Raw genomic sequence first — 71,652 nt, 5'->3', positions numbered from 1 at the left:
ACGGACATTCTGGATTCCTTCCTTAATTAAACATGTTACAATAGGATGAGGTCAAACATTCCATGCCTGGAAAGAGCTCTGAGACTTAGTCATGCTTTCATTGGGCTCAATGAGGTATGGCGTCAAGACATATAGGTTGTGAAGTTATCTTTGTGGACCATTGAGTGTTATCTCCTTGTGTGCGTGTGTTTTCTCTGAGTACTACACTTTCCTCGCATGTACAGTACAAAACATCCATTTGAAACATACTCTGCAGTCTTAAGACTCTTAGATGCTTACTTGGATATATAATGTCATACAAATTCATTACCCTAATCACAATATTGTGAACATACGGGTATTGCCCACATTACTGCCATAGTTTATGGTTAGCACACTGGACTTGCAATCTAGAGGTTTCTAGTTCGATTCGATTTCTCAGCGCTGCAGTTGCAGCAATGGTGCAAGTTTCTTAAATGCCCTTCCTCTGTCCACCTAAAAGTGTGAATTGATATGCCATTGTGAGTCGACCAGCAGGTTATGTATGGTGGGGTAAATTGTGGATACTGACACCCCTGCCAAGATGTCCTGGCAGCGTGGAAGGGTAGGCCAAATAACACCAGCCCACAGGGGATTATTGTGTCCGTCCGTCGTACAGGTAGGGGCTGGGTGGGGCTGGGTGGGGGGTGGGAGGGTGGGGCTGGGTGGGGAGGGGCTGGTCACCCCGTGGTGCCCTTATAAAACTCAACGTTTAACCTACTCACGCCGGCTTGTGCCCGCCCTCACAGTCGGCCATATTTGCGGAATACACCACGTCGCCGTTGACCCTGGCCATTGACCGAGCAACCCAACGTTCCTACCAGCTCCCTCCGCAGGAATGTGTTATGGGCTCTCTGGAGCTCACTCGAATATAGCTCTTTCCCTCGAGCATGAGCTAGGTGACATCTTTACCTTATTTTTACTGCAGGTAGGAGAGCTTCCATACTGGGATTCCACCATTCCACTCCTAAAAGCTCCACTTTATCATTGTAACTCCCTCAGTCATAGATGGGTAGCTCTACACCAGTGACGTGCGGTGAGGTCAATGGCTGGGGAGGCACTGGCTAGTGTCAGAGCCAGATTCACACACTGAAGGAGGCGTGGTCTCACGGAGGGGGCGTGGTCTCACGGAGGGGGCGTATCCTCACGGAGGGGGGCGTATTAGACACGTCCCCCTCAGTGAGGCAGATGTAATAGCTGCCTCCCCTGGTGCTTTTTCATTGTAGCGAGCCTAAATATATTTATACACATACGTGAAATAAGTTACCTGGAGTAGGGAAGGCGAGGACATTAAATGAAGGGATCTACAAACATTACATTGGTGACATCCTGAGATAGTAACAGGCACGCGCTTATTGCCCACGCTCCATTCACTTGCTGAGGGGTTGCGCAATCAGAGGGGAGGCTGAGCTCGTCGCTGCCTCACCTCTCGTCTCTCCCTGTATTTGCAGCGGAGCTCCGCAAATTTGGCGATTTTGACTATAAAAATGATTGGAATCGTACAGAAATGACATTTATAACACAGATCAGTGGAAAAATCTTAATATTTATTTTATTTGATTGTTCTTTCTTTTTACTTTTCGTAACAGCTATTTTCATTGGAGTATGACAGGTGAGGCTCTCCACTCCACTGATCAAAGTCCATTTATGTTCGGGTATCTGAACAAAAATGGTAAGTAAATACCCCCTCTCCCTCGAGATATACAAAGTGAATGGAGGAGAATGATTAACATGTATTCATTGGATTGTGCCAAACACGTCTATATTGACGGAGTTTACAAAGGTGTGTCACCAAGTTTTTAAACATTTTATTTGACACATGCATATTACTACTATAATGAGCCAAGAATGTATGTTTGTGTGCAACGCGCGTGACGTCACTCCACATGCCACCCCCCCTTGTCATTAATATTCATGAGCAGGTGGATTTTTACACTCATCCAGAAGAAGGCCCTGATTGGAAATAACATTTTTTTCGCAAATTCGCTTAAAGTTTGACGTTTCTTTATTGAAAGTGAATCTAATAAATAATCATACGCAGCAACAAAGTGGATTTGGTGTCTTTATTTATTTATTCACCACTTGAGACAAAGGCAAGTCTTATTTATGCTTCTGCATTATGGTAAAATAGACATTTCTCGGTGAGTTTCCAGATATTGTATCGAATTCCAATTTATATCAACCCCAGCGACCGAAAGCAGAAGAGAATCGAGTATCAGAGCAGTGAAATTGAATAAATTGATGGTCAGTTATATACAGTGTTACAGTGACATGAAGCGAGGTGTTTCATGACGTAGTTTTGTGACAGATTCACTGCCATTAATACAGTGCTACAGTGAACTACAGTGAAGTGTTTGATGACGTACTTTTGTGCAAGATTTACTGCAATTAAATTTACACATAATACAATTATACTGTGCTCAATTTTTTCGTAAATATTACAGCTTCCGTCCTAGGACAGGCAGAAAAGCGAGTACAATTATAAAAAAGGGTTGCCTTTGTTTTTATATCTAGACACACGCATGCAGATTGAATCATATGCAGATTTAAGCGTACAAGTTTCAAATACCACTCACCACTCTTTGCCATAGGTGGGAATCGAAGTCAGGACACCAGGTTTATAGACCACTCCATCACGGCTTCATCGACTTAAGTGGACAGATAAATGGAAACGTTTAAGAATGCAGCGCTGCAGTTGTCACACTGACAATTCGTTTAAACCCCCTCCCGATAACAGCCAGCTCTATTTACTGAGCAAGTCAAAATGTTTGGGATATTTCGTTTCGGCAATATTTTAAACTACATTTATTAAAGCCATGTGGGGATGTGGGATTTCATAAAGTTGTTGTACCCGTGGCACAGCACGGGAAGGGAAGTAGAGGCAGTTGCGCAAAAGGGCAGACGGGCCAAGATGAGCGAGCCTCCATCAATCCTATACTTAAGATTTTACCCCTGTCAGCCTTTCTGAATTCAGACCAATATCCATCACTTCTGCTTTATCCACGGTGCTTGAAAGGATTGTTGTAAGGACATTAATCTCTCCCATTCTACGCAACCTACCACCATCCTTGACTTTCTCCGATCAATTTGATTCCCGCCCTTCAGGCTCCACCACTGTTGCCCTCGTCAACATACCCTGCACCGTTGCTCTCCTGCTCACCACAAACGAGTTCGTGCGTGTCATCTGCCTGAACTTCAGCAAAGCCTTTGACACTGTCCGTCACGCTTGTTTACTCGAGAAACTCCCAATCGTGAATGTTCCGGACAACATCTATAACTGGAAAGTCTCATTTCTCAATAACCATTCTCATTGCACCGGGTTTGCGAATGAGACTAATGAGTATGTTACGATCAATGCCAAGTGTAATACAGGGCTCAGAGCTTGGCCCTGCAGGCTTTATCATCACTGCCGTCCACCTACAACCGAGATCCACTGGCAGTGGTCTCGATACATTTCACAGAAGTCACCTATTTTAATATTACAGAATCCAATTCTGCATCAACTTCCTAAGAAATCGACCACAGACATCAGAAGTGGGCCACTTGCAATGACCTCACGCTCAATCAAGAAACGTCCACAGAACTGATCTTCAGGCCAAAGGGTAGATAAGGCACCCGGCAGCATCAATCACACCCCTGATCCACCTCCCCTTTAATTTATCAACAGAGGCGGTGATGAGAATTGTGGGTGTGGTCATCATCAGTAACTGTTCAATGCCCCCCCCCCACATGGCCTCTACGATAGCGTCGTGTGCTCGTACTTTTGATGCATATCACGAGCGCATAGAATGCCGCACAGCTGTACGTCGACTGTTTTCGCCTCTACCATTATCGCCAAGATGAACTACGGCTCTCCGGCACGCCGGGGATTTACCAACGCAGCTTGATCGTGATCGGCTCGAGTCAGTTCTGCTCCGCGGCAATACCAGCAGGGCTCTTGTGCATCCAGAGCCGCCGACTCGTCCCTCTTCACCCGTATCTAATCTAACCATGACCACGTTCTACACACATTGCTCACCCACCCCCCCAAATCAAAAGAACGTATCACTTGCGCTCGCGACGGCACGAGCGTGCATTACCACGTAAGACGTCTCTCCTCAAAATACCAGCACTTTATAGTTTGTACGCTTTATTTTAATTGTTATTAATCTCGAGTTCTTTATTGTGGCTACACTCATTGATGTTTGCATTTTATTGTATAGAACAGCACCATCTCACCTTCCCCCCGTTTGGCAATGTGTTGAAGCCCTTACCACCATTCCTCTATTTTCTTTTATCACGCATTACTGAAATGATGTACGCAGCTGCGGCGTGTCGCTGCTCTGACTCATTTGAGTGTGAGTATGCGAATAAACGATTTATACAGAAATCAAACTTAGGTAACCATGTCCATAGCACAATCTGTATTTGCGCAGGCAATATGTGATTCACAGATCACTCAGTTCATGTAAATGAAATGGCATATTTTGAGTGTTATAACAAAGAGGACAAACCAGTTTCGCAGGTAAAAACATTTTCTTTAAAATTCTAATTGATGAACAGACAATGTCGTATTGATTAATTACAAGAAAACCTGGACAGGTTTTCATAGTCTCATCTGCAAGAATGTATTTTGTTCGCAGACTATGCCGGATTAGTTACCCATGAAAAAGCCAGCTGCAGAACTTCATGGACCGCCTCTCCCACGCGTGCTCTGTATTCTCCTTGACTATTAGCATCAACAAACTATAATCATGGGTCAAGATGTCATAAAACACTCAATTATTATTTTTGACAACACTCCCCTCGAGGTAGTCAACGAATTCTGCTACCTCGGCTCAAAGGTGATGGATAACCGTCGCTCAAAGAGGAATTAAATGTTCGGATTTGGAAGGCAGCAACCACTTTTGGCAGACTCACAAAGCGTACATGGAACAATGCCAAGCTAACTATCAAGACAACAGTGCTGATCCACCGAACCTTTGTCCTCAGCACTCTGCTGTACGGTAGCAACAAATAAACCACCTACAGCCACCAAGAGAAGCAGCTCAACATCTCCCTGGGTCCAGAGGCCAGAAATCGGAGTCTGTGGACCAGAGTCCACTGTTTGTGTCACGTCCGTGGTTATTACCTGGTAAGACAATCACCGAACGCAGATGGCCTTACCCAGGCAAATTTAGCCACCATCTTGGCCCTTCTTAAAAAGAGAAGTTGCTTTGAGCATTTGGACACAATGCAAGACAGATGCGTACCTAAAGACATCCTCCCCGGTTCAGGTAGTTAATGCGAAGAGGCCTATAGGTCACCAAAAACTCCAATTTGAGGATGTTTGCAAGTGCAACCTAAGAACCTCTGACATCAACATCAACACGTGGGATGCTATGGCAAGAGTAAGAGAAAACTGGCAAGAGAGATTCTGGTTGTGCTCACGGAACGATGGCGTTAAATGTCTTCAGCACCTTAATAATCACGAACGTCCAACGTAGGGTGTCAGCCATGCCTCATCTGCAGGGGACTACAACTGCGGCAAGCTCTGTCTCTCTAGGATAGGCCTTTACAGCCATCGTATGGAATGTAAATCAAACTAGGTAAAGTCTTTCACATTCGTAGGAAATGCAAAGCGGCACATTCCATCTTCTGCCTTTGACGGAATTATGCTATTCATTGCATGTGCAAGCAACTCTAGACCGGTTTCAACATACAGTGTGTCAACAGCAGTCACGTTTGCTTGAATACATGGTTATGATCATATCCACAACGATGCGAATGTTTATTTTGTGTTATGTAATACTGTAAAAAAGTTTGGCGTCGAACTAGGACCCATATCTTAAAGAGAGGATCCTTGCCTATTACATCTGGTAGTTCACCAGCATTGATTCAATAAAGCATGATTTTGCTGATGCAGCACAGCATGTCAGGGAGACATATGGTCGGCTTATCATGTTCTTCACAACGATGAAAATTATTATTATTTTGTAATTTTTGACTCTAGTAACTAATCCGTTTCCCATCAAATGGGATTGCAATGCTTTTCACTGGGACCGGCATATAAGTCTTTCTGCTTGCCACATACAGTATCGTTTAGACTTGCCATACTTGTGCTAAAATGCAGCCCTGGTATGCTGCCTCAGATTAACTGTCCAGAAAACATTAACTTGGTCAATAAGTTTAAACAAAAATGCAGATACTGTACCGTTTAGGCTTACATTGTATTGCAAATCAAATACATCATTACAAAACATCCAATTAGGCAGTTAACCTGGAAGATGGCAGGATTACTAGTTATCAAAATATATTTTACCATGCAATTTTTCCAGGTATATATTCTACTACAGTATACATCATAGCTTTTAACCCAGTCACCTGGAATGCACTCAATTCCATCAGAGCCCAGAGAGTGCTCATGTAGGCGACCACCACGTATATAAACACATTGTGGGCAAAAAAGGCCAGTGTATCAACTCGTATTGTAATTATGTTCTCCCACCTTCACCGACCAGCATGGTGAAATATGTATGGTAAAATAACTCGCAATGCCCGCGTGGTATATTGGGAGGCCCTCATTCAGCAGTAAATTGACAAACAGGATGTACATAATAACAACCAATTAATACAATATGGAGAGCGGAAGGCCCATAATCCCAACGCCATAGGTGTAAGTCAGTCCAAATTGACTGAAAGGGTCAGTGCAATTTAATCACCTCCTGCTGAGCATTTCTTCGCGACAAGTCAACAATGGTCATACCTGTGCAGAGATTTCACCTGTTAAAACAACATGGAATTTCTACCACAGACTCCGGGCCACCAAGATAAAATATTCCAGAATAATTATGGTTATGTTTTCAGGAAGATTTACTCACAGGTAAGGCCCACTGAGCTATATAGCTCTTTTTCAGAAGTGACCTGGCCACAAATGATGGCTCAACGAAGTGGCTTATTGTGTGGAAATGTATAGGAGCCAAATGCTCCAAGCGCATATTTCTAAATGTGGAGGGGTAAAATCAGAGGACTCGGAGGAAAATCTACGCCACCAAGGGGAGAATATGCGAACTACAAATATGCAGGCGTCAGGGTCCGGATCGATCCCACGGCCTCCTGCATACCCAGACAAGGCAGCTAACATCTCGCCACCATGGCGCCCAAGAAGGATCACCATACGAGGTGGAGCGGTGTCTCAGTCACGCGCGGTTCTTCCACTATGGGTGTTGTGGCACCGCTCCACCAAGCAAACTGGAGATGAGAAATAATTTTTCTAAGAAAAATACTTTTCGATTTAAAATGATGGCAAGCTACCCTTTTTGGATGTCCTAATCAAAAGGAGACCTGATGGTTCAATGAGCCACTCTGTCTACAGGAAAGCCACCCACACGGATGCTTATCTAAAACCGGATTCCCACCACCATCCATCCCAGAAGAATTCCCTCATCAAGACTCTATATCATAGAGCCCAATGCATCTCCGACCATGAACACATTTCCAGTGAACTCAAACACGTACGCCAAGCTCTTAAAGCTAATGGTTACTCCGACTACACAATCCGCAAAGCCATCACTCCAACCATCAAGAAAGATCCTGTTGAGGAGCCTTTCAAGACCATCACCTTACCCTACATTGCTGGGGTCACAAAAAAGATCTCCAAAATCCTGATTAAACACAAGATCCAGGTCCGATTCAACACAGTACATAAAATCCGTGATCTGGTACCGTCTGTAAAAGATGTGATTCCAGACATACAATACCCTGGCGTCTACAAACTAAGTTGCCTCTGTGGTAGCAGTTACATTGGGGAAACCAAACGACACGTCTCAGACCGCATTCGTGAACATAAAGCTGATCTAAAACACGGTAGGACAAACACCTCAGCCGTGGCAGACCACTGTTACAACTCAGTGGGCTCACATGACATTGACTTCTCCAAGACGGAGGTTCTCTGCAAGCCATCTGGCTATCATGAGAGATTCGTTCATGAGGCGATCCACATATACAAACACAGAGACAATTTTAACCGAGAAGATGGATTCAGGCTTAGCAATCATTGGAAGGACGTAATAAACCATTTCGATACACATTAGGGTGAGTTAAATAATACAGTGTTATATTAAAATGTATAAAGTATAGGGTGGTTTACAGCAATACAGTATATAATTTAATGTTGGGTTTATCTATGGCAGTATATAGTACTGTATATGCTAAGAGAATAAAGTTTAGATGGAAGTATATTATATACTTCTTACGACGTAGAATTGTAATTTATTATTTGTTGTTAGTAACTCAGCTTATTGTAGAGTATAGTAAGTATCAGTTTATATTTTAGTTTTTTATGTAGTTTTCACTTTGGTTTTCTACGTGGTTGTTTGGCAAATGCAGCTACATATCACTAACATTCCTTTCCTTTATTAACGCTGTTCCTTGCGCCCCCCCCGTGGTGCTGTTGATCCTGCATAATGCATGGGCATAATGCGACTTTGAAACCCCTCCGCCCACCTCCTATGCATTGCCCATTGGTATGCTAAATTCCTCTTCATATGCACATTCTTTTGTTAAGGTGCTCCTCCTCGCTACACCTATATAAGCTCCTAGCTTGATAATGTTCTCATTCTTCGCCTGAGGACGGCTGCTTGCGTTGTGGCCGAAACGTCGTGAGAATTGTTTTATTATGTTTTATTTTTATTATTTTATTACTTCCCTTCTACGTGACTTTACCGAAAGAACCAAGAAGAAAAATACTTTTCTTTAAATTGTTTTGTTGTGTTAAAAAAAGTATTTCGACGTAGATTGCCTAATGAAGATAACATTTTAAGTTGTTCATATCAGAAACCGCTGCCACACCACAGTCTGATTTGTGCCTCGGGGAGGTCTCGGGTGGCTGTGAAGGCGTCCGAGTGAAAGATTTCCCCTTAAATAATTGCGATGAACTTCTCGCATTGTAGCCACGCCGTTTGAGACCCATTCAGGGCGGTGAAAAAGGCGCCCATGGCTGTGATGAGACGATGTCACAACGCGAGTTGGCACTGTGCAAATATAGCAGGTCACGGCCTGCACGCTCTCGGAGGAAACAAATGATGTTAGTTGCCACAGATAGCAGACAGTGACCACACACTGAAACATGTTCTCGTGAAAAGTACGTAAACAGTAGGCCTTTGTGCATTGCATTAATGTCGCCAGTGATTACAGATCAAAGCTTTTAGTGTAGGTGGGTGTACGACGGTGTGTGGCTGTTATTGTACAGTATGTAGTGTCTTGGTTGCCTTGACTAATTTGTTGAGTCGTGTCAGCCGATATGTAATTGTTCTTTCGGCTTTTGGCAGTGTCAAAGGGGTTTTGTAGTGTGGACTTGAGTGCCATGGGGACATCATTTGAGTGCTATGTTGTTTTGTTTCGTATTGTTTATTAATACCTATCGTTGGTAGATAAGACAGTGTTATCACTTTCACGGGAATGCCAGTAAGCATGACGAGGTTTTCTTAATTAGAACACCATCTTTTCATGGGTCACTCACAACAGCCCCACCTAGTGGAGATGTCACGAGCCGCCGCTGGTCTCAGTGGTTCTTGCGAAGGCATTCCAGCAATCTGAGTTTAAATTAGCCACGGATAACTTTGCCACGGATAATTTAAACTCAAATTGTCAGTCGAGTGAGAAACTGATATACCGGACCAACTGAGTCCGTATGTTCTAAATTTCTTCTTGCAAACAAGAGACTCGGTGAAGCTCAACTAATCATGTTGGAGCAATCACAGGTAACAATTCTACAGCTTGGGAAGTTGCATTTAGCAATTTTATGGACGGATTTAACGTATTTTTGGGGTTTCCTAGTGACTTTTTGTCGATAAAGTTACTCCAGACAAATGAAGAACTTTGGAATCAGTTTACTATGGTAAATGGTCTTTATAAATATTTGATGACACGGTTTATCAAGATCTATGGTAGTGTATTTGTAAGTTTTGTTTGGCGACTTTCCATGAATAATGTGTTGATATCCTTTTTTTCTAATTAGCAATGTTCAATCCACTGCTGGATGAAGGCATCCCCACGCTGCTGCCACATCTTGCGATCCTGCGATGTAATGATGATCCACCCAGCAGCTGTACACAAACTGATTTTATAACTCTATGTGCTTGGTGTAACATCCTCTAGATTTTCACATACATGCCGGCGTTTGCATAACGTTACAGTATATGGTTGCACTCTATGATGTAATCAGGTCTACATCGAAAAAATAGTATTTATTGCCCGAAGGGTGTTTTTTTTACCTGCGCCAAAATAAATCCAAGTAATTAAAACCTAAATTACTGAAACTCAAAACACGCGTTAAGAAAATCAATAAGATATCAAAGAAATCGTCAACAACACTGACTTAAACTATATTTAAAATTAGTATTATTTTTTGGGCTTTTAGTTGGGCGCAGGTGAAATCTTTTGGGCAATACATGTTCATTTTTGACAGATAGAACAGAGCTATTGCCAGAAACGTCGCCAATAATACGTGTGTATGTTTATTTATTTTTAATGCAGTGAAATTGAGAAATAAGTTTTATGCTGTTTGTGCTTGTGATCCACTTCCAACGCGTCATCAAGTAATGAGTGAATTAAATATAATGTACTGTATATAAAAAAAAACACATTGCTGATAATCGCAAATATACACCTAAATACAGAACACCAAACAGAACAGCTTTCGTGTGTATTGAAAATGTTTGTCCTTCCCCCCACCTCCGATGAACACGGTTGGCTACGTAGAGTGCGAAAGAAGTTAAATATACATAACAGGTTTTTTTTAGTGAGATCGCATCAATATAAATGTGTCGTTAAACCCGCCACCACCCGACACAGCAAATGCATAAGGTTTGTCACGTAAACAGAACATGCCAATCCGTTACCAGCACAGCACACCGGTGTGTTGGAGAGCAAAGCAACAACATTTACAATCTCCAGTAATTACAACTAGCTTCATTAGGCAACAGCAATGTTTTTTAACGACACATTATTTATTTTGACATTTTTAAAAAAAATTTGACACTTTTTATTTTTTTAACAACACTTTTTTTAACGACACTTTTATGTATTTCTGCGAAAGTCTCTGTGTTTAAAGTTCAACACACGCGTACACACACACAGAGGGTGTCCGTGCCACCCGTGGTGACTTTGACTTGCAGCAGGAGGAGTTGGCAACGCTGCCCCCAAGTGACCGCGACCCACCCACCCAGTGCCGCCACTCACAGCCAGCAGGCGCCTGCCACGACCTGGCCGGTCCTTCGCCTCTGTATTCACGACACGTCGCCAACTTCGTTTTCCGAGCACTGTCACAACCCTTTATCGGAACCGTGAAACGTTAGCCATTAGCACAACAGCAACAGGCTACTAACAAAGGACATTATTATCGTGGACGTTTAACGTTTAGATAAGACACCGGGTGCATTTCGGGCCTGAGCGTCTCGGCCTAGCTCTCCCTGCCGGCGTCCCTCCGCCTCGCTCGGTATTGCGTTCTAGGCAAGCGCGGGGGCTGAGCTGCTCGGCCTAGCTGTCCCTGCCGGCGTCCCTCCGCCTCGCTCGGTATCGCGTTCTAGGCAAGTGCGGGGGCTGAGCTGCTCTGCCTAGCTGTCCCTGCCGGCGTCCCTCCGCCTCGCTCGGTATTGCGTTCTAGGCAAGTGCGGGGGCTGAGCTGCTCTGCCTAGCTGTCCCTGCCGGCGTCCCTCCGCCTCGCTCGGTATCGCGTTCTAGGCAAGCGCGGAGGCGGGCGGGCGGTGGGCGAGAGACACCGCGAGAGATGGCGTCGGAGGTTCGCGCCGCGTTGCTGCGCCGTGACCCCGTGAGCGCCGCCAGGGAGGTTCTCTACCACCTCGACATCTACCTGTGCGGACAGCTGCAGAGCTACACGGTGCCCACAGTGGACAGGGCCATCGTGGAGCTGCTGGAGGAGTTCATGTTTCAGGAGCCGCACGACCGCGGCCTCCACCCGGCCAAGGTGAACCAGACCGTGACTGAGCTCCACGATTAAGGCTTGGAATTGCCTTAACTGATAATTAACGAGGCTGTTTTAATAGTGTAAGATATACAGTATGGACCGGCACGATGACTGGGATAGGATCATGGTGCTTGGGTTGTGGCAATTAGTGTTGTGAGATGGAGAGGCAATGGTGAATAATTTTAAACAATATACATCTAATTTGCCAATCAACGGGTGATGATGGGAGGTCTTCCCACACCGTGTCGATGGTGGCAGTTGTTTTGGCCATACTTCCCCATGCTGGTCGTTGCGAATAGGTGACGGGGAAGGAGGCCCAGAATCGGTTCTGTGTTCGCTATTTGGTGAACGGTGCAGCACCGCGCTTCCCCGTCGTCAGTCATAATCAATCCACTGCTGGACGAAGGCCATCTGTCGCGATCAGGAGATGCAATATTCCACCTAGCACCTGCACGCGAGCTGATTTATCGCTCTATCACCACAGGGGATGGCATCTTCAGACGCGTTTCATGCCTTGGCTGCCATTGAATGATTTTGACTGGCTCAGGTCCGTAAAGAGATGGGCACCGCCTCGTTTGTTTGAGCGTGAAATTACTTTTGTTAGGGCTGCGGTTAAAGTTAATCCTGTGATGATGAGTTTGGTTAATGTAAAGTCTCATTTGCAAGTCGTGAGAGTTATTAGACCATACTTCACCTCGGTGTTCAATGCAAGTTTGTTAAGGTGGAGGATGTAGAGAACAATCAACTTTGCTGCACTACCCTCTACTGCCCACAACACCTGGAATTTAAATGGCGGTTGTCCATCCAAGGCTCAAACCTGCTAAGCTTCCAAGGTCTGGTGGATTTGGGTGTCCGGTGATATGCTCATAGACGATTTGGGTTTTGTAGGGTTATTGCCATCTAGGTTTGTACCTCTACATGCCACAATTTCAAAGCTCAATGTCTCTTTCTTCCATAGCAGAAGCTGTCATGCGTACAGGAGCTGCAGCTGCTTGACCTCATGTGCAGCTACTTCCAGGAGCAGAGCAAAGACGCTGTGCGGCAGCTCGTATTCTCCACACTCTTCAGTCCGCGTGGCAGCAGGGCGGACGGCACACGCCTCTCTCTGCTCAGCAAGCTTGTCTCCATGGCCATCGCGCTGGGTCGCTCACCCGTGCTGGACTGCGCGGCTGTCTGGATGCAGGTAACAGTGTCGGGATGCGACTCATGTTGTAGGACATGTAATTGTGGAATCAACAAAATAAGTCTCACCTCTGTTCCAAAGTGTACTGTTGGATGGGAGGTGATTTGCGTGACTTAGTGACGTCATTGGCATCAGTAACATAATGCAGGACGTAGCTTAAATGTACAATTTTATATATAGTGAGACTTTTCATCGATTCATTGTGTATATATCAGTTCATAATTCAATGCATATAACTTAGCATACACATTTACTCGAGGGGTGTTTGTTTCAATATCCTGCTACTAGGTGTAAAGTTGGATAACACAACTTTACAATGGCCTAATGAGAATCAACTGTAGTGTCTCTAAATATTGATTCATTGTAATAGTGCCCACACCCCTGCAACTACTTCAGAGGCCTCAAATGTAGCAGTAGAGTTGGTGTGCATTCTAAGTGGTGTAAATCTTGTTCTTGCGGGTTTCAGAGGACACCTGTTGGGTACTGCGTTGACCTCGCCAAGTCGTTGGTGGAGGATTACTGCAACCTGATTCCAGGCTCCATCACAACACTCCGCCAAATGGTACAGTCCAGCCCACGCTTCTACTGCCAGTTCATCACCGCTGTCACAGCGTTGTACGACTTCAGTTCTGGTGAGTGCCAAAACTTTGAAAACGTTACATTTCTAGCATCCATTTCTAATTGTAATTTATGGTTGTAAGACAACATTTTAAAGCGTAGTATTGTTTGTTCAATTATTATGTTTATAAAAAAATAATTTTTTTAGAGTGAGGTGGATGGTAGTAGCAGCACTGGGCCGTGAGGGATGCCAATGGTATGGGGAGGCCTTCATCCAGCAGTGGATAGACAGTGTTTGATGATGATGATGAAGTAAACATTAAATTATGATTTGAAGCTTTCGTGACTGCAGGAATCCATACTCTTTGGTTCTTTCGGTAAAGTCACGTAGATAGACAATTAATAGATCACGACGTTTCGATCGCAACACAAGCAACCGTCATCAGGTGAAACAAACACAGCAGGAGAACTGCTGACGTGCTACGTGACTTTACCGGAAGAACCAAAGAGTAATAAATTATGAATTTACAGAGGTTATTAATTCTCTCCCATTCCATAAAATCCACTGTCCTTGTAGACTCACACACACCGCCGGAGAGCCTGCTGGAGACGGTGGTATCGTGGGTGTGCGACGACCCACGTCTCACGCTCTACAACTTCCTCAACAGCCCCATCCCAGCTACAAGCCCACCGGGGTATCTGGAGCTTACACCTATAGCAGGACTCATGCGCTGGTGCATCAAGGCACCACTGGCCTGCCACCATCGCCGAAGCAAGCAAGCTGCAGGTACGTCATTGCAAAGAGCTACGATACACTACAGAAATGTAACGACAGTCATCACTGGTGGGCATCACCAGCAATAGTTGTGGCATCATGTTATAAATAAATAAAAATGCTTGCCCGAATCTGGACAAATCTGATTACGATTCCACTGAATGGGCAACTGGAATATCAACTTGCAATCAAATAAGACACATTATTTAGTGATACTGCATTGGTAGTGGTGCACAAGCACAAATAACAAAAAACTGACACGTTCGTCAATATTACTGCCTTGAAAATATAAATATATTAGAGTTGATGTTTTGGGCAATGGCCCTTCATATTACATCACAGACATGTCAAAAGACCACCCAAGGTTGCAGTCTGTAGACCAATCGCTGTTGACTAACGCCTGTGTTCATTGGCTAGACAGAACTACGTCACCCTGTCATTGTTGTACCAAGATGCTTTCGTGAATTGTAAATGTGTTTGTTGCCAGTGGTTTTGCCAAAATATTGTTTGTGTATCATGACCTTAGGAATTGTATCACTCATGTCAATGTTTATGGACAGATTAAAAACTCCACCAAGTATCATGTTTAAGGAGATCCTGCGATTTACCTTTTCTTGACCCAGTGTACAAGCTTCAGCATTGTTTCTGCAAAATGTGCCTTCATTGAAACTTGTCTTGAATTTGGTGTGTGGTTTGGCCTAATACTCGTATGATAAAACCAAAAACAGGAGCTTTCATGTAGTTCCTATATAATTTGTAATGGATAATTTCAGCTGTTATACATATTTAAGTACCATGGAGAGAGTGGGGCGTTATGATGAAAATCGCAGTTGACTGCTTTGGGCAGTTAAGTGTTTGATACTGGTGCCTTCAACTTATGAAACACCACATCTGTCTACATCCTGCATTTCCTTTCCTTCCGCAGGTGAAGACTCTTCATGTGCACGTGTGCAGGACAAGGAAGTTCTCCTGATAAAAGAAGAGGATGAGCAGGGAGCACCGGTCAAGGATCTCAACATGATGTACTCACGTCTTCATTTGGGAGTGCTGCAGGTGTGAGCACCACATTTTATCTGTTTCCATTTTTTCACTTCATTACACATAAGGGAAGATCAATGACTGCCAATAAAATCAACGAGAAGTACATCTACTCTTCGGCAACCTTTGGACTGTTACATCTTTGTTCCGTATCACTGCAATTGTATTTTACTTTTTTATATATATAATGTATTCTCCAGATTATAAAATGCTCTGGAAAGTAAGATGTACCCCAAAGCGCTGCTGTTTCAATAACGTTATACAAAGTTGGTCACACATACCAGATCATTAGACACACCCCCATATTTTTCTTTAAAATACTGCAGTAAAAATAGTATTAAGAGTCCTGAGAATGTTATTTAAGCAAAAAAATATTAATCAATTGGATCACAAAAAAATATGCCGATCCAGGAAAAACGTCGAATATGCACAAATATTGATACCTCATTTTTATGCATTTGTAAATAAAAAACATAACATCTTCATTCACCTGGCTGGGCGGTTGTGTAGGTGCTGCAGCTGTTGTACAGCCATCTAGCTGAGAAGAAGCTATTGGGCCGCCTGCCGCTGGTGGCCTTTGAGCAGGTGACGCAGCTGGCAGCCGACCTGCGCCGTGCCGCCGAGCAAGCCAACCCGCTCGGGGCCGCACCGCACACGGAGCTTGCGCTGGACAGGTTTGCACAGGCAGTGCAGGTGGCGATGGCGATGGGAGCTCTGCTCTGCACGAGAGGTCAGTAGCGAAATACCCAATTGCAACCTATCCATCTTTCACGTTTTTTTAAAAATTAAGTCTTTCAGAATTATTCCCAGACATGAACCTTTGGCATCTGATTTTTTTTTCATGTGTTGAGGTGATTTTCTGTTGTTGGCAATGCATACACTTTTGTTTAAAATGCAATTCCACAAGGTTAATTTTGCAGTGTAGAGCATCACAAGCAGTCTCCAGTTGAAACTTTGGACAAGTTTATGGATATTTTATATTAATCTCACCAGTATTCATCACAAGGAAGATAGTTGGAATGCAAAACCAGGAGACAGTATATTCTTACATATCATTTTCAATATTTTGGCTTTTACAGAGATGCAATGCAGAGGATTTATTTGCATGTGAAAAGTGCATGGCTAAAATAGATGTTTACGGAGTTTTCGTGTGTTAATGCGTATTCATGCAATTTTTATGTACACTTTTTTTTATTGCACCTATGTTCAATGTACTATTTTAACTTAAGTCTCCAAATTGATTTTTTTTTAACAGATGACCTTCGAAAAGTGTGCTCTTCCCTCCCTCCCAACAGGTAAGCCGTGAATGTTGAATTATGAACATCACCTTTACTGCTGTTTTGAGGCTGATAGTCCTCTGTACTCTATCACATTGATTGTACACAATCCCATCGATCTCGAAACTTGTATTAGGGTTGAGTGGTTAAGATACGATTGGGTAGCCACCAGGGCTTACCAGATGTTGTGGGAAATTGGCTGTGCGGTGCATCATGGTAGTTTGGAGTTGAGCTCCATGATCCTGGAACAATCGTATTCTATTCCTGATTCCATCCTGGACGAAATCATGATTTTCTTATAGACAATTCCCATGTTAATCTCTATTTATGGACATGCGTGAACATCTGTTGTGTTTACACGAGCATGTAATCATGTTGTAGTCATAGTGGTCTTGAGAAGTAGGCGGCCTGGTGGTAGTCCCAGTTGGCCAGTAATCTTCAGTGTGAAAACCCACGGGATGAATGGCATGGTTGGCTACGTATGGTGCGAAAGAAGTTCAACATGCATAAAAAGTTATCCCAGGCAGCTGTAGTGCATGGAGTCTCCTTCTGGGATATGAAAGGCAGGGCTGCCCTCTGTATAGACTGGGCCTCCACTAAAATCAGACCTATAGCTCCTATATTTGTATCTGTATGTAACACTGGAATGATCTGAGAAATTGCTTTTTTTCTGCTACAGCCTGCTACAACTGGTCCTAGCTGGCCCCGTGCAGTCTACACCTGGACCTCCCCAAGGGCACTACTCTCACATGCACCCAACGGCAGCATATCCCACTCAGTCCTACAGTCCAGGTGTCACCTTCCCTTACAGGCAGGGGCCCTGAGTGCTGCGTGCACATCAATAAAAACATTTTAAATTATCACCCAAGACTCGCATTACAATGCTTGATTTTGTATTCAATGTACATATTAAAACGGAGCGGTCTTTTATATCAGTTGTAACAGCACACAAGGCTTGCGTGGCCAAGGATGTAAACTTTATTTTCGTATTATCGGATGTCCATCCTCTCACAAAACAAAAGTTTGATCGAAACACATGTAAAAATGTACCTTCTGTTCTAGGATGTTCGCAAATGTCGTGTATAAAGCGAAACGCTGTTTTTCTAAGGTTCAATAAAATCTGATCCAAAACTACCTGCTTGTCATCACATTCTGGGTAAAATGTGCATCAACAAGCTTTCAATACAAATGTTAGGACTATTATACAAAAGGTAATTTGTAGCATCAATAGACTACACATGCTATGTACAGCTCACTGTTAATGCCTCAGTAAGGTCTGAACTTGCGTTGAGCTTTCATGAGTGCAATCTTCTGTTTGTCTTCCTCAAACCTTCTCCTCAGCTGGGCTATGTCTGTAAGAACATAAGGTATAAAAACATATTAAAGCATTTTCTCTTTGAACTTTTTAAATTGCAGATGTTATAAGAGTGAGGGTCGTGCTCACTCCTGTTAGGTGCACTGAACCAGTGATAGCATTTTCACATTCATGGCAGGGGCCATTTAACCAAAGGATGCCGTTCAGTTCCAATTAAGTTCTCATCAGACTTGAATGCGGCTTAGTTGGGCCCAACCTTGATTTTGTTGACTGAATTTAGATTTATTATATATTTTAAATGTACATATTTGTTACATATTTGGCAGTTTGATTGAGAGTCGTGTTCTAATCACGTATATGGCTACGTAAGCAGTGCAATGCTGTACTGTCAAGTACAAAGGCCCAACAGTGTGCCAGAATACTTACGCTCGCGCTTTGATTCACGCTGCTGCCAGGTATAAAAGTTTAGGAGCTCCTTGCGTTCCCGTTTGCGTCGTTCACGCTCCATGATCCTGTTGCTGACGGTCTCGGTGCGCCTCAGGCCTGGTTTGCGACCCTTGTGTGTCACCTTGATCCAGCCCTCTTCATCTGGGACTCCCGCATCTGCCTCTGCAGCTGCGTCTTCCTGCAAAAGGCAAGGAACCATTGGGTGATACCATGGAGTGAGAGGACCAGATTTAGAAGGTGAAGGCAGGGGGAATTTAAGGTTCAGAGTGCAATGCAACTATTAAAGGATTAAAAGCAAAATCATTTTTTTCAGTTAAGTTATTTCTTTGGGTCAAATGTGTTCAAAATGTTAATGTTCACAAAATTCTGATCACATCTGCAGTGAACACCATACAACAATGTGTAACTTATATATTTCCTAGGGGCTTCCAATTTGCAAAAAACTGAAGTGTGAATTGGTGACATCCTCTGGAGAGGACTGCAACAAAAGTGGGGGCATGTGCACCCAAGATGAAATTCCAGCAAGTCATGGCAGTCCACCCCAGTGGACACGATGCATAGTGGGAAATATGCAGTACTATGCCACTGCAGAATCAAAAGCATGCCCTTACCTTTTCCAGTTTCTTATCATGCAGCTGCATAAAAGCGTCCACATCTTTCTGCAGATCCGTGGGGTTCACAAGGGCAGACCGATATTCTTCTGCCCATTCTACAATCACAAACACACGTTATCTCTGAACGCCGCCCCAGACAGATCATATTATTTGTGATTAAACATAAATACGTAAAGCAGACTTACTCTTTATGCCGACAGAAATGGGACATTTCTGCGTACTAAACACAAATGGCTCGATCGTAGGAAGATTCATGGCGTTAATCAGTCCTTGAGGATTCTTGAACACCACATAGGCCACCTTGAATCCCTGAATATCAGAAACAATTATCACAAATAAACATCAACTGTATTTTTTATCATTAAAAACGCAATTAAGCTTTACAGGCATGATGAAATATACAATTGATAAAGTAATCATAGGTGCAGAAGATGGATTGTAATTGTACTAAATTAAAAGCAATGATGTGAAAGAGGCTTTAAATAGTTTACTAAAACATGTTTTTCTCAGTATCAAATCCTGCTTATAAAAAAAGTACTTGTGGAAAAAAAAGAGAGAATTTGGCAAATGGGACAGACTATAGAGCATACAAAACTGATAATATAATATTATCCAAGACACATTGTGAAACTGAATTGACAATTCAACAAAATAAGGGGAGTGGTGGGGTTGTTACACACTTTATTCAAACATTAACATGGATGAGAAATTAAGTTGAAATCGTCAGTTTAAGACAATACCTTGGTGCAGTGAATGTCAAAGAATTTGGAGGGGGGTGTAGATTTAGCCGGCAAGGCACCTGGCTTCTGCTGGAGATACACGCCACGTACTGCTCCACACCTGGAAAAGGCTGTTTTCAGGCTCTCCTGCCATACAACCGATCAGAAAAATGAAAAGTTACAGAACGTCATAATTTATAATGCACCTTTATAAATGACCTAATGGTTAAGCAAAAATTGGAAAAAACTGTTTTAAGTGCAACTTGGGTAAAAGCAAACGGATGCGTCATGTCTGGTAAGTAATTTACTGCCATTCAATTACAGCTCTGTTGCATCAATTTTCAGACAAAAAACACATGGCCTTACCTTCGTGCCATACGGAGGCACATTGAGCACAAACAGGGTTTTGTCTGTGGGCCTGGATGTGTCACTGCCATCCCGGACTTTGTGTTCCTTGATGTAAAGGAAATGACAGGAGTCGCTGCTCTCTGAAAACTTGGCAGGGAGTACTGTGGTGAAAGAACATGGCAAAAGCCACAGGCATGTAAATACACTGTTGAACAATGATTTGCTACATGTATATTTCTGCATCAACTAATGCCTCGACACCTAGCCAGCGCTTCACATAACCTGCTCTCAATGTATGTTCAATGAATTACACCGTAGGTACTTATATAGTGACCATTAAAAGACAAAAATCACCTGTACAGCCTCTTAACTGTTGGGGCAAGTGCTGTTCGCGAGCACCTATGAATGCCGGCACAGCGCATGAGCGGGTGGGTGGCCAATACCACGCTCGGCTGCTTTTGTAGCCCTCATGGCGATGTTTACACACCGCACCAGGTACTCATTTGAGGCTGGATCGACATATCTGAACCGGCCCAGGGTCGCGGTTCAGATTATCGTCAATGGCCATGGCCAGGTCCGTAGCGCAGCGCGCTAACCGCTCCACCACCATGAACATGTGCACACATTAAACTCCTCATTTTAGTGGGCCGGGTACAAGGATACACAAATCCCTCGATCGCAAGCAAAAATACACGACCATCGAATGCTTTTTTTCTATTCTCACAAACAAGGTGACCGTGTCACCTCGGAAGCCCCCCGAGAGCGCGAACGTCTCGAGAGAAGAGTCGCCAGGCGACGCGGCGTGCTTCTTCATGGGCGGCGCCATCTTTCTTCCTCCGTGGGTGCAACGCGCGCGGGCCTTCTGGGTAGTGAGCACGTGATCAAAGTCGAGCCCTCCCCTCCCCACGCCCCCGAGCGGGTCACGTGACTTCCTCCTCGCTGGGCGCGCGATTGCACGTGCGATCCACGTGGATGGCGGCGCGCACGTGGTCGAGCCGTGGCGTGGACGAGCCAGGAGGGGGCGGTACAGCACAACGCGTGGCCCAATGTTCATCCGCCGTCGTCCTTTCGGGATACGCGTATGGGGTTGGCAGTGTTCCCTCATCGCGAAGTCCCCGCGGGCCACTACGGGCCCCTGGGGACTGTGCGGCCTCCGACAATAACAAACACAGATCCCCCGTATGGCCTGAACAGACTGTGCTGTTAGGGGGCACCTATGGAGGCTGGCAGGGCACGCGAGGGGGTGGGGTGGCCAACACTACGCCCGGCCGCCTTTGTATTCCCAGTGGCGACGTTTACACACGGCCCCATGTACTCATTTGAGGCTGAGTCAACCTAGGGGATGCCCATGACCGATTCAGATACTTGTCACTGGTGTTTGCCGTGATCGGGAATCGAACTCGGGTCGCCGGGTTCGTAGCGCAGCGCGCTAACCGCTACACTACCGCCCTCCACCAACAATACTCAACATGTCAAAACACTGATGATGTTTTATCGGCGAAAGTGGCCCTCCTCTGAAAATTTGCGAAGAACGCTGTTGTGGACGATTGTCCCTTTCGGTACGTGTCTGGGATAGAGCAGTGCTTCTTTCGTATGGCTGATGTAGATGTTATACATTTACACACGATAAGCCACTTTGTTGAGCTATCATTTGTGGCCAGGTCGCTTCTGAAAAATAAGTTAATAGCGCAATGGGCTTTACCTTAAAACAAATATATAGTTTTGTTTGTATTTTTTTACTGGGTTGTTCACCTTTACTCCGATTGTGTTTTTGTATTGTTTATTGTAATGTTCTGACCCGCCTCCAGTGACATCTGTGAAAAGGAGCTTATAGGTCATCGGATTCTTCCAGTATAAATACATATTCAGATTTTCATACAATTTCACATTCAGGTGATCAAGCCAGGAGCAGCGGAGTGGATCACTGTAATGTCTCCTTCGTATTTGTGAATTGGGCATTGCGTCGTTATATGTTGTACGGTCTGTTCTGGATCACCACAGTCGCACACTGGAGAGTTCTTAACTTTCAATTTTTGTGCATCAGGTATCCAGATCTGCTGCCATAGTTTGTGCGGATGCGATTTAGGGTGGACCATGAGCCTCGTGGAAGATCAAACCCGTGGATCGTCTGCGTTTGGGTTTTCACATCCGGTGTGCCGCACCAAAGCTTCATTTGGCGTGCAACAGGATGTTCGGAATTCCGGTTCTGTCTGGGAAAGAACCTCCATCCCGCACTCCCATCCCCCTGCACCTCTCCATGCGTAGTGCAGCAGACAGCCGTCAGTCACCACCCCCGTCCCTCTCAACTCCCCTGGTCAGGCAATCGCAGTTGGCCAGAACACGAAGACACAAGCAGACGGACATGGAGACACACGCAGAGATGTACAAAGACAAAGATCCCCCAGCATAGCCTTAATAGACTTTTGGGACAAGTGCTGTAAGCGAGCGCCGATGAAGGCCGGAACGGCACACGAGGGGTGGTGGCCAGCACCACGCCTGGCCGTCTTTGTCTCTCCAGTGGCGAAGTTTACACATCGCACCAGGTACTCATATTAGGCTAAGTCAGTATAGTTCTTGATAAATCATGGCAATTCTTATTTAATTGTGGCAATGTTTAATTAATCATGCGAGTTCTTGTTCATACCAAATGATCAATATTTCCCATTTATACCAAGAATTGGCAAGATCTGTCAACACAATGGCAATATTTATAAAAAATAAAATTGCTAAGATTTATCAATAATTATCAGCCATCTGACAGACTGATGATAGTCAGACTAGTACTGGACAGTGGGGTTGTACAGGTAGGAACAACAGTACCACACTGCCCACCAGGGATTATTTGTCTGTCGTGCATAGCCCCTCCCAAACATGTACGCTCCCGGATTGGTTGAAGTGCGTCACGTGACCGCGAGCTGGCCACTTCCTGTTGTGGTGCGCCCCGCACCTCAGAGGCCCGAGAAGCAGCAACATGACGGCCACAGCGCCGGAGACGCAGCCACGGAAAGCTGACGGTCGATCCACTCACACACGGCTCACTCATACACACAGCTCACTCACACACACACGGCTCACTCACACACACACGGCTCACTCACACACAATCGCATGCAGCTCAGAGGAGACGGGTGAGTCAGAGTGAGGCAGAGCCATGCTCCGTCCACTGCTGCCCCGAGGGACCCCCGTGCTCTCCACTCCAGGTAGGAACAACAGGTTCCACACTGCCCACCAGGGATTATTTGTCTGTCTGTCGTGCATATTTGTTTGTCGTGCACGAATGCGCTGTCCAACCAAGTTCCTACCTGCCCACTCCGAAGGAACGTGTTAAATGTGGTGTGTGCGTATGCCTCGCAGATGAGCTGCACTGGGCAAGAGAAGGATGCAGGCGCGGTTCGTCCACTCGGGGCGGCTGGAGATGAGAAATGTTTTTTCTAATAAATACTTTTCTATAAGTTTTATGTTTAAATTTTATATATAACGATTATTTCAACGTTAATTGCCGAATCAAGATTACATTTAAAGTTGCCTCGGGGAGGTCTCCGGGCGGCTGTGAAGTCGTCCGAGTGCGAGATTTCCGTTCAATAATTGCGATGAGTTTCTAGCATTGTAGCCACGACGTTGGAGACCCATTCAGGGCAGTTGAAAAAGGCGCCCGTGACTGTAATGAGACGATGTCACAACGCGAGGTTGCACTGTGCAAATATAGCAGGTCACGGCGTACATGCTCCAGGAGGAAACAAATTATATTAGTTGCCACAGGCCCACAGACAGCAGACAAACAGTGACCACACAACGAAAAATGGTCTCATGAAAAGTGAAGTAAATAGTAGGCCTTTGTGCATTGCATTAATGTCGCCAGTGAATACAGATCAAAGCTTGTTGTGTAGGTGGGTGTACGACGGTGTGTGGCTGTTATTGTACAGTATGTAGCGTCTTGTTCTTTAGGCTTTTAGCAGTGTCAAAGGGGTTGTGTAGTGTGGACTCGAGTGTCATGGGGACAGCATTTGACTGCTTTGTTGTTTTGTTTCCTGTTGTTTATAAATGCCTGCCGTCGGTAGGTAAGACTTTCACGGGAAGGCCAATAACATGACGAGGTTTTTCTTAATTAGAACACCATCTTTTCAGAGGTCACTCACAACAGCCCCACCTAGTGGAGATGTCCCGAGCCGCCACTGATTTTGGGAGAGCTTAAACCAAGAGTTTCAGAGCTTACCGGTAGATGAAGCAGTGGTGATGGGTGCAGACTTAAATGGAAGAGTGGGAAGAGGTAAGGATGGATATTAAAGGAACCACGGAGAATGCGGATATGGCAGTAGGAATGGGGGAGGAGAGGACGTTCTTCGAATGGCCAAGGCAAATGAACTTGCAGTGGTGAATACCTACTTCCAGAAGCAGGAGGGACATTTGATGACCTACCAGAGTGGAGAGGCGAGGAGCCGGATAGATTTTATGTTGGTGAATGAGGAAGCACCTGAAAGGGGTGAAGAACTGCAAAGCGATCCCTGGAGAGTTTTGTGTGACAGGACAACATAGACTACTTGTGGAAGATTGCGTAGCGAAAGGTGTTAGGAAGAGGAAGGTAAGACAACATAACTGTAGCAGGGTGAAGTGGTGGCGACTAAACAATGAGACAGAAAACTTAAACACGTTCCTTCGGAGTGGGCAAGTAGGAACTTGGTTGGACAGCGCATTCGTGCACGACAGACAAATATGCACGACAGACAGACAAATACTCCATGGTGGGCAGTGTGGAACCTGTTGTTCCTACCTGTATAAGCGTCAGGCCTAGGGGGACTGTGAATGAAATATGAGAACTGGCGAGTGGAAGACTGAAGCAGCAGGTAGTGGTAGAGTGGGAGTGAGCAAAGGAAGACAGATGCAACAGAAGGAAACATGGTGGTGGAGTGATGAAGTGCAAAAGGCAATAAGAGAGAAAAATGCCAAGTTTAAGAAATGGCAAAAAACACGAGAGTGGTAGCAGTGACAAAAACAACAGCATTTGCACAACTCTATCGGAAGCTTGACAGCAAAGAAGGTGAGAAGATGGTATACCGTTTGGCAAGAGCCAGAGAGAGAAAGCTCAGGGACAGCGACCATGTGAAACTCGAACAGTGAAGGACGAACAATCTTAGATGAGATGAGAAGGTTAGAGAGAGATGGAAAGAGTACTTTGAGAAGTTGCTGAATGTGGAAAACCCAAGACGCGATATGGTTGAGGTACATCAAATAATTGAAGTAGTTGCAGATACTATTCCCCAGAGAAGAGGAAGTGGAGGCTCTGGGGAGCATGAAACATTAAAAAGGCAGTTGGGCCAGATGAGATTCCAATTCATGTGTTTAAATTAATGGGAGAAAGGGGTGTTGAGATATTGATGGGGTTGTTGGGGAAAATCTGGATGGAGAAGACAATGCCGGATGCGTGAAGAGATAATACAGTGGTTCCCATCTTTAAAGGGAAAGGTAATGTGCACGAGCGTGGAAACTACAGAGGAATAGCACTGATGAGTCACACCGTGAAACTCTGGAAAGGATCATAGAAAGGAGACTGAGGAAGCTGGTGGATATTGGCGAGAGTCCGTTTAGATTCAGAAAGAGAAGGCCAACAATGAGTGCAGTCTCTGCACTGAGAGTATTGATGGGGAAGTTCAGAGAGAAGAAACGGGGCCTGCATGTCGGTGTTTATTGATCTAGAGAAAGCGTACGACAGGGTGCCTAGATATCTCATCTGGTGGCATATGAGCAGAAGAGGCATTCCTGAGGCATATGTCCGGCTGATCCAGGATATGTTTGAAGGAGGGATAATGCACGTGCGAAGCAGCTGTGGGGTGCTGGAGAGCTTTCAAGTCAAGGCAGGAGAGAAGCAAGGTTCTGCCCTGAGCCCCTTCCTGTTCATCCTGGTGCTGGACACACGAACAGGAAGTATTCAGAGGGAGCCCCCCTGGTGTATGCTGTTTGCAGACGACCTTGTGCAATGCGGTGAAAGCAGTGGAAGATGATTTGAAGATCTGGGTACAAAATATTGAAGGAAATGGGTTGAGGGTCAGTCGGATAAAGGCTGAATATATGGTGGGAAATTTCAGTATAAATAATGCAGAAGGATTGCAAATTGGAAGTCACCAGTTAATGAAGAAGAATGAGTTGAAAGTGTCTGTGTGCAACGATGTGTGTTGAATGGATCACTAGAAGGAGAGATAAACACAACAACAAGGGCTGGATGGCTTAAATGGCGAGAGATGACTGGTGTGGTGTGCGATAAGAGGGTCCCAGTTTGGTTGAAGGGAAAAATGTTCAAGACGGTGGTGAGGCCAGTGCTGTTGTATGGGGCCGAGTACTGCTGGGGTACAAGGAAGAGGGAGGACCACGCTATAGCAGTCACAGAGATGAGGATGTTGCGGTGGATGTTGGGTTGAACAAGAAAGGCTCTGGGTGTGGTTCAGTCATGTGGAGAGACAACAGGAAAATGACGTGGATCAGAAGGTGTGAGTGATGCAAGCGGAAGGAAAGAGATCAAGAAGAGGAAGGCAGAAGTAGAGGTGGGGGAGCGATGTGGTGCGATGGGACACGGTGGCCCGAGGAGCGGAGAGAGATGGCGCAGGACAGGTTGGCAAGGACAGTGGACACCCTGACATGAGTGGGACAAACGCGTGGAAGAAGAAAGCTGAATTCACAAGAGCTTCATTCATTTACATGCGACCAGGAAAGGTTCATTCCAATTCAGTTGCCAGGTGAGATGCCACTGAGATTGTAAAGGGTGGTCCAGATATGTAGTGACCCCCATTTAATTCTCTAAAACTATATATGTTTAAAGTATGGTTTATGTAAAAAAAAAATGCAAAGGGAAAAAAACATCGTAGGGGTCAATTAATTGGGGGGTCACGATACATCTGGACCGCTCTGTACATTATCTCAATTGTATTGAACATCTGGATGCATTCACAAAACATCTGGACCACCCTGTACATAATAACACATTCCTTCGGAGGGAGCTGGTAGGAACGTTGGGTTGCTTGTTCAATGGCTAGGGTCAACGGCGGCGTGGTGTATTCCGCAAATATGGCCGACTGTGAGGGCTGGCACAAGTCGGCGTGAGTAGGTTAAACGTTGAGTTTTATAAGGGCACCACGGGGTGACCAGCCCCTCCCCACCCAGCCCCACCCTCCCCACCCTCCACACCCAGCCCCTTCCTTCACGACGGACGGACACAATAATCCCCTGTGGGCTGGTGTAACCAGGAGGTTCCTACCAGTATAAATTGTATTAAACACCTGGATACCTGGCATGGTTACAAATGCACTTTCGGCAAAAATGTTTAGAGCTCAGACCACACATGCTGCTTATTATAACAATACTGTGCAGATAGTGGAAACACAGTCCCATGCAAGTTGTATGCCTTTTATTCAAAAGCAATTACACCAAAAATACATTGGCTTAAACAAGCCACAACCCCACAGGATATATATAAATCCCAGTATATACAGAATACAATAGATTTCATTAAAACTTGTAACTTAAGCAGAGGAATAACCTGAAAATCACGTGGCTGAATACGATGCTGTTACATGGTGTAATCAAAGGCAACTCTATACACAAAACATGCAATTTGTTGACCCAAATATTTCACCGAATGTAAATTTTTTAGCCCGATACCATGGGAAATTCTAAAAGACACAAGACAAGTACAATTACCAGCCATCAGACTCAATTGCTCCATTATAACGTGAAATACTACTGCACATATCCTTGGTTTATAATATTTAAAAGCTGCGCTGCGACAAAACGTGTTTGGTCATTACTGCTATGATGGAATTAGTTGCCTATAAATGACAGTGTATCAAAAGACAAAAATCTCCTGGTTCAGCCTTAAACTGGAAGGGAAAAGTTCTAGAATTTAGAGGCAATCATTTATTGAGCCTGGCCGAGTGGATGTGGCCATGAGTGTGCCCAGCCACCTTTGTCTTCCCACTGTTGCTGTTCAAACACTGTACCAGGTAGACATGTTCAAAGATAGTTCAACCCAAGAGAAATCCAGGCACCAGTTAATATTGAAGCACATACATCATGGCAGGACATTTGAAGCCAAGCTGGCGAGATCTTAGCTACTATCTATGATGTCACTGCTCCCAAAACATACTTGGGTTGTTAAAATATATATTGTTCTATACTGGTAACTGCAAAAAAAAAGAACCAGTACAAAATTGGTTACCGGTTTACCGTACTAAAAGGAATGTCTGTAACCGAGAAATATGAGGATGTTGCCATAGTGGTTATCGTAATGGACTTGAAATCCAGTTGAAGCAATGGAGCAAGTTTCAATCGGTGTATTCATTATATTAAAGCTTCACTGGAATCAGTTAACGGTTAGTGAATTTAGAACCAGTTACCATTTTTATGTATGAAACAAGGTTCCTGGTTAACGTTTAATAACTCTACGTATTTGCGTGCAGACCCATACACACTGAACTTGCATTGGACAGTGGCACGGCCCTAGCACTAGCGCGTTCGCCGCTGGTTGCAGGTTTACAGTTAGAATCCAGCGGTCGCTCTGGTTATTACTGCCAGTGTAATAAACTAACTTTTTTTATTTTGTCCAGGTAAGGCCTGCTGACCTATAAAGCACTTTTTCATAAGCGACATGGCTATCACAAATGATAGCTCAACGAAGTGGCTTATCACGTGGGAATTTATAGTCGCCAAATACTCCAAATGCATGTTGTTTCCAAATGTGGAGGGAGTAACCAGAGGACCCGGACAAAAATCCACGAGACCACAGGGAAAGAGACATGCAAACTCCAAACATACACGAGTCAGGATTGGGATCAATCCCACAAGCTCATGCATACCAGGCAAGGTAGTTAACATCTCGCACCGTGGCGCCTCATAACCACGATAACACTACGCGCCGTCTGCTCCACAGTGGATATTAAAGATCCCCTGACGCCATTCGCAAAGAGGAGGCCACTGTATGCCGGTGTCAGTGCCCAAACTTGCAAAATTCTTAAATTACACCGCAAATTACTCAATTGGGTTAGTGCACAGTCATCATCGCCCTCTATTGCACCAGGTCACTGGCAAATAAATTTAATCCTGGTCTCTTGAGCTTTCATCTGGTTAAACAAAACTAAACTTGAATCTTCAGGGTTATGCATGGATGTTGAACTTATTTCGCACCGTTCGTAGCCAAGGGTGATCTATTTACAGACACCCCATTGATTTTTAATGACCCAGTTATCATCAACAGACGATTGAAATTGTCAAGGCAATGGCTCCATATCTTAGAGGGTGTTAAAGGATTGTATAAGTGCATTGAGATTGGTTGTAGGTGTTTCCAGGTTTTTAAATCAAATGATGTTTTCACTATAATTTCTCCATATTATTGTAGGGGGGGGGGGTATCTTTAAATGCTTCACTCTCTACGTAAGGGTTGCAGTGGCATGTGGCATTTTGTGCAATTACAGGCTCATGTAAATATAATAACACTCTGTTCAAGAGTGACGAGTGAGCGTGGCAGTTATGCGCTCGTAATGACTGTACACAGGGAAATCGAGAGGCTTAATGAGGCTTGTTTGATATTCTGAAAGCTCCTTGCCTTACGGCCCGTGAATACCAATTACCATGTTAGGGAAACATGAACTCGGAGGGCTGGCTCATAGTGGGAGGAGAGATTAATGGAGTTCATTCATGTAACGCGTTGTGCGAGAGAGCTCATAAAGAAAATATAGAGCGGTGCTAACGGCTGCCTCGGTAACCAGGCGAGAGCCCCAATCCTCGGTGGTTTTTACATTAAATCAAATGCAAAAGGAGGTTATAACCATTCCGTGCACAGTGTATTCATTGCTCGGCGTAGCCGGTGGAATATATGGCTAATATGACACGCTTAGTTTCTGGGAAACTAATTAAATAGGCAATGGCATAGGCACGTTAGAAGAGACGTATTGTTCGGTAGGCACAGCTAATCACTGTTGCTTTGTCTGCCTTCCCCTGAATATCTGTGCTTTCAATGAAACATCTGGTGCAGCGTGCCAACAGCTGCAGGACAAGCGTTCCCGTGCTGGCCATAATAGGTGACCGCTAAGCGTGCTGGTTTTGAGAGAGACGGGAAGGTCTCTTTACGTGTGTATGTTTGTAAGCTTGTAGGTGTATCTGAATGCGAACGCTTTTGCATACGGACACTTTTGTTTAAATGAACTTGCTGTTAATCAGCTTCTTTCCCTTATTCACTGATCAGGTCAAGGGTCAGGCTAGACTCCCATGTGGAATTGGTCTAATGCAGTCAGGCACATGTTTTACTAACGTCCAATGAACTTGTGTTATTTTATTTAAGTTTTTCTTCCGGTTCCGTTTCGATGACATACGGAATGGGAAAGGGTTAAGAGGCATGCACCACATTCTTTTAAACAGAGTGTTTGCAGTTCATTGAGATCCACGGATAAGCAACCGCTCTTCGACTATGCTCAAATGTCGGTGCTGCTTGCAACATTTTCTGGATCCAGATATGGGTATGGAACTTTCCCCACGGCCTCCAACCGTGCGTTCCTCTCTTTGATTTCGCTGGACAGCTTGCGCAGATGAGCTTGAAAGTCGTTTTGGATGCCCGGAAACTCGTCTCCGATTGCGTTGAGCTGAAATACACAGCAGGGGAACGGCCGCGAGGTCACGCTCAAATGTCAAGAGAGCCGTCGGAAACTCTAAACAACCGTACTGTGTTTCACTCATTCGGCATTCTGCAGGGCGGGTGAAATGCGAGGTGCATAAGAATAAACACCTCTTGTCCATTTCACTTACGGCTTTGATGCATGTGTGTTTCCTGGATGGAGATTTATTTTTGAGTGAGCACCAGACATGCCACGAAGCGTTGATTCATTAATTATAGGTTACTCGTGCTTTACGGTAACATGCATCGAATCACGTGTCTAAGACTTAATTATCTTCAGTTTAGGTAAGCGTTGTCTGATGTTACACTTAGCGAAACGGAGTGAAACAAAACTGCAAGATTTCAATTCATTCCAAATTTGCACAATTACAAATCTGCTGAGCTCAGTTCAATGATGTGGATTTTCTCCCCCCCCCGACCTCCCCCCCCCGCTCATTGTTCTTAATGTGTGACCCTGGAGGAGTGCGACTCCCGGAGCCTCACCTTAGTGAGAGGCACGAGCGATGGCATGGACAGGATGTGCGAGAAGAGGATCTGGAACATGGAGACACCGATGTCGGGCAGCGCGCTCGCAATGAAGTCCCACGTGATGTCCTCGTCCCCCTCCGGCATGAACTTGGTCAGCTGCTCGGGGCTGTGAGCACACACGGCAGGAGAGGCACGGGCAATGGCCACCCACACGGTCACAGCAAACGACGTTGAAACAACGGCAAAGGTACAGCCCTGCAAATCTAGAGGGCATTCGGTCGACTCGTCTGTGTTGACTAATTTACACCACAGCAGAATGCCTTACAATTTTTAGTGCATCGCAAACAACTAAGAGCATTAGAAAGTGTCACAGTTACATGATATCAAGTTGCATTAGGCATGGACTGTGAGGTGGCCAAGAGATGGCAGTACAGCCAGGGATTCTTAAATATGTCTGTGTGGAACGCTTAAGAGTCACTCATATGCATGGGATTTATCCATACAATAGAGCCCTAACAGCGTTTTAGGCCCTTCTTGCTGAAATAAGTAAACATATAAAATTGACCCAACTTCCCAAAGCAGAAACCTGAAAAATATTATCGTGAGACTCAGTGAGGTTTTCCAATCTAATCACATAGTTATAATATACAACTAACCCACACTACACCGAATTGCAATGTGTTAAACACCACAAAATGTACCTGAGGAACACTGGCACAATGGTTTGTACAATGTGCTCTGAACTCGGTGACCTAATTTCGATTCCTGGCCACGTTTAATATCAGTGGCAAATTGATATACGAATCGGTTCTGGTTGCCTCTATACCAGTGCTTCTTCACTTTTACTGCAGCCTTGCACCCATTTGGTCTTAATCGTTAAGACATGTATAATGTTAATACATACACAGGGTTTGATGAAACAAAGTAGTTGTACTTACGTGCCTGTGGTTTCGAAGATTTACCTTCTAAAAAAATCTGGCATGTCTCGGACCCCCAGAAAGGGCATTTCGCACCCCCAGGGGGTGCGTGCACCGCCGGTTAACAACCACTGCTCTATACCAACTCGCAATGACCACCGGAGACAATTTGTTTAGATGTCATTATTTTCTCTTCCGGCATTGCGAGATCTTCTCCTTCTCACGGAATGTCCTGGGTTTTCCTGTCTCAGAGGTTTGTAATCCCTAGTTTAACTCGACCTGGAGATTGTTACCATTTAGAGTGGCCGACGCGGTGCTTTAGGATCGTGTTCGGGGCCCGGCTTACCGTGGCGGGACGTACGCGTAGAAATCCCACTGGGGAAAGTTAACGGCAGAGTGCTGAGCGCTGGCCGTGAAGATGATGTTAGTCAGGCATTCCTACAACAGAGAGGACAGGCACACACCACTTTGTCCAATGACATAATTTACTTCTTAAGAGCCTGGCTAATTTGTGCTGTGGTACGAGCACTTGATACGCAGCCAAGAGGTTCCAAGTTTAAAGCCTTGTGTGTTGGCACAAATTGTCATATGTGGCTTTGGAGGTTAGGGTTGGTAGATAATTTGTTTAGAACATATTTTTTTGTGTTTAGTGTGTTGTCCTTACCCTCGCACTTTTGATTAGCAGAGTTGGCTACGTACGGTGTGAAAGAAGTTAAACGTACATGCATCACATATTTTTTGTGAAATTCCAAACCTGTGCGGTGACCAGGAGATGGCATTAATAGCAAAGTGGGTTTTTCCAAATCGACTAACTGTGGCATACTCATTTATACTGCCAGGAGAACAGTGGTTATGGAATTAAAGAAACCTGCCCCATTGTTTCAACTTCGCACCAGGAGACCCAACAGGGGCAGACCTCTGAATCGTCCATGGTCCAAGTCCATTGTTCCCACCATTACACCACAGCAGTATCCCTCAGAGGTGGGACAAAGTCATTGTTATGCAAGTCCAAGTCGAGTCGCAAGTCATCAAATTCATGACTCGAGTCTGACTCGAGTCCAAGTCACATGACTCGAGTCCACATCTCATAGGTGGGACAAAGTCATTGTTATGCAAGTCCAAGTCGAGTCGCAAGTCATCAAATTCATGACTCGAGTCTGACTCGAGTCCAAGTCACATGACTCGAGTCCACACCTCTGGTATCCCTAGTATTACGATAATTGTTATGAATTATAGTTATGATGAACTCAGCCCATCATCTGTCTAGGATGGTTGAAATGAGTACCACTATGTGGGAAGTCAACAGGTGTTGTCCTTGGAAAAGACTTTCCCCCCTCCATGATGGGATTGTGGAATTTCCACTGCCAACACACAGAAGGTGCCTAAGCCTATGTCATGCAAGTCACGTCTTAGTTCAGTTCGTATCATTCTGCAGCTGCGCCTCTGCAATGTGTGTAATGCGCACCACCCGCGATATCACCTGCACGAGGGATGGCCAGCACTAGGCCATCCCTCAACAGTCCCGTCGTTCAGTGTCAATCAGCAAATGCATGCAATGCCTGTTATCCAATTATCGGTCGGATGGAAATGAAAGATCAGTGGGTAAAGATGGAACGTGTCTGGACTGTGAGGTGAAGAGTTGCCCTTTTATTGCACGTAGCATATTCAAATATGTACATTGGTAATGGTTGGTATTCAATGAAACATTATTTCAAGTCCTGCTTGTCCATCTGTTATCAAGTCTGTGAACCTACAATGCATCCGTCAACTCATTTGCACAATCATGCATCTTATGGTCATCTATAATTCATTTATTCTGCATTTGGTCTGTCCGCTAACCTATCGACTTCAATTATGCCGTGTGACTCGGTGAACATATCGAGCTGTCGGAGTTGTTACCATCAGAAGCTCTCTGGTGGTGATGGGAGACGGGAACCCAGTCACGTTGCCTCTCCTACGATCAGCCAGGGCGGCTGCAAAATCTTGCAGGCCTGTAACACATACGGACAACGTGCAAAGCACGGTGATGCACGCACTCATCACTGCTCTGCTGTGGGGTGATGGGAAATCGTCATCTAAACCCACAGCACATTGGTTGTTACTGATGCAAAGTGCGGTGGCTCTCTCGTCTTTTTGTGTTGCGTTAACATAATGATAATACTTTCCATTACCTTGTAGGATTTGATTTTTCGAGAGATAAATATGAATGCGACGTCCAGACCTGCTGGGCTATGAGGTCGTTTGTACGTAGCATTTGAGGAAATTGTTTGATGAACTATCCGTATGCATTTTCGAGTATTATCCCCTAATCGATGTCCTCCCATATGTTAGAATAATTATAAACAAGTTGGCCATACAGCCCAGGTGAGAAGAGTCCTAAAACTTAATGAGGTTATATCTAGATAAATAAAATATCTATTTTTGACTGAGCACCAGACTTAATTTTGGTCCCAAGTTTAAATCTCTGCTGTAGGGAAATTCACACCATCACATCGTGTGTACCATCTTTCTCAGTCTTATTGAGAGTCTTATTCAGAGGCTGGCATTTGCCAACAGCAATGTGGATTTTTCATCATTGGCTTTAATCAATGCTACTCGACACACGTGTTGGGCAGGAAGACAATGAAGTGGTTTCCCACCCAGGCAATGAAGTGGTTTCCCACCCAATTGAACCTCGGGTGGCACTCACCTCCCGTTGGATTCCAGAGTCAGTGGTGGGAATTCCACATTCATATGATCGTTGACTTATCCAAAAGTGGCACTCAATTTTATTGACCCTGGACTAATAAAAGGTTGAGTCAACGACCCTTGATCAGGATTTTATCTCTATCTTTTCACAGCTAGCCATGTGTTCTACTCCCGCACCAAGCTGCCACATTGTATAATGTAATACGGAAGTTGCACAGCAAAGACTCGCAGAGTCACAATGTTAATATTTTTGCTGGAGAGTTCTACATTAGTCTGCTTGGCCAATACCTTTTTTTAGAAGAGTAGTGTTATTGTCACATGGACAGTAACCAAATTACCTGGAAATATATCCCACACGTATGACGGATTGGCACTCAAAGATAAAGAGTAGAACGAATCTATTGCCCTCGGTGCTGCGTATTGTCCGGCACCATGTCCAACATTTCCATCCACGTGGTAGTAGAAGGCTAAAGCATCCATCACATGAAGCGAAATGCTAAACAATGAGCCAAGCAACATGCAATACAACCTGAACAAACATTGGGGAAGCTACTACACAAACCAGCCACGAAAACCCAAGCTGTCGTCATCGTCTAGAAGCTGGAGCGCCCTCTCCGTGGCCGACACGTGCGCTCACCCTTGTCGTGCAGCACATCGGCGTCCGTGTGGTAGTGGCGGCACACAACCTCGCGCACGTACGTGCCCAGCACACGCCACAGCTTGAACCCGTCGTCGCGGTACAGGAAGTCCTCGAGTCCGTCGGAGCCGGCCGCGTCGAACCCGCGGTTCTGCAGCTCGCGTGGGAAGCTCATCTCCATGAAGTGGTAGCGCTGGAAGCTCTCGACGGCGAGCCGCAGGCCGCCCACCGTGCCCACGGCGAACGTGGAGTTGGTGAGCGGACCCACGGCCGCGATGAGCGTGTGCCGCGCCACGTAGTTAATGCCGATCGTGTCCTGCGGAACGGCGGGCGGCAGCGGGAGAGCGATCGATTGTGCTGGTTGGCCTCAGTGGTATGTGTGCAAGTCGCTTACAGGCAGGCTGGGTCTGCTTGATCTGGCTCGGTGGCGCTGTGGTTGGCGCACACGGCTCGCAGCTGATTTCAAATTTGGCAGCACTGTCCTACCTGCCCTGTCACGCGGGAGAGTAATGGTCGTCTCCTAACAAGCGAACAGATATTTTCCATTCTCAGAACTGAAATTTGACCAAATTAAGTGCAGAACCGGTATGTGGTCTTCAACTCGCTATATTGGAAAACCCAGTTCAAGGACAGGTGGCTGCCTGGATTTGAACCCAGGATCCTGGCAGTGCCAGCTCAGCGCTCTGACCTCTGAGCTACCCAACCACCTCCGTCGGTACGTTATAGCGTTTAATTTACTTTGTATGCATGTTGAACTTCTTTCGCACCGCACGTCGCCAAACCTGCTAATCGGAGGTAACCAGGTAAGAATCCGAGGGCCCAGGATAGTCTCATTTGCAAAAGCGATCTGGGCCACCGAAATGACAAATGCGCGGCGCTCGCCCTGCCTCTGAGCTACCGGGCGGATTATTCGGCGAACAGGCGAGGGAGACACAAATATCGGTCTCGGCCGGACATTGATGACGCGCGTGAGTTACGCGCTGCCCTCTTTGAGGTCCCCGTACCGTGCAGTGTGGGCGCAGGAGGCGGCCCAGGGCGTGCTTGGGCCCCAGGTAGTTGTGCACGGCAATGGCGAAGGGCTCCATGAGCAGGTGGGTGAGCGCCAGGTGCGACACGAACTGGTGCATCTGGTTTTCGGCGCAGCCCACGTGGATCTTGGCGAAGAGGTAGCGGTAGGGAGGGCTCCTCCGTGTGTACACCAGGTTCTTGCCGGCTGTGGCACGGGACAAAAATGTGGAATTTGATGAGCGTGGTGGTGGTGGGGCTGTGGTTTGTGGTTTAAATGCATCCTAATACCATTACCTTGCATGATTTATAATAATATTGCTATGTGCAAATATGAATTGTTTTTACTTGATGTAGCTTTACAATTCATATATCGCATTTAAAAAAACAGACCTCAAACAACCAAGCTGGTCGTTGCCAACAATGGCGTGTGCCATTGTGCATGGGTGGTGTTGGTGGTGGTAAAGCAGGAGAGAGAAGGAATTGAATATACAGGGGGAGGGGGGGGGGACAACACAACTACAGCAGTCCCAGGCCCCCAAGAAGCTTAGTCCGGCCCTCGCCGCGGGTGTATGGGGCCAGTGGAGCTCACGGGGCTTGCGAGTGAGCTGGATGCCGAGAGGCATGAGTCGGCCCGTTCCGTCCGGGCACATCTCGCGGTACAGCAGCACCACGGGCGCGTAGAACTTCTTCTCCAGGTGCAGCGGGATGTCTGTGGTATCGAGCACGCGAGCGCGCACCCATTGGCGATTAGCTCTCACTTTAAAGACATTTCGCGGGGCACACTACGCCGGTCACGCAACTCTCTTCCCCACTGTGTGGAGTTAGCCGTACTGGGGGGCAGGGGTTGTCTTAAGGCTTCAAACTCTGCCTACATATCCCTATTGGCTGTGATCTGCCTGGGACACAACACGAAACACAAAGGCGCTATTGTGCCGTCTGCCACGTGTCATACCGACTGTGTTACTTCTTGCGAGTGAAAATTGCCTTCGTGGTTTATTTTGGCTCCCTTGAGCCCTCTGGCTAGAAATTAAAGCCTGTTTCAGAATTACATCCATTCTTAGTTTACTGTGGATAGGGAGTTTATTTACATATTTAAATTCAAATGTCCAGTAACAAAGTAGAAAGCAAGATGTACTTATAGTATACTTGTAGAATGTTTATTTTAATATGTATTTAACTAAAATACAATAAACGCAAAATATTAAGCTGGCACAGCTTACGAATATTGTTGGGCAAATCATCCATTACCAGTCACCTTTGTAGCACCGGATCTCTTGCTGATGCCCTTTAGGTTAAGCACTCATTGTAGGATAATTTGACCTCAGGGTGACCCATGGCAGGTTCACTTACCTGTTGGCGGATTTTTATTTGTTCGGCCCAATTTTCGATTTCATTTTATATATCCATATTTTAAAAAAATATTTAAATTGGATACATGTTCATAATTTTAATTGTTTTCACACAATATTTAACAATTAGAACATATTTGTTCATATTAATCCTAGCATTTTAAAGTTTTAACATGACATTTCATATAATTTAAATGTAAGTATTTTTAAACAAATATTCTCGAAAGTATATTACGTGACAGAATTTTTGTCGGGATAGTCATGTACTACAGAAGCGATGCCACTTCTTGTGACATTGCATTTTTAGATCAATTCAAGACAACATTAATTTTCAGATCATCCGATATATTCTTTCTAGGCCTAATTTTCTGATTCATCTGAAAACCAGCACCACATCCTCACAACTGATATAAATACGCATGAACACAAAGACCCATATAGCCTTGACAGACTGTAGGAGCAAGTGCTGTTTTCAAGCACCTACGAAGGCCGGCAAGGCACACAAGGAGTGTGTGACCAGCACCACGCCCGGCCGCCTTTGTCTCCCCAGTGGCGATGGTTACACTACGAACCAAGTACTCATTTTAGGCTGAGTCGACCTAGGGGAGGCTCAAGAGCAGTTTAGATAATCGTCACTGGTGTTGGCCATGAGCAGGAATCGAACTCGGGTCGCTGGGTTCGTAGTGGAGCACGCTAACCGCTACACTACCGCTCCCACGAGGGCGGGGCAAGGCCACGCTCAGCGGCATAAAAGCCGGGGTCCTGGGAGCGATCGGGGCTCTCTGGGGGAAGTCGGCGTGCCCAACGGCCTTCAGTCCTCGCTCTTCGGTCTTCGCTCTGGGTCGTCGGTCGCATATGAGACGGGATGGTCGGCAGTACGTTACTGACCGGCCTTGTTTTGTAGTTGCCCTGTTGGGATCTAGTGGACCGTTGTAACGTTTAAGTAGTAGCCCTGTTAGGGCCGTGAAATAAACGTGTTGCCTCCAAGTTCAAGTGTGTGCCTCCATGAAGAACACTGCACTAGTATAGCACACCGGTGTGTCGGAGAGTAAATCCACATTTCTGTTTACGTGACAAACCTTACTAATTGGCTGTGTCGGGTGGTGGCGGGTTTAACGACACATTTATATTTACGCGATCCAACCCAAAAAGGCTCTATTTTGGACTTTCCCACCAGCTCTCCACACATGAGAGTGAGGTTCGTGGCAAGACAGTCAACCCAATCATTCAAAAAGACAATCCCAGCTAGAATGCTTACGCAACTCCGCAGATCACGCAGCAGATGTGCGTGCCACACGCACGTCTGTGCCACACGCACGTCTGTGTGCCGCGCGTGCGTGAGCGGCTCTCACCTGCGAGCGCCTTGTAGTCGACGACGAACAGACGCTTCTCGCTCATGAGCTCCTCCAGCGTGCGGTCCTGTCCTAGCAGGCAGCGCATGTCGGGCGGAACCTGGTCCAGGCTGTTGCACACCTTGATGAGCATGGGGTTAGCTCCTGCAGCCGTGGACACACGCAACCATGTACCCACATACAAAGATCCCCCGTATAGCCTTTACATACGTTTGGGGCAAGTGCTGGTAGCGAGCACCGAAGAAGGTGGCACGACACACGAGGGGGTGGGTGGCCAACACCACGCCTGCCTGCCTTTGCCTCCATTATTGGCTATCTTTACACACCGTATCAGGTCCTAATATGAGGCTGAGTCGACGTAGGGGAGGCCCTGAACCAGTTCAAATATTCGCCACTGGTGTCGACGGCTGTGAGCAGGCATCGAACTCGGCTCGCCGGGTTTCGGAGCGCGTCCACTGGGCGCATGGGTGGCCTCGCTGGTGCTGGTTGCGCGTGGCCAGCTCACCCCCACGGCGAAGTGTGAGTGAGTGAGCGAGCGAGCGACCCGGGGCGAAGCGAGGGCCCCCACCCTGTATGAAGGAGCGCGCAAACTCCTCGTCGTCCCTCCAGCGCTCGATCATGGAGCAGGGCGGCTTGAGGAAGCCGCTGAAGAAGGCCGTCCACTTGTCCTCACTCTCCCTGTAGCGCTGGGTCAAGCCCGCCTGCAGCGCACGCACGCATGCACGCCAGCACCCTCGACTGATGATTCAACGTAATTTCAACAGTGCTTGAAATGGGGTTATTCAATCAGTCCACCAGTCCACCAGTCCAGTCATCCGCCTGTCTGTAATGTGGTAGCGTCGCGATTATCATCAGCGGTAGAAATTCTATTCTATGCGTGCGCTTGATGGCAGCAGCAATGTGATTTCAGGGGCTAAAAGCCAACGTCGCAGTCTGCTGCTGCTGGCTACGACGAGGGGGCTGGAGCTGAGAGAGAGATGCTCGTGCGGTTTTACTATTCGATCTTTCTCCGTATAATGATGCGGCATAATGACTACGAGCAATGCAACAAGTCCGCAATGCGAGAGTCACGTGTGTTTGTTGAAACCAGGCGAGCAGTCGCGAGAGGCCAGGGTGAGTCTCGCTTTGGCAAGAGCACACCTGTCAACCCATACGCTTATCCGTATTCTTGTACAGGGATATTGAGTTTTCAGGTCCACACGGCGTACAGCCGTTTCAATACGGGCAACAACAGCAAAAATGTCTATTTGTGTTTCTCCCCTGTGAAGGGACTTTGTAGGATGAACGTCGAGATGTATAAGGGCACGGGGTGACCAATAAGGTCTGAATTGGTCCGTAATAAGGTAGGGCACTGACAAGGGGTGGACAGGTCTGTGAGAGTGACCTGCGAGTGGACGAACTCCGTGGCGCGCTCGATGACGCGGGCGATCTTGTTCGGGGAGAGCATCTCGGTGGAGATGGGCATCTCGGCGTAGCCCGGCAGAGCCTCCAGCGCCAGGTTGGGCTCCGACTGCATGCGCGGCATGATGGTCCACGTGTAGGGGTGGTCTGCACACAGAGCCGCACGTTCGCCGTCCTTCAGTCACCGACGGTCCATTAGGGCAGCGTTCTTTACGCATTTTCAGAGGGGGTGGGTGGGGGGGGGGCACTTTCGCCAATAAGACATCATCAGTGCGAGGGCCGCCACACATTTGAAACCATTGGGGTTTGACAGCAGCACGATGCTGATTGGGGTTCTTTTCACGTTTGTGTTTTGTCGGGGGCCACACTAAAGGCCACCACGGGGCTGCCAGTGGTTCACGGGTCTTGGAATTTGTTTTTCTCACAATTCTAATTTCGCGATTTACATCATAAGGACATTTCCATTTGGATATTTAGATAGCAGTACATCACTTTGTATCAGAGGACGGCCCCAGAAGCTGACATTACAGAACTACTTCTGAAGTTACTTCAAGAGGCTTATTTATACTCGGGGCACATATTTTGTATACCCTGAAACGTGCCTAATCATTAAGAATGTGTGCCTACACTTTTACTGTACATTGCCACATACATACATACATCAATGCATTATTTATGTTAACTTTGTTTTCACTGGCCTTGCTGCGCTCTTGTTGAAAAATTATATATCAGTAATATCATGGCTCCAGTTCAGGTAGGAAGTGAGCTGCACCCCAGGTTTTCAAATTGCGGGTGACATGAGGAAGGGATTCAATCATTGGAATACAACAGGTAAGTGGAGGCAATCTTTAATAGCGCACCACGTGAGTGCTGTTCCCCTGCGTAGGCCTGCATGCATTTCCAGGGGTGGCTAAAAAGACGGTGGTGGAATTCACTGGCAAGCTGATTGACCTGGAGCCACGTCAACACAAGCCGGCGGTAACAAGGTAAGAGTCTGACCAGGGTCCTCGATGAAGGACCTCACGAGCATCAGGAGGTCGTCACGAATGGTGTCCAGCACGCTGGGGGTGGCCTGCGCCACAGCTCCTGTCTGGACGCACACAACCAGACGCAAATGGCACACACTGCACACCAGTAACTGCAAGATCCGACCGTGTCCGTCCAGTGCTCGCCGAGCTGCATTGGCTTTCGGTTGCCGAACGAACACATTTTAAGGTCGCGCTCATTGCGCACAAAGTATTTGCCACGAATGAACCACAATAACTTGCTGATCTCGTCAATGAGCATAAACCGTCATCACGTGAACTCCGCTCATGCTCGCAGCAGCGGTTTTTGGCTGGTCATCGAGCAAAGACGGTCACTGCATCGCGCGATTTCAGATGCGCTTCAGCCGCCGTTTGGAGTGCTCTTCCTTCCGATATGAGGAAGCCACTGGGGCTCTGCACTTTTAAATCGTCCAGATTGAAAACTAATTTCTTAATAACTGATTGTTGTGTTTAGTTTGTTGTCCTTCCCCCGCACATCTGATCAGCATGGTTAGCTACGTACGGTGCGAAAGAAGTTCAACATACAAAGAACTCCCCGCACCATCAGAGTTGCGCAGCGTGCGTGGCCTCCGGATTTATGGCCGTCATTTCAGGGCACGAATTCCGTTGCTGGTGATTTTCTATGAACTCGGATGTTCGTTGTTACTCTGGGTTCTTCCCTCCGCATGGTTGTACTCGCAAGTGATTTGTATGCAAACGACATTGAATTCAAGCAAGCCTATGATTTGGATGATTAAATTGGAAAAAAAACTGTCAGAACGACCTCTAAATAAATTAAAGAATCATACACAGAACATCATGTAAAGCAGCACATTTCAATTGTGGTGTTAACATTTCTTAGCGCCTGTAATACTTTGAAAATTACAGTCTTTGTTTTATCAGGTATTTTTTTTTTTTAACGGGCAGAGGGCACGAAATGTACCCATAGCCATGACGAGGTTATATTAACCTAACCAATTCCACAAAATTAATACAAATTGGTCTTTCAATACTATTACAATGAATCCTGGTATGTCATGGGTGGTGATGTGGCAATGTTTTTCCTAAGTGTGGATCTACTGCATTTAAATATCGCTCGTCATTTCGGTGAATATGGCAGCTATTTTCGATGTTTAATGGTCTGCCTTATCAAGATTTCCACTTTACAGGCGTGTCACTTGATTGAATGATTGAGGCCAATTATTATTACGTTGATGACCACTTAATCTCCAATTGCAGCCAGACACATCACCGTCATCATCATCATTATAATGTACTCCGCGACTCCGATGCGGTGCGGCTGAGGTCACACACTGCTCCGTTCACATTGCTTGAGAGCAATTAGGGGAGATATGTCCATAATACACATTTTTTGGGTTAGTTCTCGTAAATATAAATGTGTCGTTAAACCCACCAGCACCCGCCACAGCCAATTAGTAAGGTTTGTCACGTAAACAGAATATGCCAATTCGTTACTAGTACAGCACACCGGTGTGTTGGAGAATAAATCCACAACATTTACAATATGAGAACGACGTTTCACAAATCTGGCCGTCGCCTGATGATGCTAGTGGTAATTACTGGCATAACATCGTACTGAGATTGTACATTATGTGGATTTACTCTCCAACACACCGGTGTGCTGTACTAGTGACGAATTGGCATGTTCTGTTTACGTGACAAACCTTAAAATTTGCTTTCTCGGGTGGTGGCGGGTTTAACGACATTTATATATTTATGCGATCTAACCCAAAAACCTTGTATTATGGATAATGTTGGTCGCGAAAGCCTACGTGTTAAACAGGGGAAATATGCTATGTGCACAAATGTAGGGCACACAGAGTGACCATTTTACATAAAGGAAAAAAAAGTCCCAAGTTCAGTCAAACAGTATTTTATTGTTTGCTTTGGTACATACCGTACTTGTTAATACTCATGCTATCATCGTTACAACTGCGTAAGTGTTGGCAGTAGATTTGGCTGCGGAACTTTCTGATGTGTTTTCTGGCTCAACTTTGGCGTCTGAAGTTTTGCTGCACGTCCAGAATGCAGTCGCTAAACACGTCGGAGAGCTGCAATTCAATTTGTTTGACTAAAATAACTTCGGTGAGGTGTGTGGTTATTTGCTCTTTTACACTGATCTTTGTGACATTCTTTGTTCTGAATGATCTCCTGAACACCTACGCCTTGTTTCAAGATTCACCCTGCTTATTATAAATATAAAAAAGAAGCTGTAATCCTGTAATGGGCGTCATGCGCTCGCGATCACGAGCCCAGTTGTTGCACCTAAAATTTGCTTTCTTTGGTAACATTCGTGAAAACAGCCTTGGGGCTGTACGTTTGCCCATTGGGATATTGAACAAATCTGTACAAAGCCTGGTTGGAGTGCGGGGAATAAAACGGTGCTGGAAGAAAGAAAGAAAAACAATTCTCACAGGATTTGAAAATTGTTCTTTAAAAAATTATCCTGGCAGGGTACGGTTGAGAAAACTGTGAGCTAATTGTGTTTATAATTGGAGGAGTGTTACTTTTCTTACATCTGCCATGGAGCGTTGACAAATCCCAGAGTGGAATAAAACTGGTTCACTGGTCAGATCCAAGCTGCGTCCAGCTCCTATGCAGTTGATTTGGTAAAACTGTGCTTACAGTTCATCCAAACGAAAGTGAATCATGAAACCAAGCTACGGATACACAGCAAGGGTGTCTGACTCACAAATGCCATGCATGAATTACACGAATTACAGCCATTGGGCTTTACTTAACTTTATGTTAATTCATTTGTAGCATTGTTAAGCAGAGGCCTCTGACCAAACACCTGGAATCCACCCGACGTCATGAAGCTAAGCAGCATTGAGTCTGGATAGTACTTGGATGAGCAACAACCACAAATAAGACAGCTGTAGAAGGCATTGTGGGCAGTAGAGGGCACCCACCTTCACCAACCCGCACTGACCAGTGTGGTGAAGTATGGTTAAATGACCCTTCCTGCACGACATGGGGAAGGCCCTCATCCCACAGTGGATTGACAAACAGGCTGTCAGCCATCGTGAAGCGGTGGCCCTTGATAGTGTGCGTGCTGCGTGCTGCGTGATTTAGTAGTTTTTTATTGGCTTGCATGGCGTGCCTGTACTGGCACGACAACAAATCACTAAGTCACTCAACCAAAGCTTGACCCATTACTCAGACAAATTGGCCCTTCTCATACTCGGCTTGCTACCTCTGAAGTGCAAAAAAACCTGGGACATGTCAATGGAATTAAGAACAACTCAAAATCCCACAAGGAGAAGAGATCTTAATGAACATGCATCATCTCAAGTCGTGTATTTATTATTATTATTATTGCCCAACTGACAAAAAAAGATCTGTTAAATTTAATGCCCCGAGAATATTTATAAATTTCCCAGGGCAGCAGCTACCTTAAAAAGAGGGTGATCCTGGAAAAAAAACAGGACAGGTGGCAACCCTGTCCTATAATCATTGTGATGGCTGTCGTAAACCAAAAAAACAATTGTTGGGTGCGAGTGGCTTACTTGCTTGTTATTTATTTTGTACATATTAAGGAATTCATTTTGTCATTGACCGTGGAATTTCACCGGGACTAATGTCTCTGAGTCTTTTACTTGCTGCTCATGCCAGCATGCCTGTCCCGAATACTCATTTATTCAACTTGCGCATTACGCCATGCACGAGTGCTTAACAGGCGTATTACAATTCCTCATGAATAGCTCGATACCAGTAAAAATATAATTTTAATCTGGCCAGAGCCTCTGAGGGAAAATTTGCCTCGAATGAATACAGGGTTTGGTGTGGGCCTCCTCAACGCAGGGGAGACAAAGGCAGCCAAGAGCCTCATGTGGCCCACTGGCCTTAATAGATGCTCAGAGTATCTGGTGTTCACATAAACGCTGCTGCCTGCTCACGTGAGTGTGTGCGTACCTGCTGCATATTCACCTGCATCTCCACGTCCAGGCAGCCGTGGCCCGGCAGGTTGAGTTGCATGTGTTTCGTGTCCGTGCTCACATCGGTAAGCAGCACCTTGACCGCCGACAGCTGCCGGTTGTATCCCTTCTCCTCGCTCCTACGGGCGCGATCGAGTCACAGGTGAACGATCAAATCCGTGTGCTCGTAGTTTCGTCACCTACTGCATCATAAACTATACAACGATTTTATTTTGTATTTTTCCAGGTAAGGCACACTCAGCTATATAGCTCTTTTTCAGAAGTGACCTGGCCACAAATGATAGTGCAACGAAGTGGCTCCTCATTATGTGGAAATGTATAGCAGCAGCCAATACTCTAAACGCATGTTTCTATTTGTGGAGGGAAAAACCAGAAAAATCCGCGTGACCACGGGGAGAACATACAGGTAGGGCTGAACGATTAATCGATTTCAAATCGAAAGCGCAATTTAGAACAATGCGATTAGCAAATCGCAAAGGCTGCGATTTTTTGCGATGTGAAAGGTCCTATTACTTTTTTATTGGAATTATTTTATTTTTTATTATTATAACTTTATTTATTTAATCTTGATTTGAATCTTGATTTGAAGCTTTCGTGACTGCAGGAATCCATACTCTTTGGTTCTTTCGGTAAAGTCACGTAGGTATAAAATAAAATAAAGCTTAACAATTGTTCTATGTTTGATTGTTCTATTTAAATAAAAAAAAACTCATAATACATGTTGATAAATACATATGAATTGTTGGAAGCAATTCATATCTTTTAAATTTTCATCCTTGCATTAGAATATATAGAGCAGTTAATATTTTCATGGTATCATGTGGTACCATTAAAATATCACATGTTTTAAATCTATTACACAGTGAATATTGAACTGAAGCAAATCAAATCGCAATATCTGTAAAAAAAATCGCAATTAGATATTTTCCCCAAATCGTTCAGACCTAACATCAGGGTCGGGATTGAGCCCACACACCTCCCGTGTACAAGGCAAGGAAGTTAACAGCTTGCCACTTTGTCTGGGCATCTGGACACGGAGCTAAGGAAGAAATGGTTAATATCGGAACCCCCTTCCGAGAGAAAGGGAACAAGGTCACTGTTCCATTCACACTGGAAAGACGTCTTCAGCACAGAGATGATTGCAATGACACACATCAATGGTATTACATGTGGTGGTCCTTTAGCTAGAAGCAGAATGATGGGAGAAAAATGGGATGCATTAAAAGCAGTTATGGTGAAATAAAATACCTTGAATTAAATAATCACTGCAGTACTGTAGTTTGATGATTTAAACAATATTGTGAATCAGTCATCCATGAATAGGTGTCTCTATCACACAATCAAAATCAACTAGTCGCTGCATTCAATGATTTTTTCCACTCCCACTCTTCAGCTCAGGTCACGGAATTACAGTTGCTCATATTTTTTTGGTGTAAAGCTCTCCCCTTTAACTACTCCTGGTTCTCAAATGTAAGCAGGATGACAACAAAACAAACGTTTCAAAACACAACTAGTAGTGCGACCCAAGGTGTTATTGTTTTCATTTGTAGTCTGTGGGTTGCGTTGTCCTGTTGCTGTATTGTTCAAGCGGGGGGGGGGGGATGCCCACCACAGGGCGAGCTGCACGTGGGTGCTCTCCTTTGTGAGGTCCAAGGAGAAGCTCTGGTTCCAGATGGGGTTGCTGTGCGGAGATGTCGTGGACACTTGCTCTATCCCATCATTCATCTGCAGCACCACAAACACGCCGGGCAGTCCTGCAGCGAAAGGCACACACGGGAAAATTAAATCACAAAGAAGGAGAAAAAGCATTCAAAAAAAAAATCTGAAATCTTGTAAAGTTTCAATTGAGAAAATCGTTGACATGCTGTCCATCATTTCCTGTTGCTATGGGGCTACCTAAGTGCTATCGGAATCGCGTCACGAGACAGCGTTTTCATATCATACTTTCACAAAGCAGTGCATCGCGTTATGTTAGAATTGTCCGCAGAAGTGACAATCATGGAACTATTTCTGAGGTCATTTACACTATGAGACCTCATTTACCAGTGGCAAAATATAGTAATAGGTTTTTACCCTTTCAACTGGTACAAAACTGACAACTTTATACAAGGCATCATGTTTGCAATAACCACAACACAAGCAGTCACAATGCAAACAAAAAGAAACAACTTCAAGGACAGTGCATATCATTATCATGGAGCGGGCACAGCAGCGTCCACTCCAGCTCACCGCGGTGCTGGTAGTGCTGGGTGCAGGGGGACTGGAGGTCGCCTCTCAGCAGCCGGATGCGCAGCACGCCCACAGCCGGCCGGAAGAATCGGTCGAGGCCCGAGATGGCAGCGCGGTAGGCGCCGGATTGGCGCCGGGTCACGTCCTGCGCCACGCCGGCGCTCGGGCAGTCGAAGGTGTTGTTGAACTCCACGCGCGTGTGGCCCACCCCGGCTGCGAACGGCACAGCGCGATTATTCTCTCGAGCCTCTTGTATTTAGAACGTAGGGTTGATTTTGCTTTGCGTGGCAGGAGATTAGATGAATTCATTTATTGGTGTGAATTTACTCTGCCAATAGAGTGCAAAGACCACGAGGCTATAACCCCCACTTGCCCGAAATCTTAAACACAAGGCTTCAGTCCAAGGGTGGCCTACTTGGTAAGGCCACATGTTGAGCGTAATTTATTTCTAGCTTGTGCCACCCACTAGTGCGGGAACCTTTCACGTGAAGGTTTGCCCACAATGGCTCGTTGTCCCATCCTATGAGTAAATAACGTATTATTTTATGTAAATTTCGCCATTATTAAATATGATCGTCAGATGCACACCTCTGAAGATGCCCGTAGTTGTGTGTTGCGAAAGGTTGAAAGAAAAAATGCTCAACACGTGGACAAACCATGGACGGAAGCCTTGGTATCTAGCTAAGTGGGTCGCCCCGTGGTCTGTGCACTCTCTCTATGAGAGTTCTTTTACACGGAGTTGAAATTTGAATTCCCCCCCTCCCCCCTGCTACTCATTGTGGGGCATTATCGCCACATTAATATCTCCATTTCAATGAACAGCCATCTCGAATCAATTCTCCACTGCCCTCAATTTGCCCTGATATTCCCCAGAACTCTAGTTGATGGTTCAACGTAAGTATTGGGGGGGGGGGGGGATACATAATAATGAGTAAATAGACGACTCGAATTTGTAAAGAAAGTGTCACTTCTCTGATATTTTGTTTCAGTTGTTTGAGCAGGTCTCTCCCAGAAATGTAGTATTGTTTTGTTCAGCTTCAGTCTGTCGCATAACCAACTCAAGTTGTCTAAAAACGATGTAAATATGGTCTCGGGCAGTGTATGGGTGGGGGGCTGAAGTGCGTGTTAGAATTATTTGCTCGATGGAAATGGATATGGGCGAATATTTGAGTTGATGGATTTAACGAAAACTCAGTAGTTGTTTCAGAAAATAGTTAAAAAATATATATTAAAGTTCGATAGACTCTCAGCGTTGTTATATAAATGGCAACTGTGCATTATTGCACAGTTGCCATTTATTTCGGTCAATAAATTGCCTCTCTGTGTTGTACCGACGTGCGAGAAACTTTAGCGAGTTACACGAGCCGAAGTGATGGTCGTGGCAATGTTTATGATAACCGGGCTCCGTGTAAATCCATTGTCCACAAAAGTGTTATTTTGAAGCTCTTTGTCAATGAAAGCCTCCCCACAACTGGGGTGGGCGTGGGGATCGTATGGTCATGCTTCACCGTGCTGGGTATCGAGGCTTTGTGAATGTTTGATCGGAGGTGCAGGCTTCACTCGGACGCACACTCACATGCATTCATGCGAATGGAGGTTGAGACGTTGTGGATGGAAGCTGTCTGAGGCTCCATGGACAACAGCTTGTAGACCTGTCGAGTTGTGCACGAGACAGACACTCGGTCATCAATGTAACAAGGCCAACGATGGGTTTTAACCAGTGGTCGAAATACACACGCAGGTTTCTCATCAAATATATCGGCATTTCTCAAAAAACAAACATGTATACCAGCACTGTGCACAACGCATTTACCATCTTTGATGCACTATTCACAAATATAAAGGAGGCGTCGTCACAGCGAAAAGCCCCGCTACTCCTGACACAATCGCCTGGCTCAACCACCTCAATGTAAGACGATAGCTGTTGCTCTACATCAAGAAGAAGAAGAGTGATTTGTGAGTAAATTAATAAATATATGTATCTCTAGTAATGCTTTGATATTTGTTTCGACATTGTGCTCTTCGCCTTTTGGCGTTGTCATCTGGTCGAACACTGGTGGTGAGATGAGGCCATGAAGGAGGCTGTCTGTGGTGGAGGCCAATCAGTTTCAAGTACAATGCATACATTGTCAATGCACGTCTGTTTGCTTCAATGTTTTACCACAAGCATGTGTAGTTAATGCAGACTTGATGATGACTTGATGATGACTTTAAATTGGTGCCTATTGGGAGTTTGAACATCATTAACACCTCCTGTATTATTGGCGTAAAGGGGTAAAGCCTATTCTTATTTTTTGTCACGATTTAAATATTTGGCCAATCTCAATAAAAGGCTGGTGGCAGTGTTGGGCGCCGCCGTACCTGCACGTGCTGTGCGTCGTTACGCAGCACCAGCTCCTCGCGGATGCGGCTCTTGTCGGAGGAGATGACAAAGGAGCGCACGGCTCCCACCTCGTCCTTCCCGGGGTGCTCCAGCTCCACCGAGTCGTAGATCTTCCACCAACTCATGATTTCCTATTCCACCCGGGCGGGTAAACGAGGACGCGTGAAGCCACGCGGAGGGATGGAGAGAGGCGATAGGGTTGAAGGTGAGTGAGGTATTTTTTTTCTTTCTATTATCAAAGTTGCTGAGCACAGGCCCAAGGAACCAAACTGCCAAGCGGCCAGCAACAAACAGCACTACACTAGATCGAGTCAATGCGTATCCACGGTGGCGAGATATTAACTACCTCGCCTGGTATACAGGAGGTCGTGGGTTGGATCCCGACCCTGACGCCTGCTGTATATTTAGATTTTGCATGTCTCTCTCCCCGTGGTCACGTGGATTTTTTTTCTGGGTCCTCCGGAATTTCCCCTCCACAATTATAATCAACATTACGCATTTTAGAGTTTGACTGCTATACATTCCACATGATAAGGCATTTCGTTGAGTTATCATTTTTGGCCAGGTTGCTTCTGAAAAATATCTATACAGCTCAGTGGGTCTTACCTGGAAAAAAAAGGTTTAGTTTGAACTAACCAAGGTTAATAGGAATGTGGGGAAAACAGATGATGGGAGGATATTTCCAAAGTCAAGCAGTGCGAGGAAAGAAGAAGTGAAATATATATGAGCTGCAAGCGTGGTGGTTGAACACTGTGTGGATGAGATGCCCCAAGTGTAGGAAAAGGTCGAGTAATTATCATGTTGCATATTTATCTTGCAAAGCCTCAACGAATTAAAAAAATTGTGCTCAGCAGGGTTCAGCATTTGCATTGATTAATTGCATTTATTCCGAGCAGGCAAGAACCCATTGAGACCACACGTCTAATTTCAATTGATTAAAACACAAACATTCAAAATAAAGAGATGAAACAAGTGGCAGGAATACACGATGTGAAGGACTTTTTGCTTTTGCTGACTCGGAGATCGTGTACGTAATTTAATCAACAGGGGACTTGTAGACGTTTCGATATTACCAAAATGCGATAGATCTCCTGAAATCTCGGCAGGATTGAGCACGGTTGGTGCTCGGATGAGTGACCATCGATGCTTGTGAGATGTAAGTTTGGGGCTGTGAGGTCTGGGGTTTCTTTGGGCACTCCAGTTCCTCCTACATGAAAACCAACACCCATTATGGAATTGGCCAAACATCCCAATGCCGTACCTTCCTCTAAATGAGTCTTGAGACTCACTCAAGCTTTCCTTGGTACAAAACTGGAATTATTATCATTATTCTTAGCCTGAGCAAAGATGGTGTGAACAAGGTACTAAGGCTGATTAGAGACACTTTTTCACTGAGCAAAATGAATTTAAATATTAACTCCCGCACCTCCAATTTTAGCACAGTTGGCTACATAAGGTGCGAAAGAAGTAAACATACATATGTAGAGACGTAAATAGCATCTCTACGGCGTATAAGCCCACTATAACCACAACTAGTGAATGAGTGCGCACGTACCTCTCGATGGGGCCGGCGGAGACGTGACGGGGAAGAAAGCCCTACAGAGCAAGGTCCCGTCACAGAGAGAGAGAGGGGGGGACGTTCCGACACGGAGTAGTGAAGGGGGCCCAGAAACGGGGGCCCGGAGGACATGTGACGCTGGCTCCGGATCCGTCGCGAGAGACCGAAGAAGGGGCATGGTCGGAGGCGGAGCGAGGCCACGCTTGAGAGAATAAGAGGGACGGGGGCGGAGTGGATCGTGGTTTTCTGGCGGGAAGAGCTGACCGTGCGGCGTCGCTTCGGGGGTCTTGAGGCGTCGGTCGTCGGGGACTCAGTTTATGTAGAGATCCCTTTTTGGGGGTCTAGAATAACCCCGAGTGTTGTTAACCCGTAGCCCTGTTAAGTTGTTAATAAATCGTGGTGCCTCCAGACTTCTTTGTGTGCCTCGGCCTTGATTGGCGTGTGGGGCCGTCCGCTCGGGGTGCGGGGCGGGTAGTTCGGAAATTGGCGGCCGACGGATGGCCAAGGCGACCTGGTCAGTGGTTGGCGTTTGGCCAATGCATTGTGGCCGCAGCCGTGGCATCCTCGGCCGTCATTGGCACCGTGCAAGTGATAGAGGTGTGGATGCTAATTGACATGGGAGCATCCGCTACCATCATATCTGAAATTATTTTTGACTGCTTACCTGCTAAATCAGCTACCCTTTGTCCAGTTGATGTCCCGTGCTTTGTGGCAAATGGTGGTTGTTTGGGCATTATGGGGAAAATGTCGGCTACCGTGGCCATTGGCGATATTCAAATAACCGGCCCAGTATTAGTTTCAAAATCGTTGGCCGTGCCTTGCCTGCTTGGAACGGATTTTCTAGGGAAAATGCCCCTCAAGATCCTCATTGACCAGGGGTGCCTGAAATTGCCGTCCGACCATAGAATGGCCTTTTTGCCCTCCCCCACTCGACTGTGTAAAGTAAACGCTGCGATCCCAGCACTCGTGCAGAAAACAGTTAAAATTCCCCCTGGAGCGCAAATGCTGGTGCCTTTGCGCCTCAGGAGGCAACTCGATGGGGATGCCACCAAGGGAGGTGTTCTTCTAATACCATCCAACAAAGTGAGCCGTGGCCTTACGTTGGTAGGGGCCCAGACTATCATCAGACATGACCAGCAGCCTTTCATTCAAATTTTAAATGCTGGTCTTGGGCCCACTGTCATACAGGTGGGCACGGTCCGAGCTCACGCATCACCAGCAGATGGCGATGTGGTAATGACGGACCCCGTCAAGATGGTCACAGCTGCGGAGCAGGGTGAGAGTTGCGACGACACGTGGGTGGACGCACTCTGTGCCGAAAGCCCTGACTAGTCGGAGGTGCAGAGATCTGCATTGCGTGCGCTCATTAAGGAATTTTCGGAAATCTTCAGCAAATCCAAATACGACATTGGCCGCACGTTGTTGGTACACCATCATATCGACACAGGCAATGCGGCCCCCATTCGTCAGAACCCGTATAGTCTGAGCCCGACTGAGAAGGAGCATGTTCGCCATGCAGTCGCGGAGATGCTAGCCGCGGATATTATCGCCCCTTCCAACAGTCCGTGGGGGGCTCCAATTGTCCTTGTCAAAAAGCAGGATGGCACCTTCAGGTTTTGTGTGGATTTCTGAAAGTTAAACAAGATATCTGTTGCCGACGTGTACCCACTTCTGCGGATGGATGATTCCCTGGATGCCCTGTCTGGGGCACGGTTCTTTTCTACCCTTGACTTGCTTTCCTGCTTTTGGCAGTTGCCCTTAGATGATAGGTCCAAGCCTAAAACGGCATTTCGAACTCCCCTGGGCTTGTTGGAGTTTAATCGCCTTCCCATGGGACTCCATTACAGCCCAGCCACATTCCAACGGCTTATGAATTAGTTTTCGCAGGGTTCTAGTGGGATTTGTGCCTCATCTATCTCGATGACGTTATTGTCTTTGCACGTGCATTCGAGGAGCACCTACAACGGTTGCAGTCTTTATAAAAAATGTGAGCAGTCTTTTTCAAAATGTGGGCAGCAAATTTTTAATTCAAGCCACAAACATGCCATTTTCTGCAGAGGCTGGTCTAATATCTGGGCCACATTGTGAGTGAATCGGGAATAGCGACGGACCCCGACAAAACGGCGTGTGTGCGTATGTGGCCGACTCCCAAGACAGTGGGTGAAGTGCGAAGTTTCGTCGGGTTTGCCTCCTATTACCGTCGATTTGTGCCCGGCTTTGCGCCTATCGCAAAACCACCGCATGTCCTTACTGCTAAAGGCAAGAAATTTCATTGGGGAATTATTGGTGGGGGTGGAGTATTTGTCGCATTGGCCAATGGACAGGCCGCTACCAAACCAGTCAGCTGAAACCATCACGGACGCATTCCTTTATGGCTATGTATTGGATAAAGGCACCCCTGAAGGTCTCATGACGGACCAGGGCAAAATATTTTCGTCCAAGCTGTTGAAAGAGATTTGCGAGCAATTGGGTACCAAGAAGGTGCGCACATCGCCTTATCACCCTCAGACGGACGGTATAGTGGAGAGGTTACACAGAACCCTGACTTCGATGTTGTGCCAACATGTCAATGAAGCCCAGACGTACATGTTCCGGGCATGCTCGCCGCATATAGTTCTGCCCCGCACGCTTCTAATGGGTTTTCCCCATTCTTTTTAATGTATGGAAGGGAGCGTGGCCCACCAATTGATGTACACCTCAAGCCGCTAGAAAATTGTACAAATATATCGAACCCCATTCGTCTTACCCTACAGCGTTTGGCAGAAGCTAGGGAGGCGGCCAACGAACAGCTCCTCAAGCCCCGCCAGTCCACAACTATATGGACGCCAGGAGACAAGGCGTGGCTCCACTGCCCCCATATCTCGATGGTTACCTCCCCGAAATTACACAAACCAGGGCAGGGCCCGGTTGAAGTGGTGGAGGTGCGGAGTCCGCAGTGCATGTGGATTCAGTGGTCGCCGCCACTGGTTTGTGTATCCGTCACGGCTAAAACTTTTTTTCCACCTGCCATTAGTCTTTCATCTCCACTTCCCGAGGGCCGGGTGTCTGGTCAGTCCGAAGAGCTGGGGCGCGCGTCGGCCGATGTCCTTCCTCAGGACAGTTCTATTGTTCCGCCCACAGGGTCCAAGTGCCTAACGGCCCCAACGTCACCAGTATTGCCGGCCTGGGGTGGACGGAGGAGTCCGAAGCCGCCATCGCCCTACCCCCCACTGCTTGGCGGTTCTTCGCCTCGGGAGGTACCATGCTCATCGAGTCGTCTTCCGGCAGTTCCCGGAACTTCCAGGGGTCCGCACCCCCCTCGCTTAACGGCCCGGCATCAAGGACTCGGGCAAAGACTGCTCGATTTAAATGACCATCCTCCGTCGTCTCAGTGCACCTACACCCACGGTCCGCGGGCGCCGATCGAGCCAGATGGGTCTACGGCTGACCCGGGCTCATCTTGTGCTCGGGCGCGGCGTTACATATGCGGGGTGTAGTCGTGGGCTGTCCGGGGGGTGGGTCGGCCATTGTAAATAGTTGCAACTTTATTTTTGTTTCCCTTCCCTCCCACTCCAGTGTAAATATCGTTTATTCCTCGTTCGGAATTATTTATTGTTGTTCTGTTGTGTTAAAAGTTGGAGGCCCACACGTTGCATGGGTTATATGTCAGTCAGCCGAGACGGCTGAGTTTCATAAAGGGGGGGGGGGGGTGATGTAGAGACGTAAATAGCATCTCTACGGCATATAAGCCGACTATAACTACAACTGGTGAATGAGTGCGCACGTACCTCTCGATGGGGCCGACGGAGACGTGGCAGGGATGCAGGCCCTATAGAGCAGGGTCCCGTCACAGACGAGAGAGATGGGATGTGCCGACACGGAGTAGTGAAGGGGACCCGGAAACGGGGACCCGGGGGACATGTGACGCTGGCTCCGGTTCCGTCGCGAGAGACCGAGGAAGGGGCGTGGCCGGAGGCGGAGCGAGGCCACGCTCGAGAGAATAAGAGGGACGGGGGCGGAGCGATCGGGGTTGTCTGGCGGGAAGAGCTGATCGTGCGGCGTCGCTTCGGGGGTCTTGGAGTGTCGGTCGTCGGTGACTCAGTTTATGTAAAGATCCCTTTGTAGGTCTAGAATAACCCCGAGTATTGTTAACCCGTAGCCCTGTTAAGTTATTAATGAATCGTGGTGCCTCCAGACTTTTGTGTGTGCCTCGTGAGACACACACTACACACACAACAGTGCTCACAAGGGTTCTTTGACAACCCGTGTAGACAAAAGTACATATGAGTTTAACACGGAGGCTTTCGCGACCAATATCATCCATAATACAGGTTGTTTAGGGTAGATAGTGTAAATATATAAATGTGTCGTTAAATCCGCCACCACCTGACACAGCCAATAAGTAAGGTTTGTCACGTAAACAGAACATGCCAATTCGTTACCAGTACAGCACACCGATGTGTTGAAGAGCCAAGCCACAACATTTGCAATGTTATGGGTGAACAATGTGGGCCTGTTGCAGGCTTTTGCGGTGCGCTGTTGAGTTGTGCCCAACGCATTATCATTTACCTTGCCAAAGGGACGGAATACCGTCCATACTTTGTCGATGGGAGCCCGCACGAGACCCGACACGTCCGTCCGATACATGGTCGATGCGGTATCCTGCAAAGGTGCGAAAAAAACCAATGTACGCCTCAACGAGCCCTTCCGGAGACATTAACGTCAGAGCATTGCCAGGCTTCGTTCTGGCTCAGAGATGGAATTTCTGCTGTACCTGGTGAGATAAGTTTGCTGAGTTTTCTGTTTTTAAATCTTGCATGGTTGAAACGGGGATTGTGCAAATATTCTTAATATGCTGTGAAGCCAATGCGGCAATGGGAAACTGTATATGATATTGACATTTCTGGCTCATTTACATTGTTATTATTTAGCTTGTTTTGCCAGGAAAGCCTCAATGAGTCTCAATAATCAGAAGGGTCCTGCCAAGATTTTTGCAATGTTGCTTTGTGTTATCCCGATTGAGTAATTGGCAAGTAACTTTTCGGCATTGGGATATTTGTCCAATACAATTTACATTGTATGTTTTTGTTTAGCTATTGAAGGAAAGCAAAGCACTTGGAAGAAACCCATGCAGAACAAGAGAGAACACAAACTCCACGCAGAATGGCACCTCAATCGGGAATCGAACTCGGGGTCTTGTTGCTGTGAGGCACACATGTTACCACCGTGCCCCCCTGCTGCCCAAATGTTGGCACATGTTTGTGAAATTCATTTTTATAGTCACACGTCAAGATGTTAATCTGATCCACAATGTAATAAAAGAACCAAAATTATTCATAAATAAAAATTATAATCATAACAAAAGATAAGATAATGTAATATAAAGTACACATTGAAGCCCCATATTTATGAATCTGTAATAAAATTCTGCATACTGTGTGCCTTCATATAAGGGGTCACTATATTAAAACAGACTGAATCGTTTATATCCATATAATTTCCTTGAATATTTTTCTCAAATCTTTTCTTCATTTCATGATTATATAATGATTCGCCGAAGCGCATAAAGTTTTGACTGGGCAGCTTACAATCTGTCTTGTTATTATTTCTCACTGTAAATCTGCCTTTTGTTAATTCAGCTGAAAGGCATAGATACATTCCAGAACTTTTAGCCCGTAATAACGTACAACTTCACGTGAACCTGAAAGAACTATTGACAATGCAGTTACCATACTAGGATTATTTGCAACGAGGCGAACAGCAATGCTTTTGATGCCAGCATGCTGTACATCACATTGACGGTAATTATTTGTACATCAGCAGCATATTTTTCAATACGAAACATTTTCATGTCAGAATGTTGTTTTAGGCTATGAAAAAAACATCTATAAACAAACATCAATTATACTTTGTACGTTATATTATCTTTCATTGCTTTCAAATGCCGACCTGGTATACAGTCACACTACATGCATGGCAGACAATTCCTGTTATGCCCCTAGGTGGTACAAAAAAACATTTTTTTTAAACAAAATGTAATAATCAGTTATTGAATCCCAAATAGACAGCAGCTGGCACATTATTACCGGAGGCAAACTTGCTGAGAGTTGTTTCCTTACCTGTGCGTGAGCTGGGGCTGTGCCGTGCTAGTTACAGACTAATTTAATTCGCAGGCTCACCGTTGGCAAGAGTCACCTTTAAAGGGCCCGTTTAGCCAATCAGCTCCATGAAGCACACCCAGCTGACCGCACACCTGGGTGGGAGCGTTTCTGTCCGTCCACACCACGGAAGCTACGTCCTGTTGGGTGGTGGTGGTGGGGGGTTGACACGCGATTATTATTATTTGAACAGATCTCCCAGCACGGCAATTGACGAACTTGGGCGGTTTTCATTTCAACACTCCTGCCTCGGTCCACCCAGCGGGATGAACAGGTGCCCCACAGTTAGTCGATTGGCAAGGTCGCGTGGTCTGGGGTAAGGTTTTGAGTACACACACCTCTAAGGCGCCTCGACAGCGTGGAAGAGTATGCCAAAAACTCTACGGAAGAGTTACCTTGTGCTCCATATTTTGAGTTACCCAGTGCCGGATTAAGCTAGTGCGGGGCCTGTAGCACATGTTATAAAGGGGCCCTACATTTAAAAAACACGTAAATATTAAAAGACAAATGTTTTACTTGCATAGTAAAGTATTATATTTGTTCATTTTCTATACAACCAGATAATACGAAAAATCGCTAACCTTAAACATCAAGTCGTTCATAAAAGTTGAAGGCAGTATAGTACTATAGTAATAGAGCAAGTTCAGATCACTGAACCGGAATTGATAGCTTGAAAGCATGTGTAGCTACGTTTGCTCCTAGGATAATCCGGCACTGCCTTCACCTGTTTTAACGGTGCAGCTATCATCATTTATATAAAGTGCAACTGCATCTCAGAAATGTTATACCAAAAAGTAGCGCGAGCGCATCATGGGGACGAAAGGGGGAAGTGGTTTGTCGTTTTGAAGTAAGGTGCGATTGATATCGCTTTATAGATATTTAGTGTGGACTTGAACAGGGATGAGAGTCGGAAGCATGGATGGCTGGGGGATGGAGTTCTACAGGGTGGTGCGAATGTCTTGTTACCCCCATTTATTTCTCTAAAATGTATTTTTTAAATTAAGATTTTTCTTAAAACATAAATAAATATGTAAAGGAAAAAAAAACTAGGGGTCAATTATTTTGGAGGGTCACGGGTCACAAGACATCTAGACCACTCTGTAGACGGTGGAGGAGAAACCTCTCGGCAGAGAAGGCGCGACCTCCCCCCGTTGAGCAGAGGCGGTGGATGTTGGCGCCAGGCGAGTGGGTGCTGAAGAGAGAGAGCGCGTGAAGGGGATTCGAGTGCGACGCGTGGCTAGTCAGAGGGTTACATGACATGAGCCGCTTTGTGGCTGGCGGTTCAATTGTTCGCTTTTTGCTAAATTAGATGCTAACAAAGACCACGCAACATAGTTGTCATGAATGGTCTGATATATGCCTGATTTAGAGGCCGCACGTCAATAATACTACTAATTACAAATGTGTAATTGAATGCTGCACCGGACGTTGCAATCCAGGGCTATATCCCTACACTCAGCATACTGTAAATGTGCTTACAACACAGTTGGTCGGCACGTTGCGTGTGGTGGGGTAAAATGTGGGTACTCCTACTTCTCCCAAGACATCTGGCCAGCGTGGAGAAGGCCCAAACATCTACTCGAGGGAGCGCTTTAGTCGAGTGGCCCAAAATCCAGGACACACCGAGGGTTTTTTTATTTACTGAATTTTAGCAAATCACTTCGGGGGATTTAGTTTATCTTAACAAATGTTCAAACTGACTTCCGTTAACATGTGCTTGCAATAATTCTCTATTTAAATTAATCTAGGACTTATATATTGTTTAGATTACAGCTGCAATCTTTGAACTTTCATCAATTATGTTTTGTCTTAATTAATTCAGGGTTCTTGGTCAAGTTTTGTAAACGACAAATTTAAGGAGACCCCACAGGAATAAGGACAGATAATAATAATAATCTACAACATATTTTACTTAAACAATACAACAATTAAAATGTTTGAATGCCAGTGTTTTAAATAAATTAAATTACCATGTGTCCTGACTTTTGGCCCACCCTATTTAGGTCGAGGTCTCTTGTGCCAGTATTAGTGATAGCAAACAATTGCAGGGCTTCACGTTTACAATTTGCTAACATGCAGTATTCCAACATAACCAGTTGGTCAAACCTTAATTATTTCATCATCGTACAGTTTGCTTTCATTACTGCAGTGCCCATCCGTGTCTCCTCTTACAGACGTTGGCTTTCGGTGAGCTCCCGTCTGCTGTAAAAATTATTCTAGATTTGAAGCTTTCGTGACTGCAATGATTCATATCCTTAGGTTTTTTCGGTAAAGTCACGTAGGTAAAAAACATTAAAAAGTAAAATAAAATAAAAATCACGACGTTTCGGAGGCAACACAAGCTTCCGTCTTCAGGTGGTACCGTCACAGCCACGACAGCTGTATCAAGTAAATGAGAGATTGCAGAAGCCACCACTCCGTTTATATAATTGTTGGAGGAGGTGGTGGTATTTTATTTTACTTTTTAATGTTTTTTACCTACGTGACTTTACCGAAAAAACCTAAGAATATGTAAAAAATAATATGTAAAAAATATTTTTACATATACATTTCAGGCAGTCGCAGGTTGAAGTAATTCTTGTCATGCGGGCCAGCTGCATCTTTTAATTACATTATCCATCCCAGACAGATTCATTCAAACATTATTGAACAGTGGATAGGATTTGGTGTCAGATTGGCTTCGGCTATTTTCAGGATGGAATCACGCTTTCGCAATCGGAATGCGTAGATTTGCAATGTTTATTCCTTGCCCATCTTGCGTGACAGTCCGTCCGTGGGTGTTGTAAGAAGGGTTGCGATTGCCAGGAGGGGCACATAGTCGTGGCACATTGATGTGCGTGCTTAACTATGATTAGCAGAGATAATTTTCATGAAGCCACAAGTGAATCATTACTAAAATTAGACTTTCAGAAAACTCACCGTGGATGTGAGGAGACGGCACTCAAAGCTCCACGCAGAGAGATCCATGGATCCATCGATGCAGTCCTGCAGTACTTCTATCTTCTTAATAGAATAAAATAAAGCATTACTTATTAAACATACATCTGTAATGTTACGAAGTAAAGTAGTACATTTTCATGTTAAACTTTTAATTAACCGGTGTAATTAATTAAAACAAACCTTATTTTATCTTAACGTAATTTATATAACACCTTAACCGAGGTGCTATACACAGAACTAACAATGGCATATATGAACGTAATGGTGGAGATGAGGTGAATGAAATAAAGGAGAGGAAGCAATGGGTGCAAATCTGCGATGATGCTGAATTCGCTGAAAGCGAAATTGACGGCAGTAAATCATGATGAATTGATTGAATGAAGTGGGGAATGAGTGAAAGCCATATCTTGAGAATATGAATAGGGGGAAGTAACGGTGGCGCTTATGAGTGGGGGGGGGGATTAAGGGGTCGTGGGGTGAGCTCGGGACAATATCTCTCTGCACATGTATACAGCAATACGATGGATGCTTCCATGGTGTGATGGTTAGCAGAGTGTATCTGCAATCCGGAGGTAGCCGGGTTGTTTCCCCGGCGCAGCAGTTGCAACAATGGGGTGACTTTCTATAATCCACCAGCCTCTGTCCAGCCAGCAGTATACATGGGTACATTGTAGTTCGTCGATTGGCAGATCACATGTGGTGGGGTAAAGTGTGGGCAGCTCCACGTTTTTTAAGGCGTGGAAGAGGAGGCCATGTGTCCTCTAGAGGGCCCCTTTAGTGTAGATTCTTCAGGCAGGAGTGGTGGCATCGGCAAGCAATTGCAGGGCTGCACCTTTATATTTATTAGTTAAATCATATAGTTGCAGTCGCAAAGTCAATTTACGTTTACAAATATCAAAGTAGGGGGGGACTGATTCTGTGGTTGGAAGACATCAGCATCCTGTTGCATTAAAATAAAACTAAACTATTTGATTTGATTTCACCAGCTAAGGTTATTTTTCAGAAGCGACCTGCCCACACATTATAGCTCAACGATGTGGCTTATCACGTGGAAATTGAAATCAGGTTAATACTCTGAACGCAAGTTTCTAAATGTGGAGGAAAAAAACTGGAGGACCCGGAGAAAATCCACGTGACCACGGGGAGAGAGACACGCACATTCCAAATATACAGCAGGCGTCAGGGTCGGGATCGGGATCGGGATCGAACCCACGACCTACTCTATACCAGGCGAGGTAGTTAACATCTCGCCACCTAAAGGGGACACTTGAGTTTTTAGTTTTAGAATGTAACTCTATGTAAGTATGTATGTAAGTTGAACCTCATTCGCACCATACGTAGCCAACCATGCTAATGAAATGAATGGAACAAAGCTCACATGAGGTGTGCTGTGCCAATGGTCACAGATCTGAAGCGAGCATAATCCCTCCTGCGCCACCACCTCGCTCGCTCGCTCGCTCGCTGGTGGGCGAAACTGATTTAACCATGGAATATAAATCTGTGAATCACCCTCAGCTCTGTGATGAAAATCTTTTAATGTGGACCACAACCTAAAGAATGTCGCAATTGGTTGTACTTTGCATACCATTAGTAACCATACAAGCGAATTAAATTGCACAATGGGAAATCCAGAACATGAGGTGGGCAAGATTTACAATGTTGAGCACTTAGCTGCAGTCTTGTACAATTTGCATTGGATAATTTTGCATTGTTATTATGGTTCACATTTGTATTGTATAATGTGATGCTTTGTGATCACTCTTGAACAAAGAGGACCCTCCTGTAAAATAATCCTACGACTCGGTGTGGCTTTTCTGGATAAATAAGTGGGAAAAAAACAAGTGATCCAGATTTAGAAAAATAGGCTTTTAGTCTGAACAGGTTTTATCCTGGCTTTAAATGAATGGGTTGAATTGTAAAGATATTTAGACTGCATTGTACAAGGCCGATATAACAATTAGATTATTGTATTTGCAGATGCACTCTTGATGGGTGTATAAAGTTGCGTGTTCTTCACAAATGTAAGTTGCTGTTGTTAGTGTGGGTAAGCGACTTGAAAGCTTAGTGTTTGCCAACGTATTTGCACGTTCCACACCTTGAGGGTAATGGAAATCTTTCTAAATTGTGCAGGACATGTACGTACGCATCATTTTTTTAATTAAATACGCTCACCTTATTGATATCAAATTTATCATACTCCAAAATGCTCTTTGAAAAGCCAGGAATAACATGAAGTACAATATCACAAATAGCATGCTGTGATAAATGAAGACGTATTTAAGATGTATGAACTTTCAGTTAATTATAGCTTCAATTATGCACTACACGGGGAAAGGCACATTTATTAATTCATTACATTTTTTTAATGACCGAGCAAGAGAAGCTGCATACGTTACGTTTGACAATTGAGTTGTATATATGATGTTGAACTTATTTCGCACCGCACATAGCCAACCGTGCAAATCGGAGGTGCGGGGGAAAGGACAACTCACAATTTTCAGATTGATTTTGTTTTCTAATTTGCGACGAATGGTTTCAAAGCTATGCACTTTCTTCCTGGAACTCTCTCACACGTGAAATACAACACAATTTTGATTTTCAAAATTGCCTAAAAATGCGAGAAAGCGGCAGCCAGGACTGAAATCGGCAGCCAATCATTCGCACCGGAGAAAAGGGCAGCTTTCGAACCCGCATTTGAACATCTGGAGTCTGCCTTCCCATTTATCCCTCTCCACTCAATCCTGTCCTTGGGCGATCATCTCCACGTCCACTCCACAGTCCACCTTCCTTCACGTGTTGCTCACGACTTCGAACCGCCTATATATTTCTCTGACGTTGTTGTGCGTGCCGATGTCTCTGTATGAAGAAATAGTGATTGAGCTCATTCGTCTGGGTCTTTTGCAATGTTGTTGTAATTTTCAAATGTACTCGTAGAGTTATAATAGTTTTCCTGCTGTGTCCTGGCCAAGATGACCTCTGAATTATTAAATATTTCAATATTGAGCAACATTGCACACAATTAGGCGACATTATGGGATTTATTTTCCAAAGAGCTGCGTTTGGTATTGCATCACGTGTTTCTACCGAAATCCATTGCACGCGATGTAACGTATTATCTATTTTGAAAAATAAACGTAATACTCGTGGATGAAAAAAAAGTCAACATTCGTTTTATTCCAAAGTAATTTAACGTGGATAATTGCATAATTGGAACAGGAGTGTCATTGCAACTGCTCTCACGGAAATGCTGGATTTCCCTACAAATGCAAATGATCAGGAAGTTCGAGTCCTGTAGAATAGATTTCGACCATCGTGACATGAAGTCAATTTGTTTAAGCAGTGACTAATGCCTCTGTCGATAGTTGTTGTTTTAGACATTCAAAGTTTCAGACTTGTGCCGCAAAGATTCTGCATAAACAGACCGAGTGCGTTGTTCGTGCTAAGGCAACTTGGAATCGAGGACCAGATTTCTTCTGCTTTGGGAGGAAACTGGGAGTCAGCAGAGAAAACCCCACACCCATATCTCAGCTCAATGCAGGGGACATGGGAGCTAAGGGAGGGGAACATGCCCGAAAAATGGATCAATAAAATCAGCTCGTGGTGCAGTGGCCTCGATGAATTGTTGCATCCTGAGGCTGCGAGAGATGGCACTGACTTGGAGAGAGCTTAATCCACAAGAGGATTGATCATGGTCGATGGTAACGATGAAGATCTCAGCTCGTTTATAGGGTGCTGTTAGAATGTGCATGCACAGTCGAAGCTGCATATAAATACACCACCTGGGAGTAAGTCCAGCTGTGCTGCTATCCAAAGTAATGCACTTGTATCATCATTTGCCCTTTGCTACCCCCCCCCACTACCATTGCAATAAAGGTTGCCACCTTTCCACTGTAGACCTGGTCTACTAGACCAAGCTGAGACATATTTTTCAGTCGGCCTCGGTCTATTATACAAAACTGCACAGTAGCCTGGAATAAAGTTCAACAACACTACCAGCACCAGATGTTGGTACAAATCAATTCCTACCACCACCCAAACCCAGATGGCAATGCCCGGACTGTACCTGGCCAAACTCCGGACATATGGCAAGCCCAGTGCAATGAAATGATGTGTTGTTTATATCAGGACTGACGGTTCCGAAATTCATCAGCGCTGGCCACTGTTGACACGGCAGATCCACGGGCTGCCGTCTTTGCTTGTTATGTGGCTGTGCTCGCGACCGATGAGAGAAACCTTCTCACAGCTCAGAATGGCACCCGGGCGTAAATTGCACGTGGGCGCGTTGAGCGCCGCAAATAATTATCCACCCCGCTTTGCTAATCCCCGTGACATTGCTAACATTTAAATAAATGATTTGTTGCAATGACGCCGATTTTACGATTTAGCGGTAGCTTTTGGCTCTTGAGTTGAAGGTAATTCGGTAGAATTTTAGCTGTAGTACTTTACGGAGCGTATCCCACTTATGTTGGCATACATGATTGGGAAGTGCCCAGACTGTTCTTCTTACTGGCATGTTAGTTTGGCTTTCAATGACTTGGTGAAAAGCTCATTCACTTGGGAATTTTTTTTCTGTCCATTGCTTCAAAAAAGTTTTGGCTGGAATCAGCCATGAATAAAACTGTATACAATAGTTGAAGTGATACTACTGTTCATTACTACACCACCTCCGATTAGCACGGTTGGCACGTACGGTGCGAAAGAAGTTCAACATACATATTACTGGACATATGTGAAAAAGAGCTTCATAGCTCATTGGATTTCTCGAGGATAAATCGAGATTCAGATTCTGAATGAATGCAATGAATGTTACAATCGTGATTAACCAACTGCACAATTATTAACAAATTATAACGATGAGTCAATGCAATGCTTAATATTGTTTGATCATGTTGCGGAGTTGCAGTCGTTGAAGGGGGGCACCAAGACCACCAATTCAATACCACAAACGTTCTTCATGACCAGGAATTTAAATCGGGTGACTGGGTTCAAAGCACAATCCGAATTTAATTCCTGGCCACGGCGAACACCATTGATTGGCGAGCAATATCTGAACCGATCCTGGGACTTTCCTTTAGCAACCTTCATTGACCGACACAGTGAAGCCACCGTGGAATAACCCCCATGGGGGGGGGGGGGGGGGGGCTGCATCCAGAAGTGAATTCCAAGGGGATCTCATTGATTATTGTCCGCTACTCTGTTTTCTTTCGTTTATCAGTGCTCATATTCATAAAAAACATAGACTTTAACGACTACACGATGGGACGTTTTGCTCCATCTATAGTTTGACGTTTGGCTTAAAAATGCTCCTATAAAGTACAATGTAGATGCCCATTATATAATTCTAACAATACATCCATAACTCAAACATGACATAATGTGTGTCACCGCTGCGTGGCTTGAACGATTACCTTCCGCGGAAGGGATTTGAGAGATTAACATGAAAACAATATTTAAATACAGTACACAGATTATACATTCATTCATTATAGATTACATTACATTAAATAGCCTTTATCCCATAATGGTTCGAATTTCTATTTTCTCAAGCCTGTGAACATCTGCACTCATGAAGTGTGTATGTGTGTGTTTGTGCACTTAACATGATTCTGGGACACGGCAGCCTCATTAACCCTTCATGTGGCTGATTTAAAAACATCGTGATGAAACAAAAGTCGCGTATGAATACTACTGAAATTGAGAACATTTCATATCGGCGCTATACGTATTGTGTAAAAGTCTTATATTTCACAGATACCCGGCAAGTTACAGATGATTTTGACCTCACAGCTCGTTCGAGTCTAATTATATAGCTTGCCAGTTAGGGGGCAATGTTGCGGTGGTGTTTTTTGTTGTTGCTGTAGCAATTGATACATTTGCAAGTAATCTTTTAGTTTCGGCAACTCTTTTGCGAATAACTCTACGGGATCTTCAAGGTACACTGTGAAGAGTACACACGCGTGCATTGTATGTGTGTTGGACTTCTTTCGCACCATACGTACGTAGTCGACCGTGCTAATCGGAGGCAGGGGAAGCGAATCGGAGGTGAGGACAACATCATGGGCGGAGTTTGGGGTGGGGGGAGCACGGGGGGCGGGGGGGGGGAAACCTCCCCCCAAAATAGGGCACATTTATTAATTTATTTTCCGTCGTTTAAAATAAAATAATAATTAATTATATGCACCCGCGATTCCTAATGTGAGGGACAAAGCGAACCTCTGCCACCCCCGTCCTCCCCCAAATTTAAAAGTCAAACGCCGCCTATGGATGACATCCACTGAGTATTAACGAGCGCGACCACCGGGGTCGAACCGCAGCCTCTGCAACAGGAGGCAAACCTCCTCCCGCTTGGGCCAGCAAGCTGCTCCAGTGCATCGACAGCATCCGACGCCCTGCGCGTGAACATTTCGGAGGCTTGGGCTGGCTATTCGGCCCCGCTGAAGTGTAATCCACTCTTCTTAGCTCGGTAAATGTGCAGAGAAGCTGCCAATTAAACTATTCTCTCACACTGCTCCTGTCACCAGCAGACTCCTGACAAATGGCCGTTCGCTTTCAGCAGGCAGATCTGATTTGTCTCTCACTCGTTGGGAGCCCCTGGAGATTTCGTGGTAATAAATTACGTGGAAGGGAGTGTGTTCACCTCGCAGTGATTTGATGAACGTGATAAATTAAAGTTGGGCAAAAAGCGCAATAACAATTGTTGTGTTGGTAAAGGTGCAACCCTGCAATTGCTTGCTCCATGCCACTGCTGACATAAGGAGACCTCTACTAGAGTCATATTCAAAATAACAACACATCATGCAATTCACCTCCCACGTGATGAGATGAAGTGTCACAATTATGTCGTAATTTTATTTTAATAATCATTTGTTTGACTCTTGAGCATTGTTACTCGCGCATCTACTGTCTAAATTGGACTGTCTCATTCGTCTGTCTTATTTGCACTCCTTATATTTTTGATTGTCTGTCTCTCGTTTGTTTCGTCTGTCTTGTTTGCGTTGTCGGTCTTGTTTATGTCATCTTGTTTACAAGACCTCGCACCTTATATCTGTTTTTGTTCTGTCTGTGCTATTTGTTTTGTATTTCCAGTTCTGTTGCATCTGCTCCCTTTGTTCCAATAGCCAAAGCGTACACTGCCATATGATTGGGACATCGTTTGTGTAAAGTGTAGAGTAAAAACACATCCATATCAAGTACTCATATTGCAATGTTGCTACCAAGGTCATATCTGTGTCAGGCGGTGGTGGCGCACGCCTGCAATGCATCACCGTGGAGACAGCAGCGAGGGGTGGTGGTTCGCACAAAATATCGTGAAACTCCCTTTCCATGGCAGTCGAGGTGCCAGGAAAAGAAGGCGCTACAGCCAAAATGTGGACTCCACCTGTTCCATTTTTGACGAGGTAAAGTGTTGCCCTGCTCAGACACGTGAATTTATTTCGGATGTTCGGGGTTCATCCCGCATGTAAACACTCATTCATTGGATTTTTTTTTACATGGAGAGCTTGGACAGTCTTTGCTGCGGGCTCACCGCACGGCTGCTTTCCAAATTCTCCTCTGTGGTTCCTCGCGCCCTTTTCGAGTCGTTTTGTTTCTGCGAGAGCGAGCATCACCGCCGTGCGGCGCGCTTCAAGTTCAGATGATCCCATCGCTCCACAAATGTCCCTTTTATAGGGCGACGATGTCGCATGGAGGAATAGCAAAATAAAATTACGGAAAAATGATACGTTTAGGAAGATGGGAGTAAATGTCAGAGATATCTTTAAGAGTAAAAGTTGCACTATCTGCATTGTGTTTTATGCACAAGGATTTATTTGTTTGAGGTTAGTTGGTTCATGAACAAAATAATTACTAAATAAAAGCCTATCCAGTAGGCACCTTGAACCAATTATGTTGTGATGCGTCAGAACGTATAATATTGACCTATATCCCAGGTGTCTGTAAATTCGACATAATGTGCATAATTAGTACGTAATTAGTTAACCACCCGAGTCTGGAAAAATGGAATGACCTCGGATGTGCATTGCAATTATGGGACTGTGCTGGTTTTGCTGTTGCTTTACCATGTTCAGAATCTGGCAGAAAGTCACAGGACAAACATTAGTTGTGAGCAAGACATCACCACAATGTTGGGAGCCTGTTAAAACATTATAATCTGATAACAATGCTGGCATTTTGAAAGTGAAACATGCAATTAGCATAAGTCCACGCATTACATTAAATCCCTTATACATTACAGTATTTTCAACGGTTATCACCCCATATGTACGCATTTTATCTTTGTACTCCTCCCACGTAAATATAAAACTGGTATCAGCCAAACATTTTGCGATTGAGTGAAGATTTTCTGGGTAGATAATTTAAATTATTATTGTTAGTTGTTTTTCCTTTACCTTAAATATGGGTGCAGTGGCACGGTGGTCAGCATGCTGCGCGATTCCAATTACCCTATTTCAGTCCCTGGCCACAGTTAGTAGCAGTGGCGAGTGACAATTAAACATTAAACCTGCCCCAGCCCCCGTTTCACTGATCCACACTGATCAGCCTGGTTAGGTGCGGTCGAACAACCTCAACGACTTACACGGCACGGGGAGGCCTTAATGCAGCAGTGGATGGACAAAGGGAAATTCGTTTATTCCGAATATAGAGGAGGTGGTGAATGCTGAGATATTTTTGGTTTTCTTCAAATAACTCGGTGAATCCTAAAAGAGAAAATGGCAAATGACACATGCTCGTTTCCCCTTACATGCTAGCATGCAGACACATGCCTCCATCCATTGAACTACCTATTTGGGCCTGTCCTTGATGGCATTTTGTGGGATAGCTTGGGATTCCAATATCCTGCCCTTGATTGCCTTTCAAGACAAAAGGGCAAAGGTCAAATTCACAGTGCTTCCAAGAAATGTTGTAATTTTGGGATCTGGGGGAACAACGTTTTATATGAAACAGTCCTACATTTTGCTTCTTTTTTATTTATATTTAGTTTGATGGGTTTGGGGGTGGGGGAGGGGGGAGGAGCAGGGGAGGAGGGGGGTTATTGCCGAATTATGGGGCAAGGGTTATGCTCCGGAGGTAAAGGTCAGTAATTGAGATTGACATCAATTTAGAAGATGCGTAAAATCTATCTGGCAGGATGTGGGGAAGAATTAGATTTTGACCAAAGCCCTGCCTGATAAGGCTGGCAGTGCAACACATTTGTTTGGTACATGTTATGTTACTATTGCTGTCAATATATCAATATATATTTAAATCTAGATTGAAAACAACATATTTTTTAGAACTGCTTTTTGTGATTAGTTTGTTGTCCTTCCCCCCGCACCTGCGCTTAGCACGGTTCGCTACGTATGGTGCGAAAGAAGTTCAACAGACATATATAAAGGCAGCATAGTTGACGAGGGTGACTTATTTTTGGTTACTTTTTCAATGCTCAACGTCTCATGAAGTATTTTACAGAGCCTCCTAACCCCCTCGACCCAGACTCCACCCAAACCCAACATGTGTTTCTGGAGCTCAGCCCTGGATGGCTCCAGATTCATTTGAGCCCTGCTTTCTATACAACAAGTGACTGTTGCAAAAGCGATGGCTCCCTATATCGCAGACTAGGAGAGTGTAAGGGGATTTAATAAGTGTATTGACATTGGACATTGTACGTTGATCTTCTTCCGCATCGGTGCGTAGCCAACCACGCTCATCGGAGGTGCGGGCCAAGGCCAACAAGCTCAATACCAAAAAAGCAGCTCAAAATCTTCGACACGTTCGAGACGTATTGACGCTTTCACATTGAACGTCGCGTTCTCCATTATTACGCCGCGTCAACTTTGTTGGGATCTCCGCAAACGGATCATCACCCGGTGTGTCACAGACCCTGAAGTGTGCAGTTCTAGCCTCGTGCACTAGGGGACAGGCTCGCAGCAGTCGCCCACTCTGAAAATGATCAAAGGCTGCCTGGCGGGCGTGGGTGCTGGCCACCCCACCTCCTCGCCTTCACAGGCGTTCGCCAACAGCACTCGCCACAACAGTCTGCTGAGTCCACGCGGGGGGTCTTTGTCTTTAGCTGCTGCTGCTGGAGATGAGGATCGAGGCAAGCGTCGCTTGCCGGCTTCGGCACACAGCGACTGCCAAGAGCGGCATCGCAAAACAAACTTGCCCAAGTCTCTGTGGCAGGAGTGACCTCTTAGCATGTAACCCCCCCCCACCACCACCACCTCCCCACTATATTTAAAAAAATATTTCAATTAGGGGTCATAATTGGATCCCTCTTTGTTTGGTCTGCGCTGTCTCACGTGATCCCATTTGGGAGGGCCCTCCACTGCTGCCCCTTGCGTCTGAAACAGTTTTCTCCCCAACGACCCATGCTCTCAACTCCCCTGCCCTCTGTTTAAGTTCAGACTGTCGGCCATCTCCTTCTCAACTGCCTTGATCGCTGATCTAATATGCACAGTATATTTCCAGATAGGTATCTTCCCTTTCTCCGTGACGCATGCCCTCCACTGATTTTGTTCATCGTCTTGAGATGTCCCATTTGCATGCTTCTATATGAATCCAACTGATGTTATATTATCTGCCTGGTAAAGCATGTCATGTTCTGTCTTGTTCCATTTGTTTAGAGGTCACGTCAATCTCCGTACACTTTGCATAGGTAAAAGGTGCAGCCGTGCAATTTCTCGCTCATGCCACTGCTGGCGGAAGGAACTTCACTCGAGGTCGCTTCCACGCTCGC

The 71,652-nt window shown here is 45.5% G+C and overlaps 3 protein-coding genes across 4 annotated transcripts; 1 reads left to right on the top strand and 2 right to left on the bottom strand.

Moving 5' to 3' along the window:
- The first annotated feature begins 11,146 nt into the window (after positions 1-11,146).
- Positions 11,147-17,617, top strand: INTS15 (integrator complex subunit 15). Of its 2 annotated transcripts, none has more exons than XM_078860644.1 (8): positions 11,147-11,962; positions 12,924-13,145; positions 13,612-13,777; positions 14,281-14,490; positions 15,404-15,531; positions 16,027-16,246; positions 16,772-16,811; positions 17,473-17,617. In XM_078860644.1, the coding sequence occupies exons 1-8, from the start codon at positions 11,765-11,767 to the stop codon at positions 17,615-17,617; spliced, it is 1,329 nt and encodes a 442-aa protein (XP_078716770.1). In that variant the 5' UTR covers positions 11,147-11,764. The 2 variants fall into 2 exon arrangements, with proteins under 2 accessions (XP_078716770.1, XP_078716761.1); XM_078860635.1 differs by having other exon boundaries at positions 12,921-13,145.
- A 284-nt stretch (positions 17,618-17,901) lies between these two features.
- RRP7A (ribosomal RNA processing 7 homolog A) lies at positions 17,902-21,100 on the bottom strand. Its single transcript, XM_078860657.1, has 7 exons — positions 20,981-21,100; positions 20,255-20,397; positions 19,910-20,035; positions 19,355-19,478; positions 19,167-19,264; positions 18,535-18,733; positions 17,902-18,145 (listed from the first exon to the last, which is right to left on the bottom strand). Exons 1-7 carry the CDS (start codon positions 21,060-21,062, stop codon positions 18,060-18,062), a joined length of 858 nt encoding a protein of 285 aa, XP_078716783.1. The 5' UTR covers positions 21,063-21,100; the 3' UTR covers positions 17,902-18,059.
- A 9,405-nt stretch (positions 21,101-30,505) lies between these two features.
- On the bottom strand, positions 30,506-56,487 carry LOC144939919 (polyunsaturated fatty acid 5-lipoxygenase-like). Its single transcript, XM_078866782.1, has 19 exons — positions 56,410-56,487; positions 55,629-55,669; positions 55,102-55,237; positions 50,282-50,434; positions 49,497-49,572; positions 47,921-48,133; positions 47,301-47,445; positions 45,684-45,810; positions 41,707-41,797; positions 40,691-40,854; positions 39,875-40,007; positions 39,307-39,450; positions 37,195-37,314; positions 36,602-36,810; positions 35,598-35,913; positions 34,172-34,263; positions 32,619-32,710; positions 31,371-31,521; positions 30,506-30,855 (listed from the first exon to the last, which is right to left on the bottom strand). Exons 1-19 carry the CDS (start codon positions 56,485-56,487, stop codon positions 30,688-30,690), a joined length of 2,649 nt encoding a protein of 882 aa, XP_078722908.1. The 3' UTR covers positions 30,506-30,687.
- Between the last annotated feature and the right edge of the window lie 15,165 nt (positions 56,488-71,652).

The sequence above is a fragment of the Lampetra fluviatilis genome, chromosome 1, assembly GCF_964198595.1.
Source record: "Lampetra fluviatilis chromosome 1, kcLamFluv1.1, whole genome shotgun sequence".
Classification (NCBI taxonomy): Eukaryota; Metazoa; Chordata; class Hyperoartia; order Petromyzontiformes; family Petromyzontidae; genus Lampetra; species Lampetra fluviatilis.
This window is presented reverse-complemented; position numbering and strand designations above follow the sequence as displayed.

What these genes read in the sequence shown, in the direction of transcription:
- RRP7A (XM_078860657.1), bottom strand. Translation starts at nt 21,062, where the DNA reads ATGGCGCCGCCCATGAAGAAGCACGCCGCGTCGCCTGGCGACTCTTCT. An exon ending in TGCCTCCGTATGGCACGAAG is followed by an intron (nt 20,036 to 20,254) that starts GTAAGGCCATGT and finishes GTTGTATGGCAG; the next exon opens with GAGAGCCTGAAAACAGCCTT. An exon ending in GCGTGAATCAAAGCGCGAGC is followed by an intron (nt 18,146 to 18,534) that starts GTAAGTATTCTG and finishes ATGTTCTTACAG; the next exon opens with ACATAGCCCAGCTGAGGAGA.
- LOC144939919 (XM_078866782.1), bottom strand. Translation starts at nt 56,487, where the DNA reads ATGTATCGGACGGACGTGTCGGGTCTCGTGCGGGCTCCCATCGACAAA. An exon ending in ACGACGCACAGCACGTGCAG is followed by an intron (nt 49,573 to 50,281) that starts GTACGGCGGCGC and finishes ACAACTCGACAG; the next exon opens with GTCTACAAGCTGTTGTCCAT. An exon ending in CGACTACAAGGCGCTCGCAG is followed by an intron (nt 37,315 to 39,306) that starts GTGAGAGCCGCT and finishes TCGATACCACAG; the next exon opens with ACATCCCGCTGCACCTGGAG.
- INTS15 (XM_078860635.1), top strand. Translation starts at nt 11,765, where the DNA reads ATGGCGTCGGAGGTTCGCGCCGCGTTGCTGCGCCGTGACCCCGTGAGC. An exon ending in GTTGTACGACTTCAGTTCTG is followed by an intron (nt 13,778 to 14,280) that starts GTGAGTGCCAAA and finishes CTGTCCTTGTAG; the next exon opens with ACTCACACACACCGCCGGAG. An exon ending in AGCTCTGCTCTGCACGAGAG is followed by an intron (nt 16,247 to 16,771) that starts GTCAGTAGCGAA and finishes TTTTTTTAACAG; the next exon opens with ATGACCTTCGAAAAGTGTGC.